We start from the raw sequence: 60948 nt of genomic DNA on the forward strand, positions 1-60948 counted from the left end.
GTAGCGTTCTAGACAAATGGAACATTTTCCGACAATGTCCTCAATGTGTTTGCACATTCCGGGCCAAAACATAATGTCACGTGCTCTTTGTTTGCATTTTCCCATGCCCATATGTCCAGCATGAATTTTTGTCAACATCTCTTCTCTGAGACTGGTAGGAATGATGATTTTCTCCCCTTTGAAGACGATTCTGTTGATTTGTGACAGTTCGTCTCTGTGGTTCCGGAATTCAGATATGCTCTGAGGGCATTTCCTCCTTTCCTCAGGCCATCCTTCATGTATGACTTTGCTCAGCAGTGTGAGTTGTGCATCTGTCTCTGTTCCTGCTCGGATCTCCTTCAGTTTTGAGTCACTCACAGGTAAGCTGTTGTACACCATGTGCACCTGCACATCCATGCCTTCACTGAGGCTGCTGTCCTGGTAGCTAAGAGACTTTCTGGAGAGCGTGTCTGCGACAGGAATGTCTTTGCCTGTACGGTGAATGATTGTGAAGTCATACTTCTGTAGCTGAAGGATCATTCTCTGTAGCCTTGGTGGGGCTGCGGCTAGTGATTTCCTCATGATTGACTCGAGGGGCTTGTGGTCGGATTCCACAATGACTTGTCGGCCATAGACGTACTGGTGGAAATGCTTACATCCAAACAGAATTGCATATAGCTCTTTCTCGATTTGAGCATAGTTGATTTCACTGTCTGTGAGAGATCTGGAAGCGTAGCCAATGGGCTTTCCTTCTTGCAGTAATACTGCACCTAGTCCGTACTTTGACGCGTCCACTTGTAGTCTGAGCTCTTTGTTGGGGTCGAAGTAGGCAAGAACTGGTCCTGGTTCTCTGGTGATTAGGTCTTTCATTTTCTGAAATGCTGTGTCATGTTGTTTGTCCCACAGGAACTCATTGGATTGTTTGAGCAACTGACGCATGGGTGTGTTGATTTCGGAGAGGCTCAGGGCAAACTTGGCTAAGTAGTTAACCATGCCTAGTACTGTCTCTAGCTCTGCGTGGTTCTTCGGCGGCTCTATCTTCTTGATGGCAGAGATTTTCTCTGGATCCAGCTTAATGCCATCAGTTGAGAGGTGATGCCCGAAATAACTGATCTCGGTGGATGCGATTATGCTTTTCTCGGGGTTGAGCCAGATACCTTTCTCCCATGATCTTGGTAGCATCGCACGGATTTCCTGTCATGTTCCTCTCTATTCCTACCATAGATGAGGATGTCTTCTACGATTGTGACTACTCCGTCGAGGCCTTCATAGGTTTCGTCGATCTTCCGCTGGAATTCATCCTGAGCTGAGATAAGACCAAATGGTAAACGCAGAAATCGGTAGCGTCCAAATGGTATGTTGAACGTTGTTAGCTTAGATGACTCTTCCGTGAGCTTGATAGTCCAGTATCCTGATTGTGCGTCCATTACACTGAAGTAACGTGCTCCCACTAGCTTGGGTGTGGTGTCATCTAGCGTTGGTAGAGGGTAATGAGGGCATTTGATAGCCTTGTTCAAATCTCTGGGGTCGAGACAGACTCTGAGCTTGCCTGTACATGGTTTCTCAACCACTACTAATGCGTTGACCCACTCTGTCGGTTCTGTTTCCTGGACGATGATTTCTGTATTCTCCATGCTCTGCAGCTCCTCCTTCAGGTGACTACATAGAGCAAGGGGTATCCTTCTCGGTGGGCAAACCACAGGGGTTGCTGCTGGGTCAAGGTGAATAGTGCATTCACCTGGGAATAGTCCGATTCCTTTGAAAACATCAGCAAACTCCTCCATGACTGTCTGCTTCTCAACTGGTGCTGTCAATGATAGCACTAGCTTGACGAGGTCCATGTCTAAACATGCCTTTAGACCTAGCACTGGAGGTGCTCGAGTGTCAACAATGTAAAAGTCCAACATCATGTCGCTTTCTTTGTACTTGCATTTCATCACGCATGTGCCTTTTACAATGAGCTGCTCACCCCCATAGCTGTTCAGTCTGCATGAGGTGGGCTGTAGCTCACACTCATCCTTCAAGCTGTGATACTCAGAGGAATTATATTAACCTGAGCTCAAGCGTCTAGTTTAAACTTAAGCTCTGTGCCCTGTTTTCCTATCTCAATATCTGCAAAGGCTTGCTCAGTCTCTGAAATCTGTTTTTTCTGTGACACAGAATCAGTAAACAGTTCCTCTGCATTTGGCTCTCTATCTGGCATTTGGCTGTCACTCACTGTGTGTACTGCATTCCAAAAACAGTCCTGCAAACTTTAGCAAAGTGGTTCCGTTTACCACATTTAGCACATTGCCTTCCTTTGGCAGGGCAATGCTCCTTTTCCCCATGCACCTTGTTTCCACAATATCCACAGTTTTTGAAGCGTTTTATGGCTGTGTCGCTCATTTTTAGAACTCTCTCTGTTCTTTCTGTTCTGAAACACACTCTCTGGGCGGTGTTCTTTGGTGTGTGTCTATTAACTGCGTGCACTGTCTGTTCACGCGAGCTGCTCGTGGCGCCAGTTATGGTTTTCAACTGTGCTTGGGCTATCTCGTGCGATCTAGCTATATCCATAGCTTTGTCTAGCATTAGCCCGGACCCAACATTCAAAAATTTCTCTCTCACTTTAGCTGAATGTATTCCAAACACGATGCGGTCTCTGACCATCTCATCTTTATCTGCATATTCACAGTCTTTTATCAGCAGTTTTAATTCAGTCACGAACTGTTCAAACGACTCACTAGCTCCTTGTACTTTCTCCTGAAACTTGTACCTAGCGAATATCGTATTTGTCTTGGGCATCACATATGATTCAAAATGGTCAAAATAACTTTTCAGTACCTTTGCTTCATCCGCAGTGAGAGACCATGTGTTAAAAATGTCTCTCCCTTTTTCTCCGATCCACAGGAGTAGGTAGCTGCATCTTTCTTCCTCCCCTTTGCTTTTCAGCGGACCCGAGAACATCAACTCCACGTGTTGCTTGAACTTGCGCCATTCTCCAGGTAAGTTCAAAGATTCCCAATCCATTCAAGGCAAGGGAGCTCCAACGATGTCCATTTACAATCCCACTTCTGACACCATGTCTTGTTTTACACACTTTGTATAAAAAATAATAAATTGCAGGACAACGGAGTATTACAGTTTAACTCTTTTATTAACCATTAGGTCTGTGATCTTACTCATAGCAGCACCAGTGGGGGAAGCATGACATTAGGACCCCTAGCCTGGGTCTTCAAAACAATAGTAGTCCTTACAGATGCCTGCGGGCCAATGATAATTCAATATGCAAATATTACAGAAACTACTAGGCACTTGGTCTAAGCCTTAAACAAAGCTTTAATCAACTGCTTTACAACATGGAGGTCTAGTTGTGTCTTTCACTAGTTCCTGTTAAGAATGTCCTGCGCAAGCTGCACCCGTGCCCAAGTATTTATACTCTCCCTGTACAGCGCCACCCGCAGGCCACTCAGTTGATTCATGTCACTAATAATGGCATTAAATGCATCTGCCTTTCTATTTATGACATTCCTTTTCAGAAGGGGGCCCACCAGGTTCTCCCTCGCAAGAGTCAGCCAGGGGACAACAAGGGTGCAGACATGTGCACCATGTGGTGTGACACTGACCCATACAGACCAGGAAATATTTTTGTGACTGAAGGCCTTTTGTCGGTCAGTCTCAAACAGAATAGCTGTGAGGGGCTTACTGCAGTAGGCCTCAGTGGTCCTGGGCTCCTGCATAGAGAACCGGCCATGGTTCTCGCTCCTGACTGCTATTCACTGGGAAGTGAACATGTGTGAATGCTGGCTGAGGATAGAACTGGTCTAATATCCTGTCGACATTTGCTGTCTAGGTTTGTAGGTGAAGGGTGGCCACTTGGATGAGGTATCCAAGAATTTCTCATATTCCAACACGAGTCATCACTTTCAAAAATAGAACTCCCGGTAGAAGTAGTGAATGCAAAAACCATAGAATTGTTGACTGAACAATTGGATGCATTAGTGCTGGAGACTGTCGGGTCTGTCTGGGTGGATGGGCCGAGTGGCCTTACCTCATCCGAATTTACCTGTGAAGAGAGGAGAAACAGTGAAGAGGATTTAGGTGATAGAATAGAGGTAGGGTTAGTGGGCGAATGGTGCCTGATTCCCGGAAAAGTAATCATTAAAGAGCATATGGAAATGTAGGTCTAGCTTTAAATAAGCTGTGCATTTTCTGTATGCAAATCAGATTTGGCCAGTCACGTGCAGGGTCCATGATTCAATTTTATTTCATCTCCCTACCTTGTTGCTGAGGCCAATTCTAGTGCTACAACTACTGTGCTTGTTGAGACCGGCTCACATAGTACAGAACAGGGTAGACGTAGAGAAAATGTTTCCACTCGTGGGAGAATTCAAAACTAGGAGCCATAAATATCAGATAGTTACTAATAAATTAAATAAGGAATTCATGAGAAACTTCTTTACTCAGAGAGTGGTTCGAATGTAGAACTTGTTACCACAGGGAGTAGTTGTGGCAAATAGCACAGATGCATTTAAGGAGAAGCTTGATAAGTACATGAGGGAGAAAGGATTAGAAGGATCTGCTGCTAGGGTTAGATGAAGTAGGGTAGGAGGAGGCTTGTTTGGAGCATAAACAATGGCATAGACTAGTTGGGCTGAATGACCTATCTCTGTGCTGTAAATTCTATGTAATTCTATGTACTACGAGCCGGCTGGCGCTCATTGACCTTCTATTCACCCAATCTATAACCAATTACATTTTGTAATGAGTCAGCTTTTGTAAATACAAATGGTACTGGAAGCCTGGGAGCAGTCACATCATATTACTCCTCCTGTGACATAAGTAGAAATTCTATCCATATCCCAGTCCATAGTCATGATGTAATTTGGGTCCAGTTACATGGAAAATTCCCCAGAAAACGGCTGCTCTCAGGAGCCTCAAACCAGAAATTCTAAAGCACAAAATGGATCAACAAGAACTAGTTGAGGGACAGCAGTAAGCATTCAGATATCAGGCAATTTGGTAGCAGGCACCTCCGCTTTGAGTTGAATTTGGTCAAATATATATCCTCTATTCACGAATGATGGCGAAGTCCAGATATAAGCCTAGAAATTGCGACCGACAAACAATATTAGTGTATGAATGCTTAGCATGTTTGTGTGCCATTCCTCTGTCTGTTATTTTATACAACATAGGCCCAGAAATTCGGGTCGGGGGCTTCCCGCGGGTGCAAGCCCCCGACCTGCACTTACCTTGTGCGCCGGCAGTTGAGCTGTAGGGCCCCGTGGAAATCCTCTCTGGGGCCTGGCCCAGCTGCCGGCGCGCTGTGCTTGCGTGTCCCGGGGCGTAGTTACTGCGATGCGTCCCCTGGGATCACGTGAGCTATGGGCAGCCAATCAGAGGAGGGAAAAGCCCATTCATAAGATTGACAGGTAGACCTGTCAAAACTTATAAATACTACGGGCCCAAAATAGCAGTAAACCTTCAAATATTTTTTTTTTTAAATCACACTTTTTAAATAAACTATAAATTACATTTTTGAAAAAAATAATTTTATATTATAACAGGGCTAAAAATAAACTTACCTTGCTTTAAAGTATTTAAAAATAATAAACCTGTGGAAAAAATGTTTTAATTTTAATTAATTGACCACTTACCTTGCAAAAAGCAGGCCTTACGCCTGCTTTTTAAATGGTGTGGAGATGCCGGAGTTGGACTGGGGTGGACAAATGTAAGAAGTCACACAACACCAGGTTATAGTCCAACAGCTTTATTTGAAATCACAAGCTTTTGGAGCGCTGCTCCTTCTTCAGGTGAAGTGGAGAAATGCATAAAGACACAGCTTATATAGTCAGAGAATCATGTCAGATGTTTACAGGTAACCTTTCCAACTGCCATTTATCACACCTCGGCAGAGAGATAATCACAGCAGTCAAAGGTGTGAATGGTGTCCAAACAGGTCAGTCAGGGAAACATTACATCAAAGAACAATGAGGTGGGGTCACAAGGGGTCAAATATTGCAGATGCTGGGGTCTGTATGAAAAACAAAAAAACAGACAAAAAACATTTTTTTTGGCTGGAAATCACAGCAGGTCCGGCCGCATCTGTGTAGAGAGAACAAGCCAATGTCGACTCGAGTCTGGATGACCCTGCGTCAGGTGGGGTTACATGTAGCGTGACATGAACCCAAAATCTCGGTTGAGGCCGTCCTCATGGGTGCGGAACTTGGCTATCAGTTTCTGCTCGACGATTTTGCGTTGTCGTGTGTCTCGAAGGCCACCTGCGCTCATTCACGGGCCCTCTGCATGGCTTCAGGCGCTATTTGGGTCCAGCAGCAGTGTTCAGGCCTAGCTGGAGGGCTCCACTATCCAGGGCGTGGCAGCAGACAAAGTCGACTCTTCCCCCTTAAGAGCTGGCCGGCGCCAGGGTGTCTGCTGTCAATCACGAGATGGCCGCACCTGCGCTGCGCCCGGCCTGGGCGCTCTCGCTCAGCACCTCCGGCTTAGCGCCTAAAGAGAGGCGTCCAGCACCAGTTTTAGCGCTCGAGCAAACTCTTAGGGCGAAGCTAATGAATATCGCAGAAGTGGCCTCGATTTGGCGGCGGGCGCAAACTTTAGCGGCCGCCCGACTTTAACGCCCCAAAAGTGGCTACAATGAATTTCTAGGCCATAATGTATATAATTCACTTTAACCTAACTGTACGTGTATTACTTACCAGTTTGGGCCATTGCCCCTTTAACTTACCTGTGGGGGCCGTTGCCCCTTTAAGACGCGCCCTAGCGCGCTGACGTCACATCACGCATTGCGTGACGTATGCGCGACAGCCGCCGGCACAGCCCGGCCTACCGCGACTTCAGCCGCATCGGCTGGCAGACATGAGCGACGCGATCCCCCGCGGCAAGCGCCGGCTCAGCTCGGCCTCCAGCTCCTGCTACCGCGGTCGCGACTTCGGTCTCAACGGCCAGCCTCCGCACCGGGTGAATGCGCCGACGTATCGGCGCGGGTCACGTGACCGCCCCAAGCGCGGGCCAATACGCTAGCATCAGGACGCGGTCACATGACATCCGAAGAGCAGGAAAACGTGACTAAGCATGATGACGTCATCACGCTCTCCCGAGGACTACGGACTCAGTCCTCATGGAGTCCCCGTCGGGGTAAGACCTAAATTATTTAGTAGTCATTCGTCCTGAGAGGTCAACACGAATACCTACAATTGGTGACCCCGAGACCGTGAACGTTTTTCACGGCCGAAGCGCAGCCAACAACACCTCCAATGACGTGAGTACGGGCGCTCATCAATTCCTACACTACAATTGGTGACCCCGTATTCGTGAACGTTTTTCACGGAAGAAACGCGCACCCTGAACCTCGTCTTCACAGACGACGACCGACGAACAACCGACGAACAACCGACTCCGTGGACGGTTTTCACGGAGGAAGCACACAGCCTGAACCTGGCGACCCCGTTTTTGTGAAAGTATTCGCAAGGGCAGCACAGCCTGGAGGTGATCACGTTTTTCACGGACAAAAAAAACCAAAAAAAACAGCCGGACCTCGATTTTGCGAACGTTTTTTGCAAAAGAAGCACACCATGGAAGCACCAGCCGTTTTGCTGTCGCTGCCGCACTTCAGGGAGAAACAACCGCCCTCGTGCTTTGGCAAGGTAGAAGCCCAGTTCGCCGGGACCATCGACGCGGAGTAGACCACGCATTTGCTTACTGCCCCCGTGTTCGACTTCTCTACCGCCATGCGGGTCGTCCGCCCATACGTCCAACGCAACAGCAAGTATAAATCTCTCCAAGTGCGGGGTACAGCATGTTCGGGCCCACAAGATCGGAGCGCGCCCGGCGGGGATACCACGAGGACTCACCCCCGTGAACCACGAGGACTCGCTCCTCCCCAAACACGAGGACTCGTTCCTCTTGAAACGCAAGGACCCATCCCTCGCGAACCACGAGGACCCACCACTCGCAAACCTCGAGGACCCATCCTTCGCAAGCCACGAGGCTCCACCCCTCGTGCAACACGAAGACTCGTTCCCCGCCGACGACGCACCAGCCCGTCGGCCTGCTGGTTGTGTTACCTATCATACTTGCCGGCGAGTAAGAGAAGCGTGCCGCCTTCTCAGCAGTAGTTTCACTAAGTCAACAGAAACGACAAGCAGCGTTGCCGCCCTTCCGGCAGTTTCCCCCCACCGACCGCGACGACGACCCGGTCTGTCCCACCCTTTCTCTGGTCCATCAGCACAAGGGTCCGGAAGTGATTCCTCTCCATAGAGCACATGCTAGAAACAGGTTTTAAGCTACAGAAGGTCGAAAACCTGCACTCTGATTTTAACGACCTGACAAGAGCCGAGTGAATAGCCTTCCTACAGAAACAGTGAAAGAAAACCTACCGAAAGCAGGTTACTATTCCTTCTACTGTTTCATTACTGATATCAGGACTTGTAATATCCATATGTTCTGCAAAACTGCGTTTACTGGCTATAAACGAGGCTTTCGCAACCAAAGAGAGCACACTGCTCTCCTGCAGATTGAGGGGGTTTCTTGCCGCGCTGAAACGGACCTTTACCTGGGCACGAGAGGTGCCTACGTCTACAAAGCTAAGAACAGCACTGTCACTCCTGGTGGTAAACCACACAAGACTCGTGCTCATTCAAGCAGTGGCATGGTCCGTGCCAAGTCCAGCAGTAACCTGCCTACCAGGGCTAGGGGGCACAGGATTCGTGCGAAGCTGTACCCATCAAGGAATTGAAGCACAGCTGTACGTCAATTGACAATAAATAACAAATGTTTCCTCGTCCACTTAGTTAACTTCCAGTTCCTTTAGCACCGCAAGGCACAGATTTGAACGTAATGTTGAGATGAGACATCACCGATGACTTCTGTCCGCTCTACTGTTTAAAATGGCGTTCCCGGAAGCCTCTCAGAGACTTAATGCAATGACGGTGACCATTTTCTTCAGAAGACACACTCGGAACGTTAATTGCCCAAAAGAGCGTCTACGTAGCAGTCTCGCTCAGTGAATCCTTCCGGTTGGCTTGTTTGGGAAATATTGCGATGAATCCGCAGCTCAGCCTCCTTACACCATCGCTACAGCCAACGAGACTCACAAACCATCCTTTTTAGGATCTGCCTTTGACATGCGTGTGATTGATTGCCCAGTCCTCAACAGACAAGTAGGGCAAGATTCAGAGACGGTGCTCAAGATGCACACCCCCTTGCTCAATCGCTTCCTCAATGTTGCTGCCTCACCAGTTTTTCGTTTCAAACGCTTTGGCAGGGGCACTCAAGGGGTAAAATTGTTGCGTCACCCTGTGGACAGTGGCTTTTCTAATTGCCTTCCTCATGAAGAACTCGATTCGGTCACTCCCATCAGTGAGGAGGATTCGAAAAAATGCGGCTCAACACAGGCCAGTGAACCTTTTAGTCCTACTATCATCCTAAACGCTCCTTCCCACTTCGAAGCATCTGAAATTCAAAAACAAATAAAGCTTCAATCAACATGCTCCGTATTGCAGAGCCATACATTACATGGGAATATCCAAATCTGAAGTCTGTCTGTGAATTGATTTACAAACGTGGTTTCGACAGATCCAACACCAGCGCATCACTTTCACTGCCAATGCCTCGATTGCAAAGCAGCTTGGAAAGTATGACATAATTTGTATTGGCGATCTGATCCATGGGATCTACACAGTCGGCAAGAACTTCAACATGGCCAACGATGTCTTGTGGCCCTTCAAACTGTCCTCGCCACGTGGTGGCATGAACGAAAAGACAATACCTTTTGTTGAGGGTGGTGCTGCTGGTAACAGAAAAGACCGAATCAACAGAATGATCAGAACTAAGAACTAAGGGCCTGCCCATCTCCAACTCCGACGCTTGGACAGCACCTGACGCGGGCCGACATTTGCCATTCTAGCCCGTTACATGCCGATGCTGTTTTTCAGCCACTCGCTCGCTGCGGCCGCCCATTCCCCCTTAACAAACGTAAACATCTACTGATGCAGCAAACATCGAGGACGGGTCCAACGGACAGCCCGTGGCCGCGATCGGCCACATGAAAGTTGCAGTCCGCACCGAGCACTGCTCTGCGTAGCAACGGCTCACTCTCCGTTGTGCGATCGTCGTAGCACTATGGTACGCACTGTTCTGTGCGTGCCAGGCTCCCGATGATTATGCTCACCTGTCGGCGAGTTCACCAACCTCGCCCGTAAAGTCCTTCTGGATCGCCCGGTTGGCGTTCCTGCAGAGTTCGTCAGAACAAGGACTTCTACCATCAACAGAGCGATCGCCCGCGTCCGCCCGACCTGCCCGTCACTCTGACATGGCCTGCTGTTTCGCACGTTTCCACGGTCCTTCGCCTGACGGATATGTTTTATTCGCCATGACGTGCGTAAGGATCCGCTGACGACTAGCATCTTCAGACCTCGCCCGCCAAGTCGAGACAGCACGCCCACTGAGACCAACTGCTCGTCAGACCATCTCATCTTTGGACTTTCGTTAAAGTGAATTCTGGGGGGGCGCATGTGGCGGTTCCACCGGGTGTCCCTTACACATGGCCTAGAAATTCAGTTGGGCGTGCCAGCCGTTAGCGCCTTAGGAGGAGTAGATCTCGAGCGCTAGGCGCTTAGCGCCCGGGCGCAGCGCGATCTGCGCCTCGCCCCAACTTCAGTACACATTTAGCGCCGGCGCGAAGTCTTAGCGCGCGCCCTGCTGCGCGCGCAGATCATGACGTCATTTACTAGTGCAACGCCCTTTGTGCGCCCCGAACCGGAACTTCACTCGCGCCGCCCCATTGTGCGCCGGGCGGCCCGAACGACTGTGAAGTGGAACGGTACACAGCCGAGGCGGGCCGCGGGGAGCGCTAATTAAAGGGCACTTACCCTGCACTATAAAGGGCAGCCATTTTGCAGCATTCACTCTTGTGCAACGGTTTTTTGGAGAGAGACCAAGGAGGAGAGCTTACTGCTTTGGACCAACCCTAGGACAGGTATTTTTGGCTCAGGCCAGAGCTTAGCAATTATCCTTGCCTTCATTGAGAGCTCATTGTTTCCCAGCATATAGTGGGGGCTGCATTGGGTGCCAACGCTGACTTTCAGCCTTATGCCAGAAGGGCTTACAGACGCCGTGAGAGAGTGGCAGCCCTGGCTAGACGCAGAGGGGGCAACAGGCGTCGCCAACTGAGGCCTTACCCACCCAGGGTATACCGCCAGCAGTCCTTCTATCTGACCATGTCTGCCGCGATGTGTGTAAGGAGGCTGCGATTCAGAAGGGAGGTGGTTGCAGACATCTGCCAGCTGCTTCAGAGAGATCTGCAGCCACAGCTGATGCGCAGGACGTCTCTGTCGGTGGCTCTCAACTTCTATGCCACCGGCTCCTTCCAATCCGCTGCTGGGGACATCGCTAACATCTCCCAGTTCGCCGTGCATTGCTGCATCCGCCAGGTGACCGAAGCCCTTTTCACAAGGAGACATCAATTCATCTCCTTCCCCATGACCCTGGACAAGCAGCAGCAGCGTGCAGTGGGATTTGCAAGAATAGCGGGCTTCCCCATGGTGCAGGGCGCCATTGACTGCACGCATGTGGCTTTGCGGGCACCTCTGGAGCATGCCGAGGATTACCGCAACTGGAAGGGCTACCATTCCCTCAACGTACAGCTGGTGTGTGACCACAGGCAGCGCATCCTAGCTGTCAATGCCCGCTTTCCAGGCAGCAGCCACGATGCCTTTATCCTGCGACAGACAACTGTGGCTGACATGTTCCAGGCACAGCCTCCCCCAAGAGGATGGCTTATCGGGGACAAAGGCTATCCTTTGTGTACCTGGCTCATGACCCCGCTCCGTGCGCCCACGACCCCTGCTGAAGAGGCATACAACGAGAGCCATCAAGCGACTAGGAACATCATAGAACAAACAATCGGCGTCCTCAAGCAACGGTTCCGCTGTCTCGATCGCTCCGGGGGAGCCCTCCAGTATTCGCAGGACCGAGTCTCCCAATTCGTCGTCGTTTGCTGCATGCTGCACAACCTGGCTATCCGCAGGACCCAGGCACTGCCACCTCACGTTGGACCCCCACCTCAGGAGGAGGAGCAGGAGGAGCATGAGGAGGAGGAGGATGAGGAGTACCAGCCCAGGAGGGAGGCACAAGGTCCAAGGGCCGCCCGTCGGCGGCTTATTGAACGTCACTTCTAGGCCCCCTGTCAGGGAATGGCTTGTGCCAATGAAAGAACATGATTGCAGCCGCTCCGCAAGCCCTCAGCCGGTTAAGGCAACAAACACTTCAAAGATCAAACATGGACAATGTTAATAAATAAAATGCTTTATTGTACAAACTCAGGGCCCTTCCCACATGAAAACCAAAAACAGACAAAACCCCCAAAAAACACTCAAACACATTACTCGCTCCCACAACCTTGAGAGGATTAACAAAACAGTGCAACTAAAATGGCCGTCATCCTCAGCCTTCGTAAAAAACAAACATCACATCCTCGGCCTTCAAAAAACAAACATCCAATTCTCGGCCTCAAAAAACAAACACAACTGGCCACACATTCGACTTTTTGGCCCGCTAGGTCGATGCCTTGGCCATCTTTGTGTGGCCCCTGCCCGCCCTGCTGCTCCTCCTCAAAGTAAGGCCATTGGCTGCTGCAAGGCTGGGGGCAGGCTCCAGAGGGGCACATGTCGTGATGGCAGATGCCCTTGGGGGTCGGCCTAGTCGTGGTCTGGCCATCGAGCGGGCGGCTGTTGAATGCTGCAGCTGTGGCTGGCCAGCATCAGTCGCTGCAGCAGCTCCTGGCAGCTCCACTGGGGGAGTGGCAGTGGCGGCTGGAGGAATGGGGGCAAGCTGGCGGATGGCAGGCGCTCGCTGGTCGCCTGAGACACTGGCACTTGCCCGGGCCAGCACTGCAGCATGCGCACCAATCTGCCGAGGGACAGACCGCTGTGCTGCTGCAGCGTGCCGGGTGCCCTGGCGATGCCTGGCTGACACAGCGAGTGTGGCAGCAGTGAGTGCCCATGTTGACCTGTTCAGTGACCTCATCAGAGCACCCAGTGACTGCACGGCGCCACTGATCAGCTGCCCACTCGCTGCCTGAGCTGCCCCGAATGCCGCACGACTCGCTGCCTGATCTGCCCCGAATGCCGCCCGACTCGCTGCCTGCTCTGCCCCGAATTCCGCCAAACTGATGGCCTGTGAGGCCCCGACGTCGGTAACACTCCGAGAGAGGGACTCGATGGCCTCAGGCAACCGTGCCACTACCCCCATGAGCTCCGTGTGCCGGCGCTCCGAGTCCGCGGACAAGTCCTCGAGGCGTTCCATCTCCTCGGCGAAGACCATCTCCGGACTGGAGGCCGGACTCTCCCTCTGGGGAGAAGGCCGCCGAGCTGGCCGACCCTTCCTGCATTGCTGGAGGCCGCTGGGCCCAGCAATTGGACTCCCCTCCGACCCTTCCCCCCTCTGGGGAGAAGGCCGCCGACCTGGCACCCCCTCCCGCGTTTCTGCAGGCCGCAGGTCCCATGAGCTCCCCTCCCCTCCGACACTTCCGCGACGCTCCCCTCCAGGGAAGACGTGTCCCCTACATTGGCATGGGTTGCCACGGCTGAGGGTTCCCCTGATGGGCCGCCTACCTCTTGCTCCTCCTCCTCCTCCTCCTCTGAGGGGCTGTCACTGGCAAGTTCAGGGACCTCCTCCTCACCATCTGAAAGCAGGAAGGCACAAGAGTAGCTTTAGAGTGAGGAGAGGGCGTCAGCGACGGATGCATGAGTGGTGGCATTCAGCGCATTGGTCGGACAGTGGCAAAGGATGTAGATCTGATGCGCAAGTGGGACGAGAGAGGTCCAAACGTGGATGTCCTTACCATTGGTGCCCAGAACAGGGTCGACATCTCCACATGCAACAGGGCCAATCACCCGGGCACCCATGATGCGCTCCACGCGATGTTGAAGCTCGGTGAGCGGCTGGATCTGGGGTCGGCCTCCCCCGGTCGCAGTCCGGCTCTTCCGATTATTAGCCAGCTTGGCCTGCAAGAGAAAGGACGGCCTCTAAGTACAGTGTGTCGCCCTGATCTTGTGTGCACTGCCTCCCATGGTGGAATAGCCTGGCCAGTGTGTCGCCCTGATCTTGTGTGCACTGCCTCCCATGGTGGAAGAGCCTGGCCAGTGTGTCGCCCTGATCTTGTGTGCACTGCCTCCCATGGTGGAATAGCTTGGCCAGTGTGTTAAGTGCAGAATGTGCAATTGATGTTCATGCCTGTTCCATAGCTGCTGGATGAGGGCTGGCCATTAGGGCTTTCAGGTCCCTTTGCCCATAATGTGAGGTGCACATGCAAGGATGAGGAGGTCACTGGAAAGGGTACTCACCCTGACAATCCGCGTGAGGTCATTAAACTTTTTGCGGCATTGGACACCGGTCCTGGGGACCTCGCTGTTGGCTGACACCTTGCTGGCGACATGCCTCCAGGCTCTCCGGTAGGCGCGGAGCGGCGCCCTCCTGCCATTGTCCGGGTACAAAATATGGCGCCTCTTCTCCACACCACCAACCAGCACACTCAGATCACGCTCTGAGAAGCGCTGCGCTCGTTCACGGGCCCTCTGCATGGCTTCAGGTGCTATTTGGGTCCAGCAGCAGTGTTCAGGCCTAGCTGGAGGGCTCCACTATCCAGGGCGTGGCAGCAGACAAAGTCGACTCTTCCCCCTTAAGAGCTGGCCGGCGCCAGGGTGTCTGCTGTCAATCACGAGATGGCCGCACCTGCGCTGCGCCCGGCCTGGGCGCTCTCGCTCAGCACCTCCGGCTTAGCGCCTAAAGAGAAGCTTCCAGCACCAGTTTTAGCGCTCGAGCAAACTCTTAGGGCGAAGCTAATGAATATCGCAGAAGTGGCCTCGATTTGGCGGCGGGCGCAAACTTTAGCGGCCGCCCGACTTTAACGCCCCAAAAGTGGCTACAATGAATTTCTAGGCCATAATGTATATAATTCATATAATGCGTGTATTACTTACCAGTTTGGGCCATTGCCCCTTTAACTTACCTGTGGGGGCCGTTGCCCCTTTAAGACGCGCCCTAGCGCACTGACGTCACATCACGCATTGCGTGACGTATGCGCGACAGCCGCCGGCACAGCCCGGCCTACCGCGACTTCAGCCGCATCGGCTGGCAGACATGAGCGACGCGATCCCCCGCGGCAAGCGCCGGCTCAGCTCGGCCTCCAGCTCCTGCTACCGCGGTCGCGACTTCGGTCTCAACGGCCAGCCTCCGCACCGGGTGAACGCGCCGACATATCGGCACGGGTCACGTGACCGCCCCAAGCGCAGGCCAATACGCTAGCGTCAGGACGCGGTCACATGACATCCGAAGAGCGGGAAAACGTGACTAAGCATGATGACGTCATCACGCTCTCCCGAGGACTACGGACTCAGTCCTCGTGGAGTCCCCGTCGGGGTAAGACCTATCTCGCATTGCTCCTGTATAAAGCCAGCTTACCTGTTGTATTTCGTCAGTTCCAGTTAATAAACAACTTAGTGATTATTCATCCGAACTCGAACTAAATTATTTAGTAGTCATTCGTCCCGAGAGGTCAACACGAATACCTACAACTGTTTATTTTGAATTGGAGATGATCACACAGAATGCATACATAGAAATTTGCTTAGGATTAATATCATATTTAATCCTATTCATTTTTTCCTGTTATGAACAAGATTTATATAAACCTCCTCCTCCCAGTCGCCCCTGTCCTAGTCACCCAATCGGCCCTCTCCCGTTGGCCACCCCCAACAGATTACCTTTCCTTCCCCTTTAAGCACTTACGTGAGGGCTGTTGCTGGCGGCACAGCGGCCCGAAATTCGAAGCCTGTTTACCGGCGAGCTGCTTGGAGTTGCCCAGCAGGTGTCCGCAGTTCACGGGTCTCATTTGATGAGGTCCGAGGCCCAATATCGGGTGCACCTCGGACCTACCCATTCAGGCGCAGGAATCGTTCCAAATTTCTAGTCCATGGTCTTTTGAGAACTAAAGCTAAAAGGATGCGATGAATATAAAATAACTGCTAGGTAGTAATGGATGATACATGTGGCTCCTTGTTGATATTGCGCTTGTACATCAGCATCAAAGTAATTCACTGGATCACATAGCTGTGTAATCCAGTCTCGATGCTCCATTCTTCCAGTTTTATATATAGCAGGTTCCGCTAATGTGAAACAGGTCAACCTAATGAAAAAAAAAATTGCAGATACAGGTACAGTATCCCTTATCCGAAAGCCTTGGGACCAGCTGAGTTTCGGTTTTCAGAATTTTTCGGATTTCAGAAGGTATTATTATAAGACTGAGAAATTTGTATTTAATATAAATTTTAAAAGTTCAGGCTGCCTCTTGCGACTGTTCCGTGTCTCATTCCCCTTCCTGCTTCTCTGGAAAGCCAGATATCGGCTGACTCCTACTAAGCTGGCCCGCAAATCAGGTCGGGGGTCGGGTGGGGGGGGAGAAAAGAATATCGGACGGGCCGCGGTTCAGGTCAGGGGTCGGGGGGTCATCGGGGGTCGGGGTCAGGGGTCGTTGGGGTCGTTGGGTCGGGGGGTGGTCGCCAGGGGTCGGGGGGTCGTCGGGGGGGTCGGGGGGGAGAAAAGAATATCGGACGGGCCGCGGTTTGGGTCGGGTCGGGTGGGGGGGGGGGAGAAAATAATATCAGACAGGCCGCGGTTCGGGTCGGGGGTCAGGTCGGGTCGGGGGGGGGGAGAAAAGAATATCGGACGGGCCGCGGTTCGGGTCAGGGGTCGGGTCGGGTCGGGTGGGGGGGGAGAAAAGAATATCGGACGGGCCGCTGTATTGTTGGGTTCACTCTCCCGGTACCTCCTTCACACTGCCTGGCTCGGCCTGCAATCTCCTACCCAGGAGGGAACTCTGTGACCCTCTGCCCTGTTCAGCGTAAGTCATGCGCCACTCTGGTCATGTCGTGCGCACGGCTTACGCTGAACAAAAAAACTTTCGGTTTTTAGAGGTTTTTGGTTTTCGGAAGTTCGGATAAAGGATAGTCTACCTGTACCAAGATTTATATGTAGCAAGACTAACTGTACCAATTCTGACTTGGGAGTTTAATTTCTTCTTACACTTTAGAACATTGCTTAATGTGTTTAAACTATACAAAATAAATGGGTTAACAACTGCATTAAAATAGCGCAGATAGGAATAGAACACAAACATTAACCAGAGCAATAAAAATAGCACACAGAGGAAGGAAACTTGGGGCTTGTGAGGAGTTTTGCTTACATCAGGATTGTATACTCATGTATTCAATTGTATTTGAATGCCCTGGGGTCTTCATGTGGATAATACAGCTAATCAGTCTAAGCCTTGTCTATATACAGCTGTGCAACACATGGATTTTCAGAATATTGCATTCCTGTAGACCATTACAGAATCAAATTGCAGATCACGAGGAGACTAGACTTTAATGGACTATATTTGCTTCACTTTTTAACGTGCTCTGCTCGAATATATCCCTGACCAAGCTGATCTTCATGCCCATTCTTCAGGCCCAGACTAACAGCTTGCAATGAAAGCTGGCATAGCTAAATTGTAATGCTATCAGACGTCACAAAGGCACACGTGCTGGCTAAATATATATGAAAACAAATTGATAAAATTAAAGCTAGCGTCCAGTATCATGCAGCTTGGTCATTGGCCTTCTAGCTTTTGCCACTTACGCCACGTGTCAGCTGTGACTCAGTGGTAGCACTCTCACTGCTGGGTCATAAACTACTGGGTTCAAATCCCACTCCAGAGACTTGAGCACATAATCCAGGACAACACTTCAGTGCAGTACTGAGGGAGTGCTGCACTGTTGGAGGTGCCCTCTTTTGGATGAGGCATTAAACTGATGCTCCGTCTGCCCTCTCGGGTGTATGCAAAAGATTCCGTGGCACTATTTAAAGAAGAGCAGGGGATTTCATACATTGACCAGAAGCTTAACCGGACCAGCCATATCAACAGCCTGGTTACAAGAGCAGGACTGGGTATTCTGTGATGAGTAGTTCACCTCCTGACCCTCTCAATGCTTCTCTGCCATATGCAAGATTCAAGTAAAGAACCTGATGAAATATTCACCACTCACCTGGATGGCTGCAGCACGAAGGCAGCTCAACACCATCCAGGATCGAGTAGCCTGCTTGATTGGCACCTCTGCCACTGGACTCAGTATCCACCCCCTCCATCACCGACGCACAAATGGCTGCAGTATGTATTTTAGCAATTCATTGAGCTTACTTCAACAGCACCTCCCAGCCCGTGACCTCTACCACCAAGAAAAACCAGAACAGTAAGACCACTGAACGGAACGACTTCTAAGTCCCCCTCCATGTCACATACCATCCCGACGTGGACATATACCGCTGTTCCTTCATCATCGCTGGGACAAAATCCTGGAACTCCCTCCCTAACAGCACTGTGGGAGTACCTTCACCACATGGACAGCAACGCTTCAAGAAGAAGGCTTACCAGCAGCTACTTGGGGCAACTAGGGATGGACAGTAAATGCCGGCCTTGCTAATGTTGCTCAGGTCCCAACAACAAATAAAAACAAATATTGCTACTCTTACAAATGTGAAAATGTCAGGCAATTGTAAAGTCACTATAATACCTCGCAATTCTCACAAAAACTGTCATTTATTTTTCTTGTATAGAAGCAACAACTATTAACGACAACAGTTTAAAAGACTTTCTTTTTATTTCAGGGATCTGAGTCTAAATCCAGCTCAGAATGAAAGTCCCCTCTCTCAGCTGTCTATAAGGATCCGACCTGAAATGAGTTGAGGCAGTGTCAACCCAGTTCCTAGTGGTGTGGACCCATTGCGCAAACTGTCCATAATTCAGCTAAATGGTGCTAAATTGCAATCTCACTCAGAGTACATAATGATGCTTGGCATGGGAAGCCGAAATGTCATATTGGTGCAGTATGGGTTGTTTTTCTGAGGCTGGGGGGTAAGGATCATCAATGGAGCTCCAGTATGCTTATTCTGCATCTTCTATATCTGACATGGGATACTGGGTGACCAAAGTGGAAAACTGGTCTATTTCAGCACCACCATTCGATGAGTGCCCAAATGAACTAAACTCTCCATGAGCAGCTATGTGAGAACTGAATGGTGGAGATGTGGGGATTGATTGATAATCTGGAGTTAACATTGGAAATCAGAGATTAGTTGGGTTGGGTAGAATCTACAAATGGGTAGATTGTAATTAGATCAGTGGGCATAGAGGGCTGAGTGGCCTTGTAGTAATCTATCTTTTCTTTTATTCTCATGTAAGTTTTTTTTTTAAATGTCAAACGTGCACAGCGCAGAAAGGTTTAGCAATCCACTGTAAGCTCCTTTTTCGCTTTAGTTACACAGTGAACCTGTGATTGAAGGCTACTTTTTACACATTGCCCTACAGATTACATAATTTCTCCAAAGAACACAATAGTTAAACTCCTAATCAGAACGATTTCTGCTTAAGAACATGGGATGTTTTATTTATTATTTGTTTCAGTAGCGTACAATTCATGTCAAGCATTATTTGCCGTGATTATCGTGGTGCCATAGCTGGAGTGTAATCCTGTGATCTAGGGTCATCATGTACCTGTTGTTCCAGAATTGACCTTTTGTGTCCCCATCAATATCCCACAGTCACATGAATTAACATAAAGATCAGGATTGTTTGTTTTCCAGTTTTCTCCTGGAATCAGTCATTCAATGCAAGTTCCACAGTTCCTGGCAGCTCTTCAGTACCATAGCCAAGTAGTCATTCTTCATTTTGACAGCGAGCATCAGCAGGCTGTTTGATCATGGAGAACACAACTAACCAAGGCTGACCCTGTCTTCGCCTGACATCCACACTTTTCAGCAGGGACACTGGATAGAAGTGAGAGCCTCAGATGATTTTTCTGCCTCTCGCTCACCCAGAGGAATTAGGCCATTTGTAGAATCCCTATTTTGATCAGCTAATTTAGCACAGAATGGGGATTGAAGCTGGGAATTTTCTGGTCCGGGTGGTTCCTTAACACACTAGGCAGTGCATTTACCCCATAAGCCATTGGGGGAGCCCCAAATAAGATGATGGCTTTGTTCTCAACATTGTTTAGTTGGAGGAAATTGCGGCTCAGTAACAGGGATAGTGCACCATGGTCTGTCACAGAGGATGTCATTTGTGACTTTGGTTAGAGCCGTTGAAGTGCTGTGGTAGGGGCGGAAACCTAATTGGAGATATTCAAACAAGGATTTGCAGGAAGGTGGGTACGGATTTGGGAGATGGCAACACATTTAATGATCTTGGAGAGCAAAGGGAGATTGGAGATTGGTAGAAGTTTGTAAGGACAGATGAGTCAAGGGTCGATTTTTTGAGGAAGGGCGGGTGATGACAGCTGGTTTGAAGGAGAGGAATAGTACTTGAGGAAAGTGAACCATTCGCAATCAGCTAGCATGGTGGGGGGCAGGAAGGAAAGTTGTGTGGTTAGCGGTTTAGTGGGAATGGGGTGCAGGTGGTGGTTCTCATGGACGAGATGAACTCGGAGAGGACATGAGGGGAAATGGGAGAGAAACTAGAGAGAAGTGAGTTCAGGAGTAGGGCAGGGGAACCTAGGGGGAGGTTTGCCTTTGGGTAAGGGGAAGAGAGAGAAGCAGCAGAGATAGCTAAACAAATGGTCTCAATCTCAGTGACAAAGAAGACCATGAGCACTTGTTGGAGGTGACTGTGGAGGGGGCAGGGAAGAGGGGTTTAAGGAGATGGTTGGTAGTGGAGAAGAGAAGCCAGGGGTTATCTTTGCTTTTGGAGTGGTGGGAGGTTTTGGCAGAGGTGGTGAGGCCCAATAGCACTTAATGTGGTTGAGCAGTTTGGCAACACAACTTTATAAGGCTCAGCGCACAACACATCAACATACAAATTACAACTATTATTATTATCCCTTGCATCATCCACGCTCCCCACCCGGTTTTCCCTAGCAACCAATCAAGCCATCCCCCTGTGCTTGTGGGTTGATGGAGCTTCTTTATTTCTTCTTGGATATGATTTGCTAGGCTTGTGATATTCTCGGAGCTACCTGGGACATATGTACAGCAGTCTGTCCCGATCAGGGCACAGGTGCCTCCTTGCGCCGCCAACAGATAATCTAGGGCCATCCTATTCTGTAAGGCGGTGGTCCGGATCGCCACCATTTCGGCACTCATTTCTCTCAGGGACTCAGCTGTATCGTTGGCTATTTGTTCGAGCACTGCTGCCATGTTTATGGATTCCCTTGCTATTTTTCCTGTTCTGTACCAGGGGAATGCTATAGCCCAGAATCTTTCGGTTTCCGTAATAGCTCTCTTAACACGCTTGGCTGGTTGCCATAACAACTGGTACCCATAGTGGTGGGTTAGGGAGGATAAATGATGGATGTATGGTACTACGTATCCTATATAGCATGACCCAGTCCAGGTTCATGGAAGCCATGGATACGCCTTATATCCGCAAATGAAATAGGTATTATTATAGGCCTCAAATTTGTTCCAAAGTTGGTACATGATCCCAGGTATTCCCCTCCAGGGTAGATTGCTAGTCCGGTTTAGCACTTCGGATAAATTAAACGTTCCCACGTAGGGCCATTCTAGGGCACCTGGTGGTTTAGTACTGGTTTTGGTTAAAGTGTAATTATACTTGCACTTACTCCATCCAACCACTAACCCTGTCTCATCATAGTTTACCAAGCAGACTTCCCCCTCTGCATTGTTTAGTTTTCCCCCTGTGCTGACTAATAGCTCTTCTGGATAACTTCGATTATCGTACTGGGGATGAAACCATCCTTTAAAGTTCGTGGGGTTATACCCTGCCTGTTTCCACTCATGTTCCAGCTGACCTGGATTCAAGCTATTTTGGGTTTGTATGGTATCCTCCTTATTCCAGGTGGTATTAGAGTATAATAACCACCCTACCATCTCCTCTACCTTAAAGGGGATAGGCCTTAATGGGATTCCTCCCCCTGTATGGGTGGGCACATGGGCGCACACCCAGCAGGAGCTTTGGCCCATTTTTTTCGCATAGACATTGTGGTAAACCACTGTTTGTATACTGTTTGCATTCCATTGTGTACATGCCTGGACATGCCTCGGCTGACTCCTCCCACAAGTCCTAGTATAAAGGTGACTGCTCCCCAGCCCTTTGTATTTCTGGACCGGTCGACCACTCGAGGCAGACCTCCATTCTTTTGTTAATAAAAGCCTTTAGTTACTCTTCTAACTCTCAGTCTTTTATGAGTAATTGATAGCGCATCAATTTTATTAACAAAATTTTTATAATGGAAAAGATCCTCACACCAGCATGCCTGGACTTAGGTCATCGGGAGGCGGACTCATCCACCAAGTTTACTCACTGGCTTAAGTGTTTTGAAAAATTCCTGACCGCCTCCGAAGCAATCAAATTGGAAGAGGACAAACTGGATGTCCTGACCTCCAAAGTGAACCACCGAGTGTACTCGGTCATCCAAGACGCGACCTCGTACGCGGATGCTATCAAGCTCCTCAAGGACCAGTACACGCGCCCAGTGAACGAAGTGTACGCCAGGCACCTTCTGGGGAGTCGTAAGCAACAACCTGGGGAATCGACCGTGGAATATCTTCAGGCACTGTCCGTGCTTGGCCGGGCCTGTGGGTGTAAGGATGTAAAGGCCGCTGTGTACACAGAGGAACTTATCCGGGACGCTTTTGTAGCGGGCCACAGATCCAATTACACCCGACAGCGACTGTTGGAGCAGAGTGACCTCAACCTCAACAAGGCCTCTGAACTCGCACTATCATTGGATGCAGCCTACCAGGGCATGGATGCCTACTCCTCTGCACCGTGGACGCCGCGGGGAATGACAGCCTGGGACACGGTAGGACCGCCTCATAGCGCCGTGCCACCCCAGCCACACCCCAGCAATGGCCCAACTACCGCAGCAGTGTCCCAAGGCCAGACAGCAGTGCCCCAAGGCCAGAAATGCTACTTCTGTGGCCAGGCAAAACACCCCAGAGCGCGCTGCCCGGCGAAAAACGCGATCTGCTCGGGCTGCGGGAAGAAGGGACACTACGCTAGCATCTGCAGGGCCAAAGCCACCCCGAACCCCAGCAGCGCCGCGTGTGGGCCATGCGGGCCACCATCTTGGGCCTCCTCGGCCATGTGCGAATCACCGGTACAGCAGCCATTTTGGACGCCTCCAGCCACATGGGGATCATGGACGCCGCCATCTTGGACAACAGCCGGGACGCAGCAGGCCCCCGACACCGCCTCATCTGATACCCGCAGTGACACACCGACCCCTACGCTGGCATCCGTTACACTGGACCAAGCGAGACCGCACCAACTGGCCAGTTCCACAATGGACATTAAGGTAAATGGTCACGATACAATCTGCCTTTTTGACTCTGGGAGCACGGAGAGCTTCATCCACCCTGACACGGTGCGGCGTTGCTCTCTCCCAGTCCTGCCTGCGCACCAGCGGATTTCTATGGCCTCCGAGTCCCAGTCAGCGGACATTGGCGGCTACTGCGTGGTGACACTCATAGTAGACGGGACTGTGTACGATAATTTTAAACTTCTGGTCCTGCCCGACCTCTGCGCTGCCGTTCTACTGGGGTTAGATTTTCAGTGCCACCTTAAAAGTGTTACGATGGCGTACGGTGGACCCCTCCCCCCACTCACAGTCCGCAGCCAGCAGCTTCCAAATTGCCCGCCGCGCACCAGGTGCAACCTCTCCACACTCCGAGTCACCCCCCCCCCACTCTTTGCTAACCTCACCCCCGACTGTAAGCCCATCGCCACAAAGAGCAGGCGATACAGCGCCGGGGACAGGGTTTTCATTAAAACCGAAGTGGAGCGGCTCCTGAAGGAAGGGATTATTGAGGGCAGCACCAGCCCCTGGCGAGCCCAGGTTGTGGTCGTTAAGACCGGCGAGAAGCAGCGCCTGGTCATCGACTACAGCCAGACAATAAATCGCTACACCCTACTGGACGCTTACCCACTCCCCCGCATAGCTGATATGGTCAATCAGATCGCGCAGTACCGCGTCTTCTCGACCATTGACCTGAAATCAGCGTACCACCAACTCCCTATCTGCCCTGAGGACCGCCAGTATACTGCCTTTGAGGCAAACGGCCGCCTCTATCACTTCCTTAGGGTTCCCTTTGGCGTCACCAACGGGGTCTCCGTCTTCCAAAGGGAGATGGACCGGATGGTCGATCAAAATGCGTTGCAAGCCACTTTCCCATACCTGGACAATGTGACCATCTGCGGCCGTGACTTGCAGGACCATGACGCAAACCTCGAAAAATTCCTCCGCACCGCCCAACTCCTGAACCTGACATATAACAAGGAGAAGTGCATATTCCGCACAAACCGCCTCGCCATCCTTGGCTGTGTTGTGGAACACGGAGTCATCGGTCCCGACCCCGACCGGATGCGTCCCCTTATGGAACTCCCACTGCCCCACTGCCTCAAGGCCCTGAAGAGGTGCCTAGGGTTTTTCTCCTATTACGCCCAGTGGGTCCCCTACTATGCGGACAAGGCCCGTCCGCTGATCAAGTCCACCTCTTTTCCCTTGACGGCAGAGGCCCGCTTAGCCTTCCACCGTATCAAGGAGGACATCGCCAAAGCCACCATGCACGCAGTGGACGAATCCATCCCCTTCCAGGTGGAAAGCGACGCGTCCGACTTTGCCCTGGCCGCTACCCTCAATCAGGCGGGGAGACCCGTGGCCTTCTTTTCACGAACCCTCCAGGGCCCGGAGACCAGACACTCCGCTGTTGAGAAGGAGGCCCAGGCTATTGTGGAGGCTGTGCGTCATTGGAGGCACTACCTGGCCGGAAAACGATTTACCCTGCTCACTGACCAGCGTTCAGTCACTTTCATGTTTAACAACAAGCAGAGGGGCAAAATCAAAAATGACAAGATCTTGAGGTGGAGAATCGAACTTTCCACCTACAATTACGAGATCTTGTACCGGCCCGGGAAGCTCAACGAACCCCCGGATGCTCTATCGCGTGGCACCTGCGCCAGCGCGCAGATCGATAGACTACGGGCCCTCCACAATGACCTCTGCCACCCGGGGGTCACCAGGTTCTTCCACTTCGTCAAGGCCCGCAACCTACCTTACTCCATTGAGGAGGTCAGGACCATGACCAGGAACTGCCAAGTCTGCGCTGAGTGCAAACCGCACTTTTATAAACCAGACAGGGCTCACCTGATAAAAGCCACTCGCCCCTTCGAGCGCCTGAGCGTCGATTTTAAAGGGCCTCTCCCCTCCTCCGACCGCAACGTGTACTTCCTCAATATTATTGATGAGTACTCCCGTTTCCCGTTCGCCATCCCCTGCCCGGACATGACCAGTGCCACGGTCATTAAATGCCTAAATGACCTCTTCACCCTGTTCGGTTTCCCCAGCTATATCCATAGCGACCGGGGCTCATCGTTTATGAGCGACGAACTCCGTCAGTACCTGCTAACTAGGGGTATTGCCACAAGCAGGACCACTAGTTACAACCCCCGGGGGAACGGACAGGTGGAAAGAGAAAATGCGACAGTTTGGAAGGCCGCCCTGCTAGCCTTAAAGTCTAGGGGCCTTCCAACCTCCCGCTGGCAGGATGTGCTACCCGATGCGCTCCACTCTATTCGGTCACTGCTCTGCACTGCCACTAACGCCACCCCTCATGAGAAAATGTTTGTCTTCCCAAGGAAGTCCACATCGGGGACATCGCTACCGCCATGGCTGACGTCCCCAGGGCCGGTCCTACTGAGAAGACACGTAAGGACCCATAAAACGGACCCCCTGGTCGAGAGGGTTGACCTCCTCCACGCCAACCCCCAGTACGCTTACATTGCGTACCCGGACGGGCGGGAGGACACAGTCTCCATAAGAGACCTTGCACCCTCGGGGGCTGCAGTAACCCACTACCCACTACCACCCCCCCCCACGATCCGATATCCAGCCCCAGCAGACGGCAGGCCTGGGTCCCGCGACCCGCTCAACATCTACGAGGACGACACGCCAGCGCCACAGCCTACGCGGGACTTGATGCCGGAAGCTTCACTACCCCTGCCGTCGCCACGCCGATCACAGCGGCAGACAAGACCTCCGGAGAGACTCCAATACACTAACTTTTAATACACTTCACCCCGCCGGACTCAATTTTAAACAAGGGGTGAATGTGGTAAACCACTGTTTGTATACTGTTTGCATTCCATTGTGTACATGCCTGGACATGCCTCGGCTGACTCCTCCCACAAGTCCTAGTATAAAGGTGACTGCTCCCCAGCCCTTTGTATTTCTGGACCGGTCGACCACTCGAGGCAGACCTCCATTCTTTTGTTAATAAAAGCCTTTAGTTACTCTTCTAACTCTCAGTCTTTTATGAGTAATTGATAGCGCATCAGACATATGACATATACAGAAAGGTATTTACATGCAATCCTCTCTCTTTACGTAAATGGGGTACCGCACTTCCCGTGACAATATAAAATAACGCCATTACCCATAATACTCTAAACATGATTAATATATCACTACAGTCCAGTCTTTACAGGAATTTGATGACAAAGGGTATGCAGATCACCTGTAAAACAGATTCAGAAAGTAGCCAGTCAGTCGTCTTTATATACTTTCAATTGTGTCCAATGCTTCCATACTCCTGATGTAAGCCCCCAAAGTGTGGACTAAGTGATATACAAAGTCGACAACACTGGCTTGTTGTAAGAAAGACAGACCCAATAATTGAAGTAAAAACGGTTTATTCAGGCCTGGGGAGCTATGGCTCTTGCGTCCCGACACAAGGCTCCAACTCCCCCGAATCTCTTGAGGTTTACACAGTTATACACATATTCCGAGACCTCCTATTCCAGAGGTCCAATCGATTTAAAAGTCTATACATTAATCACTAACTAGGTGTGTCTAACTGCTACAAGGTAACCAATAACATAAGTTTCACTTTTCACTGCAGGGGCCTGTGGACCCTCTGATTTCTTGGAAATGAGTCATCAGGTCATGTGATTTCTGAGAAACGAGTCCCTCTCTTGACCACTACTAAGTTTCGTTTTTCCAGAAAAGGGTTATGTCAGTGTCTCTTTTTGTAAGTTTCATCTCTCTAAACTGGTATGGTCATTTCTGCAATTAAACATACGAGTAATTAGTACATTTCATCTTTAAACATTTTGCTGCGCAATTGCGTTCTACTAAACGTGCCCTGTTATGCTCATTTTTAAATCTTACTTCAGTCCCTCCTTTTGACCTTTTGGACAATTGTTCCAAAACAGGTCAACATGTATGTCCACTGCCTGGTGTCTGCCAGAGCGTGCACTCCCTGGCCTTCTACCAGTCTAGGTTATACATGTATATATCCTATCAATTTGGAGGCCGACTTCCCCCCCCTGTGGTATGGTGGTCTTTCCTTTACAGTGGGCTTTCCTTTAGGGTGGTCTTTCCTTTATGCATTCCTTCCGGTGTAACCATTCCCGGGGCCCCTTAGACCCTGCATTAATGGTTTAGGCTTTCTGCTCAAGCTTGTCCCTCATTCCCACGTGGGGTGTGTGACGTGCCAATTCGAGACTGTCATCACACACCAATCCTCATTCACCACCCTCCTTCTGCCACCCTCCATCTTACGGTTGGCCGGCCCGGTCTTTAATTACCATGCCCAATTAATCCCATATAATTTCAGGGCTTCCCATCGCGTCTTACACCATTTGCCTTGGAGAGGCGGGGGAGTTGTCCATTCTTAACATCGCTACCTGCCCCTCCTCAGGCTCTACTTCTTTCACCGCACCAATTTCAGCCTTACTCATTCTGGCACAAAGGCACTGGAGAAATAAAAATACACAATATATCAGAATAACAATCAAGAGGAATATCATTATGCCTTGTATCACTGAGGCGCCCACAGTCCCCGACCATCCTGGTCCCCAATTATCAAAATATGAGGAAGTGGGTGAGTTTCCTCTAATGTTGTACTAATGTCTTTTTGTTGTTTCTTTAAGCCTTCTTCTATTTTATGATAGTACTTTAAAATTTCCTTTGTTTCCTGCCGTAACTTCTGCCAAGCTTCCTCTAACTTAGGAATTGCCTTGGGCTCTGGTATGACATAAGTTTCAACCCTTTTTAGTAAGTCTCATATTATCAAATGACCAGGTTTTCCTATCTGTATAGGTATCTTTAGACCAATACAGCGGTTTGGTTGGGGAATGGTATAAGCCATATCTTGATATTCATATTTCTGTTCAATTGTGGTGACACAACAGGTCCCATTGTTCCTTGATGCTACCCAGGTCCGGTGTATCCCCTTGGGTGTACCTCGAGGGTGCAATTGGTAATTTTCGCAAATCCGCACTCGGATGTGTCTCCCTCGGTGGGGCGTGAGTGCACACCCATGTCCTTGCCTTGTGGTGGCACCTGTCCACTACCACCCCCCTTTAGGTTTCATTCTTCTGTTTATTATCTTCATCCCTTTCCCAAAGCACCTTGGTAGGGACATCATGATATTTAACCAACTTTCCCTTTGTACTTCTCCTATATTAATCACGTCGTATCGGAGTTGTCCCCCTTCTGGGAATTGTGGGATGGCCAGTACAAAGCCAATCATCTTAGTCCATGGGGTCAGACAATCGCCTGCCCGGTATACTTGTCCCATTTTACATCCCTTGTATAGGCTTTTATTTGTGTCAATCCAAGGTTCCAGATCCTTATTAGTAATCCAATCAGGGATCTGTCCATTATTTATTTGCCTCATGTTATGCTGAGCATTCGACAATATCCATGAGCCCTACGTGGCACATATTAGTTCCTTATCGGTTTGGCGAGAAGCATTATTAAGTCTATCAATAATTGTATTGATTGTTTCTGCATGGGGGGCTACTATCTCTTCCACCCCCGACAATTGCATTATTGTTTGGTTTCCCTGCCAGTGTCAATTGCCGGCTATTTCCAGTAGCTTGTTTTAGTAACTTCTCTATTTTTGCTTGTAATTCTTCTACTCCTTCATTTACTCCCTCTATGTCCAAGCTATTAACTGTTGCTAACCCGGCCGCATACCCTGCTCCGGTCGCTTCCAATACTCCCCGTTTCTTACATCTTTGTAAGACAGGTTTTTCCTGTGGATCCTCTAAGTGTTTTACCCACAGGGAGTTCCAGGTTTGTTTTGTATCTCAAAAGTACTCATATTAATGGCAAGCTTAGTAACTCTATGTGCTACACTAAAATACACCTCATCCTGTGTTCTCCTTATTACTAATCCCCCTCGATAATGGCAATACTTATATTTATCCCTAGAATCAAGGCGAGGACGCTCCATCTCATTCCGGATGTCCAATGTTCCTGTAATTACAAAAAGGGGGCTGGTCGTCACCAGCCAGTTAGAATTATTCTGCTCTTATCCATTTTATCAGTTCAAAATGCTGTACATCTGCTGCATTTCTTGTTCTGTGGCTCTGTCCCCAGACATACCTGAAGATGCAAACTATGGCATATAATATTATCATCATACACAGCCTATTATCATTGATATATGTAGTAACTCCCCTTCCCATTCTTTATATCTTCTAGTATACTCCTCACTCTGTCAAAAAGGGCACCATCTCTGGTTTACTCATTGTCTTTCTTATATATTTTTAACTGAGTCCAGTGTTTCCACCTTCCTTTACCCGTTCCAGACCCATCTACATGAGCACATGTGTCATTATTCATTAATACTTCATAAGGTCCTGACCATCTGGGTGCTAGCACTAGTTTGGCTGGTATTATTTCTGCTATCACTTTGCTATCTATTGCTAAGACCTCCTTCTGGTCGTCCCGTGTATCCTGTTCTCGATCCCGTATAATCTGTTGGTCTTTGGCCTCATGCCTCTAACTATCTGTCCAGATTTATCTTTGGGTAACAGGACAGCCTCCCCAGCAGTCTCCCTGCCGTTTGAGACGATGCTGCAATTAGTTTATAAAATAACTTCCATTTATCAAATCCTAATTTTCCTTCTATCACTGTGGGGAAATATTAACTCAACATTAAGAAACTTAAATTTAATAATGTCCAATATCTTTAAATTCTATTCAGTAATACTGAACTTGTTGCTTGGTGAACTCAAACAGCTGTCAGTGGAAAGGGTTAACTCCTTCGCAGGCTTTTGAAGGTGGAGCTAAACATTATTGCGTCACTTCACGCAACCCAAAAAAATCCCTGACTGAAAGACAGTTGTGGTTTCACACTTTGATTCAACATGAACATTTGGGCTTCATTGGTCAGATTCCCTCTCTCAATTGCTCGTTTAGCTGCCCATCCTCTTGTGTGCTTTAATTTATTATTATGCACTCTTTGGGTAGGAGAGAGGTTCCTACTAATTCCTTGGTTATATTCTTGTCTCTTACGGGTCCTCCTCCTGGTGTCATATATCCCTGCCTACTCCCGCTATCATGTAATCAGACACCACCCCAAAGGCATTCCGACTATCTATATAGGTTTACACTTTTTCCTTTGGCTACCCCCCTTTGATCAAATCCTGTATAGGCTGGGCCATTTCTACTTTGTTTCCCGGGCCTGCCTGTTTGTTTGACTTATAATCTGGGGGCCAGTACACTTCATTCGCTTTAGGGTCGACTAAAGCTCCTACTTCTCGCAGTATATCTATCCCTAGGATTGTTCCTTCGGTGTTCTCGCATACCCACAACTGTGTAGGTATTATTATACATCCAATTTCTAGTAAGACTGTTTCGCTCTTATAAGCCCTGATTCTTCGTCCACCGATTCCTGCTATACTAACTGAAAGTTTCGTTCGGGGCAAGGGTAAGTCTGTCAATGCGATTGTGGCTCCTGTGTCTATTAACATTTTGCACTGTCGGCCCCCTACCAATGCGTCAACAAACATCCTCGGATCCCCCTCCCCTCTCTGGCGCAGTCCCTTCCTGCTGCCATCCCTAGAAGCTTGCGAGCAATCAAAGCACGCAGCCAGTCCTAATGCCCCTCCCATCTGTTTTTGGGCATTTGTCTCTTCCCTTGTGTCACTATGTATCCTAGGTCGACTACTTCATCCTTCCCTACCTATACCTTTCTAAGGTTTAACTCTAGTCCCGCCTTCTATAAGGCTTCCAGTACTATAGTCAATTAAATATTGTAGAGGGACCTGCCACTATCGGATATTCTTGCGGAGTTGAGTTATCTTATTCAATTTGGACTACACCAATTTACATCAACCAGAATTTCACTGTGGCCACAATGAAAGTCTGGTTTTAATAGGTTAATTTACCTCATAACTCCAAGGTTAGATCTTAGACTGAAACTTAACCTTTCATTAAACAAACTTTTTGTTGCTCTTCTCAGTTTTTACACTTCAGCTTAACTCAAATTGTAATAGGTTTTTTTCATTCTGAGGGCACAATCTTATTTGCACATTCTTAAACTTCCAAAATCCCAGACAAGACAAAGGGGTTAAATGCTTTTACTTTAACACAGAGAAGTGGGTGGAGTTACAACACACAGCAGACATTTCTTTTTCTTAACAGACAGATTTTCAGACAAAGGAATATTGTATCCTCTTAAACATTCCTAATCAGGAAAACATCCACACTCACACATTTTTATACAAACTGTAATTCCAGCATATGTCTAAGGTTCCTTTCATTCCTCTTGTTTTACTTGTCTCGGTACAGATGCTAATAACTTCCATGTTGGTAAAGCTTTAAGTTTATCTTTTCCTTCCTTTTTAAATCTGTGACTCAACAGCTTTCCCTAGTTTCCAAATCCCTGTTTGTTTTTTTTTGCTGGGGTTTCAAGTTGGTTCGCCTGCAAATTAGATCTTTTTCCTTCTTTATCTCTCCCTTCTGTTTCAATTCCTTACATTATCTGTTGCCTCTTTATCTTTAGCTCCTCCCCACCAAGCCTTTGGCTCTCTGCACTGTTTCTTTTTATTTTCCAGGAGTCGGGTTATAGAATCCAGGTCCCTTGAGGATTCTTCTTCCACCCTCTTAGTCATAACTAACTGCTATGTTTAATGCTTAATTCACGGTATTGGTGAATTAGGTTTGTACGCTACGTTGTTCGCCCCTATAGCGTCACCTTAGTTAGTTTCTTGCTTTCTGTTAGTCACTTCGTTTTGTTAGACACACACCAACCCTTTAGTTCCGAGGTTTTGGTACTGTGGGGTCTGTAGCTCCCGGCGTCCTACTTGATCCTGGCCGTCACATGGGACTACTGTCCTCTTAATTCAGGCTCAGGCTAGGTGCTGGGGACAGACCTCACCCTTGTCCGTTCTAACCTCTTTATGACCGTAGGGTTTTATCTCATTCACTCACCACGGTGCACCCATTCATTCAATTGTTGAGATTTCGCCGTCTCACGGATTTTAGGGAACTACCTGCCCCTAACTGAGGTATCACCGCCTCATGGTCCTTAGGGAACTACCTGCCCCAAAAGTTGGTAGGGAACTACCTGCCCCTACTGAGGTTTTCCCGCCTCACGGTCCTTAGGGAACTACCTGCCCCAAAGGTTGGTAGGGAACTACCTGCCCCTACTGAGGTTTTCCCACCTCACGGTCCTTAGGGAACTACCTGCCCCAAAGGTTGGTAGGGAACTACCTGCCCCTACTGAGGTTTTCCTGCCTCACGGTCCTTAGGGAACTACCTGCCCCAAAGGTTGGTAGGGAACTACCTGCCCCTACTGAGGTTTTCCCGCCTCACGGTCCTTAGGGAACTACCTGCCCCAAAGGTTGGTAGGGAACTACCTGCCCCTACCCCTACTGCAGTTTACTTTTTAACCGCCTTCAATTAAAGGTGTCTTTCTTTTTATAGTTCTTTTATACGTCGATTCTGACTCAACGTCTCGCCAGCGATTAACCCCTAATTTTACAGGTGGTAATTAAAACATACTCACCCGTCTTAGGTTAACGCTGTCCGAGAGTCTGGTTCAGAACGCATATCCTATCCTCGTCGCCAATTGATGTAAGCCCCCAAAGTGTGGACTAAGTGATATACAAAGTCGACAACACTGGCTTGTTGTAAGAAAGACAGACCCAATAATTGAAGTAAAAACGGTTTATTCAGGCCTGGGGAGCTATGGCTCTTGCGTCCCGACACAAGGCTCCAACTCCCCCGAATCTCTTGAGGTTTACACAGTTATACACATATTCCGAGACCTCCTATTCCAGAGGTCCAATCGATTTAAAAGTCTATACATTAATCACTAACTAGGTGTGTCTAACTGCTACAAGGTAACCAATAACATAAGTTTCACTTTTCACTGCAGGGGCCTGTGGACCCTCTGATTTCTTGGAAATGAGTCATCAGGTCATGTGATTTCTGAGAAACGAGTCCCTCTCTTGACCACTACTAAGTTTCGTTTTTCCAGAAAAGGGTTATGTCAGTGTCTCTTTTTGTAAGTTTCATCTCTCTAAACTGGTATGGTCATTTCTGCAATTAAACATACGAGTAATTAGTACATTTCATCTTTAAACATTTTGCTGCGCAATTGCGTTCTACTAAACATGCCCTGTTACGCTCATTTTTAAATCTTACTTCACTCCTTTACCCCTTATGTCTAGACAGGCACAGGTATCCCCACTGATTATGATTTCATATGGCCCACTCCATTTTGGGGCGAACCCTGGTTTGCTGGGCAGAGTTTTCACCATGACTTTACTACCCGCTGAGGGAACATAAGCCGTCATTGTGAGCTCTTTTGCCCGATCCTTGTCCTCCTGATTATCACGGACATTCTTTCGCATCTCCTTTAATTGAGTGCTAAGTTCCAGAACGTATCGTTTTAGTCTGTCTTTTAAAGGGCCTACATCAGCCCCACCTGTTATGATGCCTTCTGGCAATTGCATCGCCCTTCCTGTCATTAATTCATAAGGGGTCAAGCCTGTCGTTCGGTTTTCAGTGGCTCGCAGCTTCATTAGGATATTGGGCAATACTTCAGTCCAGGTTTTCCCCGACGTCTGCATTGCCTTTGCCAATGCATTTTTAAGGGTTCGGTTCATTCGTTCCTGTGGTAAACCACTGTTGTTAGTATTGTTGTTCACCACTGTTGTTAGTACTGTTGTTCACTGTTAGTACTGTTGTTCACTCTTGCATATTGTTGTACTTGTCTGTGCATGCCTCAGCTGACTCCGCCCCTGGCTCCACCCTCATGGCTGGATATAAAGGTGGCTGCTCGGCAGCCCCCGGCCCTTTTGGATACCAGGCAACCACAAGAGGCATGCTCTGTTCTTTGGTAATAAAAGCCTGTTTGTTACTTTCTCAACTTCCAGTCTTTTGTAGCAATTGATAGTGCATCAATTTTATTACCAAAGTTAAATGTTGGCTGCGAATGCTGATCAACCGATGGCGCAAAACGCTGAGCAGCAGGCGCTGCTGCGAGCCCTCAGACCAACATGCCTGGACCTAGACCCCCAAGAAGCGGGTTCGTTGACTAAATTCGCACAATGGCTGCATTGCTTTGAGGCGTATCTGGAAGCCTCGACCGTGACTCTTGATGAAAATAAACTGAAAATCCTGGCCTCGAAGGTGAGCCACCAAGTCTATACTTTAATCCAAGATGCGACGACCTACGCGGCGGCTATCGACCTACTGAAAGGGCAGTATGCACGCCCGGTTAACACAGTCTATGCCAGGCACCTTTTAAGATCTCGCAGACAGCAGCCCGGGGAATCGGTGGAGGCCTTCCTACGGGCACTGCGGGTACTCGGACGCGGCTGCGACTGCAAGGAAGTATCGGCCGCGGCACATGCGGAGGGACTGATACGAGACGCTTTCGTTGCGAGTCTAAGGTCCGACTACTCCCGGCAGAGGCTGCTGGAGAAGGGTGAAATAGACCTGACAAAGGCAGTGTCCCTCGCGCTCTCGCTCGACGCGGCCCACAGAAATATGGACGCTTTCTCCCCTAATCGCCCCGCGCCGTGGACGCCGCAATCTTGGGCCATGGGACCGCCACCTCCGACTGCTGCAGCGATGTCCAAGGCACAAAAGTGCTATTTTTGTGGCCAAGCTAAACACCCTAGAGCACGCTGCCCCGCGAAGAATGCTACCTGCTCCGGCTGCGGGAAGAAAGGTCACTACGTTAGCGCCTGCAAAGGGAAGACCGCTAACGCCAGCAGCGCCGCGTGTGAACCGTGGGCGCAGCCATCTTGCCCGCCATCTTGGGCTCCCCCAGCCACGTGTGGATCGGGACCGTGGGCGCTGCCATTTTGTCCGCCATCTTGGACGCCTCCGACTTCGGTTACGGGGGACCCGGACTCCACCACCGCCTCATCGGACGACCGCATCGACGCGCTTGAACATACGCTGGCTTCCGTGACGCTGGATCAATCTCTCCCGCATCAACTGTCCAGGTCCATGATGGACATTGTGGTAAACGGCCGCGCCACTACCTGCCTTTTTGACAACGGGAGCACGGAGAGTTTTATACACCCCGACACGGTGCGCAGTTACTCTCTCCCGGTCCTGCCGACGCGTCATCGCATCTCTATGGCTTCCAAAGCCCAGTCAGCGGAAGTCGGTGGCTACTGTATGGTGACTCTTTCAGTGCGGGGTACTGAATACAAAAATTTTAAACTTCTGGTCCTGCCCGATCTCTGCGCTGCCGTCCTACTGGGGTTTGATTTTCAGTGCCACCTTAAGAGTGTCACTTTAGCGTACGGTGGACCCCTCCCCCCTCTCACGGTCTGCAGCCAGCAGTTTTTAAATCGCCCGCCGCGCGCCATTTGCAGCCTCTCCACCCTTAAAGTCTCCCCCCCCTCCTTGTTCGCTAACCTCACCCGCGACTGTAAGCCCATCGCTACCAAAAGTAGGCGTTACAGTGCCGGGGATAGGGGTTTCATTAAATCCGAGGTAGCGAGACTCCTGAAGGAAGGGATTATCGAGAGCAGCAATAGCCCATGGCGAGCACAAGTGGTGGTGGTGAAGACTGGCGGAAAACAGCGCCTAGTTATTGACTACAGCCAGACGATCAATCGCTACACCCAGTTGGATGCATACCCACTCCCCCGCATATCTGACATGGTCAATCAGATAGCACAATACCAGGTGTTCTCGACGATTGATCTGAAGTCGGCATACCACCAGCTCCCCATCAGGGCTGAGGACCACCAGTACACAGCTTTTGAAGCTGACGGTCGGCTCTATCACTTTCTCAGAGCTCCCTTCGGCGTCACCAACGGAGTTTCTGTCTTCCAACGGGAGTTGGACCGGATGGTTGACCAGAACACGCTCCAGGCCACTTTCCCATATCTAGACAACGTCACCATCTGCGGCCATGACCAGCAGGACCACGACGTTAATCTAGGGAATTTCCTCCGGACGGCCCAGCGGCTGAATCTCACATACAACAAAGACAAATGTATGTTTCGTACTAAGCGCCTTGCTATTCTTGGCTGCGTAGTGGAGAACGGAGTCATTGGCCCAGACCCCGATAGAATGCGCCCTCTTATGGAGCTCCCCCTCCCCCACTGCCAGAAAGCACTGAAGAGATGCCTGGGGTTTTTCTCTTACTATGCTCAGTGGGTGCCCAACTATGCGGATAAAGCCCGACCCCTCATCAAGTCCGCCTCCTTCCCCCTGACAGCAGAGGCCTGTGCAGCCTTCACTCTCATAAAAAGCGATATTGCGAAGGCCACAATGCACGCTGTGGATGAGTCCCTCCCTTTTCAAGTGGAGAGCGACGCATCCGACTTTGCCCTAGCTGCAACCCTTAACCAGGCGGGGAGACCCGTGGCCTTTTTCTCAAGGACCCTCCAGGGCCCCGAGATTCGACACTCCTCTGTCGAAAAGGAGGCCCAGGCCATTGTGGAAGCCGTGCGACATTGGCGGCATTACCTGGCCGGAAAACGATTTACCCTGCTCACTGACCAGCGTTCAGTAGCTTTTATGTTTCATAATAAGCAGCGGGGCAAAATCAAGAATGACAAGATATTAAGGTGGAGAATCGAACTCTCCACCTACAATTACGATATCTTGTACCGGCCCGGGAAACTCAATGAGCCCCCAGATGCCCTATCATGTGGTACGTGCGCCAATGCGCAGGTTGATAGATTACAGACCCTCCACAATGACCTCTGCCACCCGGGGGTCACCAGGTTCTTCCATTTTATCAAATCCCGTAACCTGCCCTACTCCATCGAGGAGGTCAGGACCATGACCAGGAACTGCCAGATCTGTGCCGAGTGCAAGCCGCATTTTTATAGGCCAGACAGAGCGAGCCTGATCAAAGCCACGCGCCCCTTCGAGCAGCTGAGCATCGATTTTAAAGGCCCCCCCCCCTCCTCTGACCGCAATGTGTACTTCCTCAATATAATTGATGAGTACTCCCGTTTCCCATTTGCCATCCCTTGCTCGGACATGACCAGTACCACGGTCATTAAATGTCTGAATGACCTCTTCGCATTGTTCGGTTTCCCTAGATATATCCATAGTGACAGGGGCTCATCTTTTATGAGCGACGAACTTCGGCAGTACCTGCTCGCGAGAGGCATTGCTACAAGCAGGACCACCAGCTACAACCCCCGGGGTAACGGCCAGGTGGAAAGAGAGAATGCGACAGTCTGGAAGGCAGTCCTTTTAAACTTAAAATCTAAGGGCCTTCCGACCTCCCGCTGGCAGGAGGTCCTCCCTGCGGCGCTCCATTCCATTCGGTCGCTGCTCTGTACACCCACCAATGCCACTCCTCACGAGAGAATGTTCTCCTTCCCCAGGAAGTCCACGTCGGGGATTTCGCTACCAACATGGCTGACTTCTCCAGGACCCGTCCTACTGCGGAAGCACGTGAGGACCCATAAGGCGGACCCCCTGGTCGAGAGGGTGAGCCTCCTCCACGCCAAACCGCAGTATGCTTACGTGGTGTACCCGGACGGGCGGGAGGACACAGTCTCCATTCGAGACCTCGCACCTGCGGGTGCTCCTGAAACACCCTCTTCGCCACCCACCGCTACTCCTGCCTACCCCCAGGACACAGTCCCCGCACGAGACCTCGCACCTTCGGGTGCCTCTGAGAGACCACCATCGCTACCTCCCATTACCCGCGCTCTGACCCCTGTAGACGGCATGCAGCAGCCCCAGGGTCCGCCACCTGCTACACCTCCTCTGAACGAGACACCGGGTTCAACGTTGGATGCTGCACCATCACCGCCGCTGCTGCGACGCTCAGGACGGCTTACAAGGCCTCCTGATAGACTTCAGTACACGAACTTTTAGTGCACTTCACCCCGCCGGACTCAATTCTAAACAAGGGGTGAATGTGGTAAACCACTGTTGTTAGTATTGTTGTTCACCACTGTTGTTAGTACTGTTGTTCACTGTTAGTACTGTTGTTCACTCTTGCATATTGTTGTACTTGTCTGTGCATGCCTCAGCTGACTCCGCCCCTGGCTCCACCCTCATGGCTGGATATAAAGGTGGCTGCTCGGCAGCCCCCGGCCCTTTTGGATACCAGGCAACCACAAGAGGCATGCTCTGTTCTTTGGTAATAAAAGCCTGTTTGTTACTTTCTCAACTTCCAGTCTTTTGTAGCAATTGATAGTGCATCAGTTCCACCATGCCTGAACTTTGAGGGTGGTATGGGATGTGGAATTTTTGTTTAATTCCCATTAATTGGCATACCATTTTTATGACACTCCCGGTAAAGTGGGTACCTTGATCAGAGTCCATTTGAATTGGTATTCCCCACCTGGGGATTACTTCTTCAGCTAAGACTCTGGCAACCGTCAAAGCGGTGCAATTTCGCGTGGGGAAAGCCTCTACCCAGCGGGTGAATTGGTCTATGACCACGAGGCAGTATGTTTTGCCGTGTGACGGTGGAAGGGGACCTGTGAAGTCTATTTGTATATGCTCCCAAGGCCCTCGCGGTCTTGGTTGATGTCCCATTTTGACCTTTATGGGTCGCCCGGGGTTATACTGCGCACAGGTGATACATCGATGGCAGTATCTCGCGATATCTCTTCCCATCCCCTTCCACCACCATTCTTTGCTGAGGCTTCCCATCATCGCTTCTCTCCCTGAGTGTACAAGCCCATGGTGGAGTTCTAATAGCGTATTTTGAATGCACTTGGGGGCCATTACCCTGTTATCCTTTCGCCAGACATTATCGCTTCCCCGCTTTGCGCCTTGTTCTTCCCACGTACCTTTTTCGACGTCGGGGGTGTCCTCATGGAGTTCGTCAATACTTATCTCGTCCTCGGAGCTGCTCACAGCGGCTATTGGTACTTCTTCGATCCTTTCTTGCTCTAGCGCCCTTTGTGCTGCTTGGTCCGCAGCCTGGTTCCCCTGGTGATTTAACCAGTCCGGGCTAGTCCGGTCCGGTTCCCTCTGATGTGCCTTAATCTTAATTACTGCTACCTGTTGGGGTTTGTCGCAAGCTTCTAGGAGGGCTTCTATCCTCAGCTGGTGTTTTATGGGATTGCCTCCCGTAGTAATGAATCCCCTCCTACCCCATGCAGTCATATAATCATGGACCACCCCAAAGGCATACCTACTATCTGTGTAAATGTTCATGATTTTATTCTCTGACAACTCTAGTGCCCTGGTGAGAGCCACTAGCTCTGCCACTTGGGCCGATAGGCCTCCATCAATCCGTCCTGACTCTACGGTTTTTAATTCGCCATTAACCACCGCCCACCCCGTTCAGGGCAGCCCATCTATATACTTGCGTGAACCATCTACGTACAACGTCTCTTCCGCTGCCGCTAAAGGGGTGTCTTTTATCCTATCTTCTTCCAGGTTCATATCTACGTCCCCAAAGTTGTGGGGCTCCCCAGTTCCCAGTATTCCTTCTGCCGGGTTCTCCCCCGTGTCTCTAACAATGGTTACTGCTTTACTCGGAGGGAGGAGGACGGCCTCCCACTTGGCACGTCTCATGTTCGAGACGGATCTTAATTTCCCGGTATTCAGTGGCCTAGAAATTCAGTGGGCCTTGCGCCCACTTAGCACCTAAAGAGGTCTTTTGCGCCGGCGGGGTGATAGCGTGGAAATTGAGTGCAGCGGTATTGGCGGCGGTAGCCGTTAGCGCTGCGCCGGGACCAATAACGTCATCGGTGTGCGCGGTGGCCCGTAACGCCCCGAAACCGCGCCGATCCCCATATTTATTTGCGGCCGCCTCCTCCGAAGCGGGCGCAAACAGCGACCAGAAAACGGGGCCGTCCTGCTGCCATAGTGGGGCGCTTTAAAGCGGAAGGTGCGGCCGGCCGCTTTTTCGGCGGCTGCCTGCCCGCACCTCCTTCCCCGGCCTCCTCCACCCCCTCCCGCGGCATTGCCGGCTGGTTTCTGTGGAGCCCGGCACTTCTCTGTTGTGCCGGGCTCTTTTGCCGGCACTCGCGATCGGGGCTCCGGCCGTTGCAGGCACCTCCCCCTTAAGAGAAGGAGGAGGCCTGCAGTACCGCAGCCTGCCGCACCGCATCCGGTGGCATTGCGGCAACTAGCGCGCCGATATTCAGTTGCAGCGCCCCAAACGGAGGCGGGCACACCCTGGTATAGCGCCCACTTCCGAATTGGGGCGCAGAAGACGAATATACGGCGTGCGCTAATGCCTCCCCGCCCAGCGCTAACTTTTGGGCGCGAGCAAGCTGCCCGCGCCCAAGTGAATTTCTAGGCCAGTATCTCTACCAGAGTGTGTTTAGTGTGCAATATAATGTTTCCTGTCATTACTATCGGCTCACTAACCTTTACTGCCCAAGCCGCACAATCCAATGCAGCTATGCACCGGGAGAGCCCTGTGACTACCAGTCCCTCCGCTGTGGAATAGTAGGCGACGGGCCTTCTTTTATCCCCATGATCCTGTGTAACTACTGCTGTGTAAAACCCTTCTTCATTGTTGCAATGTATGTGGAAGTCCTTACTCATATCTGGCAGTCCTAGCCCTGGGGCTGATACTAGCTCAGACTTTAGTTGAGTATAAGCTTCCTCTTGTTCTGGTCCCCAATCTATCGGTTCCAACGCGGGTTTACCCCCTTTCACTAATCTTTGTATAGGTTCTGCTAATTTAGCGAACCCCGGGATAAAATTTCTACTGTAATTAAAGAGCCCCAGTACCTTCCTGACTCCGCGTACTGTTACGGGTCTCAGCATGCCCTGGACAGCGTGTTTCCTGTCCTGTGGCATTTCTTTAAGTCCTTGGGAGATTAGATGTCCCAGGTACAGGACCTGAGTTTTTCCTATCTGTGCTTTTTTAGGGCTTACCTTGAGGCCAGCCGTCTCTAGGGCCCTTAATACTAAATATAGGGTTGCCAGATGGTCTGTCTTCGTTTCCGAGGCTATTAGTATGTCGTCGACGTACTGCAAAATAGTGCTTCCTTTAGGTACTTCTATCTGTTTTAGGATATCACTCATGACGCGGTGAAAAATAGCTGGGCTATTATGGAATCCCTGTGGCAATCGGGTCCACGTATATTGTTTATCCCTTACTGTGAATGCAAATTTCTCTTGTGATTCCGGATCTAATGGGAGTGCCCAGAATCCGTTAGCTATGTCTAAAACGGTGAATATCTTCTGTTCAGGGGATAGCCCATTCAAAATTGTTGAGGGACTGGCAACGATGGGGTGTAATTTAGGAGTGATCTTGTTGAGGGCCGTGTAGTCTATGGCCAACCTATAGCTCCCATCAGGTTTTTTCTACTGGCCATGTGGGGGAATTAGTAGTGCTCGTGGTTTCCCTCAGGATACCCCTTTCTACTAGCCCCTTCACTATGTCCACGACTGCCTTCCTGGCCTCCGCCTTTATTGGGTACTGGCGGCGTGGCTTGTGTTCTGGTCCGGGAATCTTAATAGGGTCGATACTAGCTTTTCCTGTATCTAACTTTGTTTCAGCCCATACCCCAATCACGGAATCACAAATGGCTCCGTATCCTCCCGTATCTTCGTGCCAGTCCCTGGTAGTTACGGTGGCCACCCCAAGGGTGCCAGTGTTATTTGCCAGTTGTCTAATCTTTTCCTTACGGCCATCCGCCTTTGGCCATGTTAACTTTCCTTTGTCACAATCAATTATTGCTTTGTACTCCCTCATTGTATCATTACCTAATATTGTACCTTCATTATTTTTACACACATAGAATTTCATGGGGAGGTATATATTATCGATTTCCACCAGCTGCGTGGTGCTCAAATAAGCTGGCACTTTAGTGCCATTGAGTCCTCGCAGGAGTATTGACTTACTAGTCGTGGGGAGGGGGAGGTTAGTGACGGAAACTGATGCGCCTGTGTCCACCAGCATTTCACATTGTCGGCCCCCTACTAGTGCAGACACATAAATTCTCCCCTCCCTTTTACCTTTTATGGGGGCCACAGGACGTCAACTACTACGCCTATATTCCTGCCATTCCTTATATTCTTCGGCGGTTAGGGTGTTTTGCCCCTCACTAGGCCTGTGTTTTCCGTAACAGGCGGCCTCTAAGTGTCCCCGTTTTCCGCAATAATTGCACTGTTTGTCAACTTTCTTCCCTTTGCATTCTTTTGCAAAGTGGCCCATCTTTCCACAGTTGTGGCATGGTCCTTTCTTGGGCCGGGTTCCAGATTCCCAATTAGTCACGGCTGCTACCTTCTCTTGCTTTACCTTAACCTTATCCTTATCCTTATCCTCCATCCCACTTCCATCTACCCCACAAGCCCATTCTACCAGGTCATCATAGTTTCTGGTGGTTACTACCCCCATCTTAATGATGCCTTGGTGTCTGGGTGACAAGCCATCCTTAAATGCCTGTATAAAGGCCGGGTCCGTCCTAATGGCATTTTGTTGGCCCGAGCTCTCTTGGTAGATATTGAATAATCGTTCTCCATATTCTGACGCTCCCTCACCCTTTTGTTGTTTGGTTGTTGTGATTCTATTCCAATTCGTGGGGGAATCACCTAGGACCCTCTGGACTTCTGTCTTAAAAAGGGCAAATGCCGGCTGTTGGGCGTCCATTTCGTCAGTGAGGGCTACCACGTGTGTCCAACGCCCTCCGCTGTAGTCCTGAGCGGGTTGAACTGCATGCCCGCCTGCCACAAGTCGCCACTTGTCCACAGGGCAGGCTGCTCGGACCAATTGGTGAATATCCCTTAGGTGCAACTGGTGCCCTACCCAGACGGCGTTAAGTTCCGTCCAGAATTTAACATTCTGGCTCCGGGGCTGGAGTTTTCCTAAGACGGTCATGGTCTGTTGTCTTTCTCCGGGAGTAAATGGTTTGTAACTGGCGGTGGGATTAGCCAATGTCCCGCCCCGACTCACAGGAGCCATCTCAACTGTTTCAACGTCCCCCTCGCCTGCAGGGGCTGTTGGTTCTGCACTGTAATATGGGGGAAGGGAGGTGGTGTCTGGACAGGTCCCCATTCGCCCCCCCTCATATACCTTACACTCTAATTCCTTTATAATCTTTGCTTGACATTTCACCTTTGTCTCGAGTTCCGTAACCATCTGTACTTTGTCTTGTGCAACTCTCTTTATTACGTTTACTTGTTCAATGAGTCCTGCTAGTTGGTGTACTAATAACACTCCTGCCTTCTTGGTTTTATCCTTTGTCTGTTTAGTCAACCAGCTTCTCTGGAGTTCTAAAGTCTGTGATACATCCCAACCGTCTTTCTGCATCTTCTTAATTAACGACTGTCGGTCTGTCATATAAGAATATGTGAGGGAGCCCAAAGGTCCCCTCTTAACTTCCTCACCTGACATCGCCGCTGCTTCACCGATTGTTCCTTCGTGTCTGGAGATCTGTTCCTTAGAGAGCCCCCCTATTCTTTCCTTCCGAGAATACCCGAGCTTCTTGTCGCACTCTATGCCAGCGTTCTCAGAGGTCCGGGTTTGTCTTTCTCTCAAAACTGCCCGGACATGTAACGCTTGCTTGTTGGACGGAGTTTCTACCCCTCCCCAGTGTCTGTTTACCTGATCAGGGTCCTACAACACCGACACTAATAATCTCCTAGTTCACTTAGCAACATGATATAATGCAGAAAAATGTTAACCATACTCGACTAGTATCATGACTTTAGAACACCTTGGAGTCTCGGCACCTACTTCATGGTCCTGGCCTTCGCGTGGGGCATTTGCCCTCTTAACAACCGGCCTGAGGCTAGGTGTCTGAGACAAGTGTCCTCCTGGTCCGAGGTATTTCTTAGTTACTATTACACAAATACAAATACACAAATACAAATCAAGCAGTGTCTCTTACCCACTCAGTCTGTGTCCCAGATTCGTTTTGGTGCCGCTTCGCCGTTCAGTCGCCTTGTCGAGTGTCTCTGATTTATGGGTGGTCAAAAATCTGACTACTCACCCTGGTCACTGACTCGAGCGACTGTTCAGCTCCGTGGCGCCCTGCTCGCAGCACCAATTTGTTGTAGGAAAAATGATTCCTCGGAAACTAGACTTTGAGTAAGAGAGACAACTTTATTAAATGACAGAGCTCTGGGAGAAGCGTCTGCAACCACGCGGTGTGCGAGAGCACCTTCTCCTCGATTGTGGTGCGTGCCGAGCTTATATACAATTCCAAGAAGTTGGTTTTAGATCATTTACATTCATTCAATCAATTTGTTTATTAGCGCATATCGTTATTTTCCTCCAGTCAGGAGTTTACACACTCGTGTTGCCAATTCTGCCTCTTCAGTGATTGCAAAAGGTCTTTGTTCCGTCTTGTTCCATCTGCATCACCGGCGGAATGTGATTAGTTCGATAATAGGGTACCAGTGAACCTTGTTAGTTCTCAGTGATTGCGAAAGGTCTTTGTTCCGTCTTGTTCCGTCCGCGTCACCGGCGGAATGTGATTAGTTCGATAATAGGGTACCAGTGAACCTTGTTAGTTCTTGGGACTGCGATAACAGGACACGAGATGAACTTTGTTCCAGCCATGCGTAGGCATGGCATGTCTCATTGTGCAGTGATTCAATTAGTCCCAGTCAGCGAATTTGTTGTTTGTGTCTTTTCCAGCAAAATTTTATTCTAACAAGGGATTTGAACACAAGGATGAGAATTTTGAAATCGAGGAGCTGCTGGACTGCAAGCCGATGTAGGTCAGCGAGTACAGGGGTGATGGGTGAACGGGACTTGGTGCGAGTTAGGATACAGGCAGCTAAGTTTTGAATGAGCTCAAGTTTATGGAAGGTGGAAGGCTGGCCGGGAGAGCATTGGAATAGTCAAGTCTAGAGGTAACAAAGGCATGGAGGAGGGTTTCAGCTGCAGATAAGCTGAGGCAGGGGCGGAAACGGGCGATATTACGGGGGCGGACGTAGGTGGTCTTTGTGATGGAGGGGATATGGAGGTTTTGCTAACCAGAGTTGCAATATGCTGCTGAGGGGAATGTAGATGAAAGTGTAATAAAAATGTATGTGACATTCAGGCTGGCGGTAGGTGCTCGTTCATAACTGGTATTGCAGTATTACAAACCTTCCTTCATCAATGCTTTACCAATTTGTGTCACATATTATAAAGGGCTAATTGTTGATGCTTTATTTTATATTATCTTGTAAACGTGTAATGTGTGAAAACTATTCCTGTTGAAGAACTCTCTGCTGACCCTTCTACCTTATTCAAAGGATCTTTTTAAGTGGAAAATTGTCTTAAAACGTGTGACATTTTTACCGGGGGAGGGCATTTGTATATCTTTACTTAAAATGCCTCATTGATTATAATTGTTGCTAGGTGAATAAAGGCTGACCGAGAGGTACAAAATGACTACACGCTATTCTAAAAGATCGCTTCAACGCCCCTCCCCTCCCCGCCTCCTCCCTCAAACTACACATAAGTACACAGAGCTGTTGAGTTATAGTATACTTTATCCACACTATATTTATAATCATAGAATGATGCAGCACAGAAGGAGGCCATTCAGCCCATTGTGCCTGTGCCGGCTCTTTGATAGGGCTACCAATTAGTCCCACTCCCCTGCTCTTTCCCCGTAGCCCTTCAAATTTTTCCACATCAAGTATTTATCCAATTCCCTTTTGAACATTACTATTGAATCTGCTTCCATCACCTTTCCTGGCAGCGCATTCCAGATCATAACAACTCGCTGCGTAAAAAAATGTTTCCGCATGTCGCCTCTGGTTCTTTTGCCAATCACCTTAAATCTGTGTCCTCTGGTTACCGACCCTCTGCCACTGGAAACAGTTTCTCCTTATTTACTCTATCAAAACCCTTCAAGATTTTAAACACCTCTACCAAATCTTCCCTGAACCTTCCCTGCTATAAGGAGAACACCAGTTTCTCTAGCCTTTCCACGTAAAAGTCTTTTATCCCTGGTACCACGCTAGTAAATCTCTTCTGCACCTTCTCTAAGGCCTTGACATCCTTCCTAAAGTTTGGTACCCAGAATTGGCTACAATACTCCATCATGGGACCTAACCAGTGTATTATAAAGGTTTAGCATAACCTCCTTGCTTTTGTACTCTATGGGGGAAAAATTCAGTGGCTCCCCATTTGGGGCGCTAATTTTAGTACCCTGAAAAAGTTAGCGCCCCTGCTCTGTAAATTCAGTAGTAGTGCCCCAAGCAGGAGGTGGGACGCTACTGGAAATGCTTCCCCTCCTTCTTGGGGCGATACCAGTGCATTCCACAGTGCTACGTGCAACAGTGCCACACACGACGGCACATAGTGCCGCATAATTGCAGGCCTAGCCCTGTGCGCACCGGGGCCCTGCCGGGCTGAGTGATCATGACCAGCACCCCAAAGAAAAAAGAGGAAGGGGGCAGCTGCTGGCAGTCGGCCAAAAAAAATGGCCGCCCGACACCTGCCCTTTAAGTAGCGCCGCCGCGGCTGCAAAAACGCCACCCTGACCCTGTCGGACATATCGTCCAACGAAAGGTCAGGGGGTGCAGTCCAAGGTTGCGGCCAGAGTGCAAGCGGGGCACTGTGCTCAGCGATGATGTCATCGCAGGTGGTGTAGCGCCATGGGGCACCACTGGCTACTGCCGCTAAGCTCCTGCTGAATTTTGCGGGAGGTGCTAGTGGCGCGGCTCCCGGGCGCAAGGGGACTTGATTGATGTTACATGCTTGAGGATCAGGTTATGTTATTGGTGATGGACTTGGTGAGTAACTGGGCTGGGGCATCTGGGATCTTTCCGATCCGGACTGGGAATGGTGATGTCCAGTAACTTGGATTTTTGTGTCAATCTTTGTTTTTACGTTTGGGGTTGCAAAACATTAGCTGTGGTCTTATGTTTAGATACATTGGATGTGTATGTAAGTTTTGTACTTAGTGTTAAGGCAACAGTTTTTTTTCCATGTTGCTTGTTAAAAGTATAATGGAGGCCTTCTAATGGTAACTCTCCTGTAGAGCAAACAACACTAAAAGTGTATGAGCTGATTCCCACTTAGCATTGATATTCTCAGTAAGTACCCAAGAACTAAAATAATTAATCCATCGCCAACAGCAGCTATTCATTAGATCATGATGGGGTTGCAAAGAAAATCATTACAGTCCCATAAGAATAGGTTTATAATTTGGTAATAATCGGAGTTCATTAAGAATTTACTCAATACAATCGCGCTGGCTATACTTAAACTCTCAATGAAAATTTATCGCAGAGGGGCACAGTAACTGATTAACTACAAACAGATGATTACCTATTACTTTTGTGCAATGCACTTTTTCGTGCTAATCCATTTTGGATCAGTTGCAGCACTTCATTATAAAACTGGAGAGAGGAAGGCAAAAGCTTTTTTAAAAAAACATAATAAGGCCACCAGGGCATTTAATGAACCTTTTGCTCATCTCTCCCAAGTCACTTACAACAGCACTTTCAAATTCCCAACTGTCCAGCCTTTGGCCCTCCATTCACCATGACATTTCTGCTGCAACCGATCTGCTCAATCACACCCGCACCTCCACCTTTGATACACTAGTCCCCATTAAAACCATTACTCTATCTCACCCTGGTCATTCCTCCTGGTACGGCCCTCATCTCTGCTCCCTTAAGTCCAAGGGACGCAGGCTTGAATGTTTATGGCAGACAACTGGTTTAGCCATTCATCGCCTAATCTGGCTGGACCACATAAAGCACTATCGGGTCCTGCTCTCCTCTGCCAAAACTGCTCGCTATCCCAGGATCATCCTGGAATGCAAAGATAACCCTCGACTTCTCTTCACAATAAACCATCTTAGTGTTAGGGGGATTAAATACGTGGGGTTACGGGGATAGGGTGGGATATGTGTTGGTGTAGGGGTTACGGGGATCGGGTGGGATATGTGTCGGTGCAGGCTCGATGGGCCGAAATGGCCTCTATCTGCACTGTGGGGTTTCTGTGATTTCTGTGATTTCTTAACCCCCTCGCCTCTGCCTCCTCCACCCTCACCTCTGACAACAAGTGTGAGGAGCTCATTGATTTCTTTGTCAGTAAGATTGAGACCATCTGTTCAGCTGCCTCTGCTGCTTCCCTCCCCCTAGCCCACCGGGCCAAACTTCCTCTATGGTTCCCCACTGCCCTAGCCTGGAACTCTCATCTTTCTCCAGTTTCTCTCTTATCTCCCCACATGCCCTCTCCAAGCTCATCTTGTCCATGAGACCCACATCCTGCTCCCTCGATCCTATTTCTACCAAACTGCTGACCACCCCAACTTCACTTTCTGGCCCCCATGTTAGCTGATTTTGTTAACGGTTCGGTCTCCTTGGGTACTGTCCCCCTCCCCTTCAAATCTGCTGTCATCACCCCTCTCCTCAAAAAAACCATCCTTGACCCTTCTATCCCATCGCCAACCTCCCTTTCCTCTCAAGTCCTTGAACGTGCTGTCACCTCCCAAATCCGTGCCCATATTTCCTGCAACTCCATGTTTGAATCCCTCCAATCAGATTTCCACCCCACTACATTACTGAAACAGTTCTTATCAAAGTCACAAATGACATCCTTTGTGACTGTGACCATGGTAAACTATCCTTTCTCGACCTGTCTGCAGCCTTTGACACGGTTGACCACACCATCCTCCTCCAACCCCTCTCCTCTGTCATCCAGTTGGGTGGGACTGCACTCGCCTGATTCCATTCTTATCTATCCAGTCGTAGCCAGAGAATCTCCTGCAATGGCTTCTCTTCCCGCTCCCGCATCGTTACCTCTGGTGTCCCCCAAGGCTCTATCCTTGGCCCCCTCCTATTTTTCATCTACATGCGACATCATTCGAAAACACAACGTCAGGTTCCACATGTATGCTGAGGACACCCAGCTCTACCTCAGCACCACCTCTCTCGACCCCTCCACGGTCTCTAAATTGTCAGACTGCTTGTCTGATATGAGCAGAAATTTCCACCAACTAAATATTGGGAAGACCGGAGCCATTGTCTTCGGTCCCCACCCCAAACTCCGTTCCCTAGCCAGCGTATCCATCTCTCTCCCTGGCAACTGTCTGAGGCTGAACCAAACCGTTCGCAACTGTACTACGTTAAAGGCGCTATGTAAATGCAAGTTGTTATTGTTTTGGCACGTTCTCAATATCATTTTTGATTCATCTCCAGTTTCTGTTGCATTCCACCAGTTTAATTGTGGTGAGATTTCAGCTCCAGTCCAGCTTGCCAGACCTCGTTATCTGCACCCCTTTTGCCCTCTTGTAACGCGAGTGATAATCAATACGGTGAGGAGCCAGGAACATGATGTTAAAATGAGGAAGCTAAGAGTTTAAAATAATTTAGGCAGCAGTTTCTTCACACTTCCAGCTAGAATAGACTGCCATTGACGATAGTGAATAACGAGTGAAACTTGCTATTCAGAACCATTTAATTTCCTTAGTATTTTGAAAGCAGGATTTTTTTTTTATATAAACCTAAGCACTTACAGTGATAGGATTTTGTCATAAAAATTGTTTCATGTTAAATGAGATGAGCTCAGTGTGCCCTAGGCTCAATTCACAGAGGAGGTGGATGCCACAGCATGTAACTGTCCATTGTTGTAGCATTGATGAGCAGTCTCACACAGAGGAGCACTACATTCTGCATTTATTTACTAGCTGTAATGTCAAAAACTTCTCATGATGATTTACAGAGGGAGAGAAAATAATAAAATAGATATAAAGGGAGAGGCAGCAATGGAGAGGCTAAGAGTGGTAGGCAAAAGCTTGGTTGAAAAATTGGGTTTTAATTAGGTTTTTTTACATAGAATTATATTGAAATTACAACATGGAAAACAGGCCATTTGAATCAACCAGCCCATTTTGGAGTTCATCCTCCACACAAGCTACAGTCCTAATCTTAAATGCCTGCCCTGTTCCCATATCCCTTTTATCTAATTTCCCTTCAACCACCTTTCCAGTCTTAAGTGTTGACACAGCCTCTGCTTCACACCACTGAGTTCAGCAGTACATTCCACAGCCTCACAAACATTTGTGGGAAAAAGTGTCTCCTCTTCTCTGTCCTAAATCTCTTGCATTTAATCTTATATCTTTCTCTCCTCATTCCAAACTCCTCAATCACCTGGCTTTCGGCCTCACCATAAACTCCACTCCCTTGCCACTGATTGTATCTCCTCCTCGGCCACTTGCCCTGGCTGAACCAGTCCATACTGTACTGTATATACCTTTAAGGGGGGAACTACTTTTTACAGCTCATGTATACTGTAGTACCGGCAGTGACCACACCTGTATATAGCACTGAGTAGTAATCTGTACAGTTCAGTTCCAGAGTGAGCCACGTTGAGTAAACACCTGTTGTACCGTTCTCCTGCAGTCTGTGTCTTACTACTGACGGACACAACACTGGCGACGAGGCAAATTCGATCCTACCTGCAACTCTGCATCACCTCCCAGGGATTCGTTCCTGGAGACCAGTAGATTGGAGGTCAAGGCCAGAGACACGGACGTCGACCACGGGCAACCGCCCAGTCATCCAGCAGAGACTCGAGAATTGCAGGGGAGGCTGTTGAGAGACAGGCTTGGCTTTCCAGTCATGGTGGTCCAGCGAAACGGGCTGGCAACAGGTAGTGCGCAGACCCTTCCCGGACAGTGGCGGGCTAGAGCCCGACCGAGCGGCACAGCAAAGGGCCGAGCAGCGTCGACGAGAGAGAGAGAGAGAGGGCAGAGTGCACAGGGCACAGCCGGTGTTCAGGGGCCGAGCAGCATCGAGGAGAGGGAGAGAGACACGCAGAAACCCGCGAGGCGCCGCCATTGCCACGAGGACCGCCGAGAGCGACGTTGGCAGCAGCGCAGGAGAAGCACGCAAAACCTACAGGGCGCCGCCATTGCCACGAGGACCGTCGAGAGCGGCGTTGGCAGCAGCGGGGGAGGAAGGAAAGCGTGGGAGACGCCATTTTAAGCCATTTTAAACCACACCCAAAATGCCGAAGAGTGGCAGTATCACCGCATTTGACAATGAAGTCGAAGATTGGACTACATATATCGAACGAATAGAGATATACTGCAAGGCAAATGAGGTGTCAGATGACAAGAAAGTGCCGGTATTGTTAAATTTAATGGGTGCAAAGACGTATGGCTTATTACGAAATCTAGTAACCCCAGCGAAGCCAGTGGAAAAGAGTTTTGGAGACATAGTGACGATACTACAAGAACATTTAAACCCCACACCGCTGCTGATAGCAGAAAGATTCAAGTTTCACAAACGGAACCAGCATAAGGATGAAAGCAATGCTGAATATTTAACAGAACTGCGCAAACTATCGAAACACTGCCAGTTTGGAACGGGACTGGCAGATACCTTAAGGGACAAGTTTGTGTGTGGGCTTCAAAGTGAAGGAACCCAGAAACGGCTTTTATCTGAAAAGCATTGCGGTATCATATGAAGCAGCAGCACGGGGCGCTGCAGAGATACAACAGAGACCGCAAGAATATGGCACAAACGAAATGTCATACAGAACAGAGAAGTGCTATCGCTGCGGCAGAACAACACACGACCACAATGATTGCTGGTTCAAAGACAAAGGGGGAGAAATTGGGTGAGTAGCGCCACCTGTTAGCACCTAAAGAGGCAGTCAGTGGCTGTAGCGCCACTGGCTGCGTCTCCGGCGATATTCAGTAGGGGCGCTAATGGTGGCGTTAGGCATTTGCGCTGCGCTGCCACCGATAATGTCATCGGTGTGCGCAGTGTCCCATTTGTGCCCCGTTCGCGATATTTGGTAGCGAACACCACAGTTGCACCGCTCGCTACCCGCGCCCGGTTCACGGGGCCTTACTGTGCCGGCAGCGGCGCAAGTTAAGGTGGAGGTGCGGGGCGGCAGCATTTTCGGCGGCCGCCTGCCAGCACCTCCGTCCCCGGCCTCCTAACCCCCCCACCGCGGCATTGCCAGCTGTTTCCCGAGAGCCCAGCACTTCTCCTTGGTGCCGGGCTCATTTGCCGGCACTCACGATCGGGGATCATGCTGTTGCAGGCACCTCCCCCTTAACAGTGGGAGGAAGGCCTGCAGTACCGCAGCGTGCCGTGCCGCAGCATGTGGCGCTGCGGCACGTTGCGCTGCGATATTCAGTTTCAGCGCCCTAAGAGGGACGCGGAGCGCCTCAAGCCTCGCCCCGTCTCCCTCGAGGGGCACTGAAACTGAATTTCTGGCGATCGGTATCACACCGATCGCTGCGCTAAATCCTGCGCTTAGCCGACTTTTGCGCCACTTTGGCGCCCCAACCCAATTTCTAGGCCAAAGTGTGCAGACAGTGTGGAAAAGTAGGACACATAGCACGAGTCTGCAGGTCGGGAAAGAAAACCAGCAATAAGAAATCTCCAAAAGAAAAGTACAAGAAGGTACATAAGGTGACGGAGAATAGTTCAGACGAACAAAAGAGTGATACCGACTCCGAAAGCAGGGAGCTGAGTTGTCTGAAACTACACAATGTGATCAAAACAGAGGATCACCGAACCATTTGGGTCACTCTCAAGATAGTAGGAGTCCAGGTAAAAATGGAATTGGACATAGGATCAGCCCTAACAGTCATAAACCGACGGGACTACGAGCGGCTATTCTCACACATACCCTTGAGAGACACAAAAATTATTTTGAAGACGTACACGGGGCAAAAAGTCTACCCCAAAGGAAAAATAAGGGTGACCGTTATATATAACGGTAAGGAAACACCAAAGCTAGACCTGTATGTATTGCAAGATGGAGGACCACCATTACTGGGATGTGAATGGATCCGGAAAATACAGCTGGATTGGCATTCCATACAAGCACTGACTGTGGCTGCCAAAAAGGATGACGACGTCGCACCTGGGCGACTGTCAAAGATCCTAACCGCCGCACAAGAAGTGTTCCAGCAAGGACTCGGAACACTAAAAGGCATGACAGCAACAATTAAAATCGAAGCAAACGCAAGGCCAAAATTTTTTAAGGCCAGACTTATGCGATCCGCCCAGCTTTCGAAGCAGAGCTGGAGAGTTTGGAACGTTCAGGAGTACTGTCCAAGGTAGACTGGAGCGAGTGGGCTACACCCATCGTCCCTGTGATGAAAAAGTCGTTGAGCAGCACGCCTGGGGAACCAAGGAAGGTTCGCATCTGTGGGGACTTTAAGGTAACAGTGAACCCAGTCCTTCACACCGTGCAATATCCACTTCCGCGGATTGAAGATATTTTCGCCACACTATCTGGAGGGAAACGCTTCACTAAGATTGATCTGGCCCAGGTGTATCTGCAAATGGAGGTAGAAGAAGCATCAAAAAAATACCTCACAATCAACACCCATAAAGGTCTCTACCAATACAACCAGCTGGTGTTCGGGGTAGCATCAGCTCCGGCTATTTGGCAAAGGGCAATGGAACAAGTCCTGCAAGGGATCCCAGGGACCCAGTGTTATTTGGACGACATCCTGGTCACGGGCGAAAATGACAGTGTTTACCTCGCCAACCTGGAGCAGGTGCTCACTAGATTGAAGGAATATGGGCTCCGAGCTAACCGCCCCAAATGCGAGTTTTTTAAAAAACAGATCTCGTATTGTGGCCACGTTATCGATAAAGAGGGGTTACATAAGTCCCCAGAAAAGAGTGAGGCAGTAGTCAAGGCTCCAGCACCGGAAAATGTGTCACAACTGAGGTCGTTCCTCGGGCTGGTAAACTACTACCATAAGTTCTTGCCAAATTTGTCTATAATACTACACCCACTGAACACCCTACTGCAAACTGGAGTGCCATGGAAGTGGAGTGATGAATGTAAACGAGCTTTCCAGAAGAGCAAAACACGAATCACATCGAAAGAGGTATTGGCCCATTTCAACCCAGCACTACCAATTCGGTTGGCGTGTGATGCGTCACCCTACGGCATTGGAGCGGTGCTGTCGCACAAATTCTCGGATGGCTCAGAGAGGCCAATAGCCTTTGCGTCACGATCACTAACCTCAGCCGAGCGTAACTACGCCCAGATTGACAGGGAGGCCCTCAGCCTAGTGTGGGGAGTGAAAAAGGTCAATCACTATCTGCACGGGCAGAAATTCACCTTGCTGACTGACCACCAGCCTCTTGTCTCCATTTTTAATCCGAAGAAGGGCGTTCCGGTGATGACTGCGCAACGACTACAAAGATGGTCACTCTTTCTAGGGGCGCACCACTATGAGATTGAATATAAGGGCACGAAACAGCATGGAAATGCTGATGGGCTATCACGCCTGCCACTGCCTACTGCGGAGGAAGCACCAGCGGTGGATCCTGTCGAAATATTTCATTCGACTATAGTTGAATACCTACCGGTAACTAACGCTCATATAGAAAAGGAGACCCGAAATGACCCGACACTGTCTCGGGTATATGATTTGACGGTGAAGGGATGGCCAGCACATTGCGACTCACTGTTGCCAGCATTCTCGATAAGAAGAGAACAGCTGTCAGTGTGCCGGGGGACCTTGATGTGTGGATCCCGAGTGGCAATTCCACCCAAGTTAAGGGATAGAGTGCTCAATGAGCTTCATGAGGGTCATCTGGGAGGGGTAAAAATGAAAAGCCTTGCCAGGGCTTATGTGTGGTGGCCGGGAATCGATAAACAAATCAAGGACCTGACCAAGAGCTGCTCAGGATGCCAGAAAGTCCAAAATGCACCACCGCATGCCCCTCTACACCCATGGGAGTGGCCCTCATCTCCATGGCAATGGGTGCATATTGATTTTGCTGGTCCATTCATGGACTCAATGTTTTTAATAGCCGTGGATGCGCACTCGAAATGGTCTGAGGTCATCAAAATGTCCTCCACCACCACGGAGAAAACTATTGCAGTCCTACAGACCATTTTTGCCAGGAATGGCTTGCCAGAACAGATTTGCTCCGACAATGGACCACAGTTTGTGTCCGAAGAGTTCCAGAGGTTTATGAAGAAGAATGGGGTAAGGCATTACACATCCGCCCCGTATCATCCAGCCACAAATGGATTGGCTGAGAGGTTCGTACAAACCTTTAAGAAAGCAATAAAGGCTATGTACAATGACAACGTTCCGCTGCAGCATATGGTGGACAATTTCCTGTTCGCCTACCAGGCCCCGGCCATGATGTTCTTTAACCGAAGGTTAAGATCTCGCCTGGATTTGCTCAGACCAAACGTATGAAGAGATGTTGAGAGTAAGCAATTCCAGCACATCCATGAGAAGCCAACAAGGAGCTTCAATGTAGGGCAACCAGTCTCGGCCCGCGACTACTGAACAGAAAAATGGCAGCCAGGAACGATATGCACACGGCAGGGCCCACTAATGTACACAGTGGACATTGGGGAGAACATCGTGAGACGCCATGCTGACCAGATCCTAGAGTCACAGGAACAAGTCAACCTCATGCCTCGCCCATACGTACCTGGTGAGGAACCCGACATACAGGTCGCATCTACCCCAGAAACAGTAGCATCGGAAACTGATGACCCAACCGACGACAGGGGGCCAGAATCGCCTCCGCACCAAGAGCAAGACACTCGGGAAAGGCGCTATCCAGAAAGGATCAGGAAGCCTCCCCAAAGACTGAATATATAAATGGACTATTTTCAGCTGACGTTGTATGTTAAAAGTGTTAATTGTAATTAGTTTGATATTTAATTGTTAAATGAGTGTTATGGTACTGTTAATCTAAAAGGGGAGGAATTGTAATGTATATACCTTTAAGGGGGGAACTACTTTTTACAGCTCATGTATACTGCAGTACTGGCAGTGACCACACCTGTATATAGCACTGAGTAGTAATCTGTACAGTTCAGTTCCAGAGTGAGCCACGTTGAGTAAACACCGTTTGTACCGTTCTCCTGCAGTCTGTGTCTTACTACTGACGGACACAACACATACAACACCTTGACTGAGCTATTCCACCTCGGCAACATTTTTTTCCGGTGCTGCACACAAGAGCGCAGCCATACTTACTTAATTCTGAATTGATATTTTTGCCCCTAATGTGTCATTAAATTGCTCTATGTCCATGCCCAGAACGTTACATGTAAGGCACCAATCAAAATGGGACAGACATCCAGTCTGCTCCTCGCGCTGTATTACAATGCTCCGAGGCAGCCATTATGAGGTATGTATGAGCGAGGTGTGTTGATTTCCCTCCCCCCTTTCTTTTCTTTTTTCACTTCTTAAGATGAACCAGCACACCCTGACTCAGTATCGCCCATTGCCTAGTAGGCAGCTATTGGGCACAGCAACCCTCGGGGTTAGGGAGGGGGAAAATCAGCTTGGCTTCCCACCTGGATCACTAAAACATCACTAAAACAGATTATCTGGTCATTTATCACATTGCCATTTGTAGGAGCTTGCTGTGCACAAATTGGCTGCCACGTTTCCCTACATTACAACTGTGGCAGCACTTCAAAATATACTTAATTCACTGTGGGACATCCTGAGGTGGTGAAAAGCGCTATATAAATACAAGTTCTTTCTCTCTGAATTATTTTACCAAGAAATATGAATTATGGCAAATTCAATTTGCTAAAAACACAAAATAAAGGTCACTGACCTGCAAATACTTTCATCTTGTTTCTGATTTCTCATGATTGCACTGCGCCACAAATCTGGCACAAAGCTTGTTATCTCTGCTCGGGAATAATACAGGAGTGGAAAACCAACTTGTATTTCATTAACAAGAATTATCTATGCCTCACAGTAAAGTCAAGATTCCTCTCCCAATGTTTTACAATTGTGTATGAGTAAATTTTAAGTGCTTATTTAGAGACCAGTAAATAAGGACAGTGATGTAATAATACGTCAATATCTTTGCTATTGTTTGAATGCATATATTATTTCCACATTACATCACTATAGATTCCATTCCATTCCCCCAATCCTAACTGCATCTTAAAGTTCCTTATTGGGCCATGCAGTGCACTATGAATATCAATTAGCTTTTCCCAGAATTTCCTGCTCTGGAATGATTTAAAAGAAAAGAAAAACTTGCATTTATATAGCGCCTTTCACAACCACTGGACGTCTCAGCGCTTTACAGCCAATGAAGTACTTTTGGAGTGTAGTCACTGCTGTAATGTAGAAAACGCAACAGCCAATTTGTGCACAGCAAGCTCCCACAAACAGCAATGTGAGAATGACCAGATAATCTGTTATTGTTATGCTGATTGAGGGATAAATATTGGCCAGGACACCAGGGATAACTCCGCTGCTCTTCTTTGAAATAGTGCCATAGGATCTTTTACATCCACCTGAGAGAGCAGATGGGGCCTTGGTTTAATGTCTCATCTGAAAGACGGCATCTCCGACAGTGCAACACTCCCTCAGCGCTGCACTGGAGTGTCAGGCTTGAACTCACAACCTTCTGACTCAGAGGCCAGAGTGCTACTAACTGAGCTACAGCTGAAGCTGATGATTTGCTAAAACGTCATTAGCTGTCAGGACAAGTCTCCATCAGTCCCTCAAAGAATACGCCCTAGAAGAGCAATCTGGCAATCCAACTCTAGCAGTAGAGAATGGACTTCCATCTGGCGGATCCAAGGTTGAATCCTTGACCGATGATCAATGGCAGTGATCTTCAATCGGTCCCCTTTTGTTAATTCTCTGTCGGGCCACTAGAGGGAGACTCCCTGGCAGCAGGGTGCTCCGTTTGGAAAGATGAGAAGAACACAGATTGTATCACTGACAGTGGCCATTCGCAATTCGCTAACCAGTTCTCCGCCCTCCTGTTCAGGACATTTATCTGGCAATAGAGAGGAGGAAGGTGCTCAAACACACCCTGAAATTTCTATGATGTGTTTTTATCGGATCACTCGTTCTTTCAAAAGAACGTGCCTTAGATGACTTGATGGAACACAGAAACCATGCATGTTCCTCCAGAGCTGGTCAGCTCTGCAATTCGACCAGTGAAAGCCGATTAGTTGGGCTTGAGCTCACCATAATGAAGTTATTGATAGACTGGCGACACATTACCAGCACACGCGGAGACTTTGTGCTTTAGAGCTTTTGTCCCAAAATAATCGTTACATTAAAGAAGTAATAAAGTTTCTATTTCAACCACATTGCGAAATTCCTATTTGAAACTACCCCACCCTGGAAAAAATCCTCTCTACGCCACTGAAGAATGGTAACGGCAAGGATTAAAACCTGACAAAATGAAGGCAATGAATAGAGCGAAGGGATAGACTGCCCTCTGATGTTGTTGGCTCACTGCTGCCCTGTGTTTAAACATTGACTCCTGCACGAACACAATTATTCTAAGTTCTACTCTATAATAAATAATTATGTATCCAGTAAATTGAGCCAGTAAACAGAGTGGAGTCCTAGTTAGGCGGTAATATAGATCCCAACGGCATCAACTCTGCCAAAGTTTTTGTCATATATAATGATCTTCAAACAAACACACTGACAGTAATAGTTTTACAAACTTGCATTTAAACTCCGTCTCCTGCAGCTGAGCGATAAATGAGCTAATGCGGAATATGTATCGGGTTTTACATTGAGGAACTTAGTTGTGTTTTTCTGCCTCTGGCATTAAGTGAAAAGTGAAAGTTCAGAGGCGTTTACTCCAGTACAATATATAGGTCTGCATACATTTCAATCTCTATTTTTCTTCCTGTTTGATGCTGGTCGCTCCAGAATGTACTTTTTATATTAAAGGTAAAGACTGTGCAACCACTAGATGATGCTGCTGCACTTACTTATGAGACAGAGTAGAGGCATTCAGGAACATAAGAATTGCTAGACGAGAAAAGACCAATATCCATCTAGTTCACCTTCTACCATCCTTTTACCGGCACAGACACGATGAGCCGAATGGCCTCTTTCTTTGCCATAAACTTCTATGATTCTAACCTGGTAGTCGCATGATACAACAATAATGGAGTTGTTGATTAGTCATAGCAATCAATCTCTAGCAATTAGTCTACAACAGACCCAGACACCAGGCGAGGAAAACCCCAGTGGCGGAGAGCTTCATATTAAAAGTATACTCCAGCTTTTAGTTTGAGATGCACTTTTCCCCATTCCAGTATTTTCACATTTGAATGCCATTCCACACTGTCGTTATTAAATATGAATTCCTCACACCCAGATATTAAACAGCCATTGTTCCATTATTGGGGACTTTTTTTTGGGGGGGTGGGTGGAGGAATAATAAAACAATTCCAGAACAGACAGAAACAATTTGATTTGGAAACATCATTAGGAATTCCGCATGTTAGCCCTGCATTAAATTTGTTCTGCGCAGTTGCTTAGACTTGGCTGCAGTGCCAACCCTTTTTAATGCAGTTTTTTTTAAACTTCTGTTTGAAATTAAACACTGAAAACTTTCTTCATGGGACGTCACTGGAATTGGGTGGCTGCCTGGTCGTACTGAGAGGAAGTTGAGATGAGAGGGCTGGGAATGCACCCGTTACAGGTGCAGACCCGGCGTTGCCCAATTCCCAGGAAAATGAAAGCTGCTCATAACACATCCCAGTGCAAAAACACAGTCCCTTTAACATAACGGCCTGAGAGTCAAGTTGTATAAAATGGGAACATTGTGTTGCTGTAGCTTTGGAGCAGGGATGCTTGAGGAGGAATACATATCTGGCACCAGTATTCAGGTACTGTGACTCCCTCACTGATTGCACACCTATTATTTCTCCCCCTCCTTTTCCCTCTTGTTTTTCCCCAATTTTACTAAAATACTTGCCTACCTTTTAGTTTTCAGTTCCGATGAAGGGTACTCACTCGAAATGAAACATTAACTTGTAGCGGTTCGTGTAGATCGCCACTAAATAAGAGAGTTTGACTTCGACGAACTATTAACAAGTTGTTTATTTACAGGAACAGACTAATTACATCAGGTAAGATAGCAGGTAAGATGGCTGACTGTAGGAGCACCGTGGTGTAGGTCTTGTCCCAGCGGGGACTCCACGAGGACTGAGTTCGCAGTCCTGTGGGGAGCGTGATGACGTCATCACGCTCTGCTGTGTGTTCCCGCGCTTTGGGTGTCACGTGATCGCGTCGTGACATCAGTGCATCTCCCCGGCATAGAGGCTGGCCGTTGAGGCCGAGGTCGCGAGGCCGGGCTGTGCCGGTGCATGCCGTGGGAGCGGGAGATTGCGTCGCTCCCGTCGGCCGGTCGTTGCGGCCGAAGACGCTAGGCCGGGCTGTGCCAGCGGCCGTCCTGGAAGGCCGAGTCGGGCCGGCAGCCGCCGCACGCACGTCATGTCGTACGTGACGTGACGTCAGCACGCTAGGGCGCGTCTTAAAGGGGCAATGGCCCCAACAGGTAAGTTAAAAGGGCAACGGCCCCAAAAGGTAAGTTAAACATACAGTAAGGTAAGTTAAAGGGAATTATGTATCTCAATGTAAGGGACAACCAGTGGTACTGCCACAAACTCATCTTTTCTCTCTACAGAGGCTAACTGAGCTGTTGCGTATTTCCAACACTTTCTGTTTATTTATGTGTACAAGTCAGAGGCTATATAGCTTTTCTGCGTGTTAGATCATCCAGACAATAGGTGTATTTTTCTTGTTTGCTATTTATAGAGGAAAAAGTAGCTGTGGGTGTAAAGCAGTGTGTCTCACTCTATATACTGGAGGTTTTAAAAAAATATATGAAGGGATTTGGTCGGGTCAGTAGTGAAAGACTAGTACCTCGGGTTGCGGAGTCGTGACGAGAGGGTCATCAATTTAATATTGTCACTGAGAGTGAGGCTGAACTTAGGAAAAATCTGTTGGAACATGGAATGCTTTGCCACAGGGAATGGTTGAGGCAG

At 49.2% G+C, this 60948-nt stretch overlaps 1 long non-coding RNA gene and 1 pseudogene across 1 annotated transcript; one reads left to right on the forward strand and one right to left on the reverse strand.

Annotated features, from left to right (window-relative positions):
- The first annotated feature begins 8346 nt into the window (after window positions 1-8346).
- LOC147121846 (large ribosomal subunit protein eL33 pseudogene) lies at window positions 8347-8750 on the forward strand (annotated as a pseudogene).
- A 17949-nt stretch (window positions 8751-26699) lies between these two features.
- Window positions 26700-60534, reverse strand: LOC147121847 (uncharacterized). The gene is made up of 2 exons (XR_015077631.1): window positions 59881-60534; window positions 26700-33368 (listed from the first exon to the last, which is right to left on the reverse strand). It is a non-coding gene; the product is annotated as an uncharacterized LOC147121847 (long non-coding RNA).
- Window positions 60535-60948: the final 414 nt, after the last annotated feature.

Source organism: Somniosus microcephalus, chromosome 3, assembly GCF_052327205.1.
Source record: "Somniosus microcephalus isolate GS21.2 chromosome 3, FLI_Smic_1.0, whole genome shotgun sequence".
NCBI lineage: Eukaryota > Metazoa > Chordata > Chondrichthyes > Squaliformes > Somniosidae > Somniosus > Somniosus microcephalus.